The sequence below is a fragment of the Danio rerio genome, chromosome 16 (genome assembly GCF_052040795.2).
Source record: "Danio rerio strain M-AB ecotype USA chromosome 16, GRCz13ab, whole genome shotgun sequence".
NCBI lineage: Eukaryota > Metazoa > Chordata > Actinopteri > Cypriniformes > Danionidae > Danio > Danio rerio.
The window spans coordinates 12,115,570-12,187,658 of record NC_141036.1 but is presented as its reverse complement, the minus strand read 5'-3'; the positions used below and the strand labels follow the sequence as shown (position 1 = coordinate 12,187,658).

Here is a 72,089-nt window from a genome sequence, read left to right as displayed (position 1 = left end):
ACTCTAAGCATACTGCCAATTAGTTTACATGTGCTTTAAGAACAACAGAGGGAATGTTTTGGAGTGGCCATCACAAAGCCCTGACCTCAATCCTAAGGAAAATTTGTGGGCAGTGTTGAAAAAGCTTGTGCGAGCAAGACAGCCAACAAATCTGACACAGTTACACCAGTTTTGTCAGGAGTAATGGGCCAAAATTCCTTCAAACTATTGTGAAAAGCTTGTGGAAGGATATCCAAAACATTTGACCAAAGTTATTCAGTTTAAAAAAGGTAATCTTTAGGTAGTCTTAGTGGACCTAAATAGTAAATGTTTAGTTTGATTTAACACCAGACATTAAAAAAAATGTTTATGTTCCCTTTTTTTAGAGTGTTGAGTGTATATGTAAACTTCTGGTTTTAACTGAATATATATGTCTTTGGACTTGTGGGGAAAACCAGAGCACCCGAAGAAACAGACATTTACCTTAAAATAATGGACGTTAAATTACAGAAATGTCCTTAAATTTAAATTTCTGGTAAATTTCTGTAATTTATCATTGTGTTTTTACACCAGCACAAAAAGAACATGGAAAATCTAACTGCCAAGTTGCCAACTGACACAGCCGAGGCTCGAAGCAGCAACCTTCTTGATGGCGTGCTACCCACTGCGCCACCACAACACTAAATACTAAACACATAATAACATTGTTAGTATTGTTTTTGAGTATTTACGTTAGTATAGTTGTATGTACACATGTATGTGTATTCCACATTTTTTCAGCTATAAATTTCTGAAAATATTCTGAGACTGTTCTTATATGACTGATATGACTTTCAATGACATTTTTTTCATTATACATGACAGACACAGACACAGAACTCTCTCCTAACACTCACTTCGCGCTCTTCAACATGCCACAAAGATGTTAACCTTTAACACTTTTTTTAAAATAGTTTTTAAGTAACACATGACTAGGTCCTTAACTGAAACCTGCTTGTTTTTATATTTTAGGCAGAGTTCATTTTGAGAAATTGTTACTGTTAACTGTTCATCAGAAAACAAAACAACAACAAAAATAAAAACAGTTCAGTATGCAACATTTTTGTAGGAAATTTAAGAGCTTGCAAGTGCTCTCTAAAGGACGAGGGGTTTAAGATGAAATGTGACATTTCCTGTCTGCAGTCACACTTTTTTTTCAGACAGAACAGGAAACCACAGAGGTGTAGCATGTATGAAGATTCAAGCGTGTATTTTTTTATGTAACTTTTTGTCACAGTAAGTCACCTTTTGAGCCCTGCTGAGAAAAAAAACACACACACACATCTCTTGAACATACAGGTCACAATGTGGAGGAATATTTTTTCGTGTGGTCATACTCAGTTCCTCCATCCTACCCCTCAAAATGGGTGGCAACTTGGTAATGTGGTTATAGTATAGTGACACTTTTTATCGTGTAGATCAAGGAAGCGGAGGACTTCTGAACAACGTGGAAGAGTTGCTGCCGTTTTTTCAAGGTTTTTGTTTATTGCTATTTATTTATTGTATTTCATAACAGTCATACACATTCATTCATACAAATAGATGGATTAAATTACTTGATAACAAAACATCCCCTACAGAGAGCACATACTGTAAATAGCAGTTTTTCCTTAGCCTCAGCAAATTCTGCTTCTTTCTACTTCTCTAATTTGAAAAGTATTTTTGATTTGTCAGGGGTCTAGTGCCCAACCTCAACTGACTTTCTAAAAACACACATTCAGAGCTTTTTCATGGCAAGGAGGATAACTATAACAATAAAGCTAGAGCTATAAAAATCATTACAAATAGCAAGTCTACACCAAAACTATGACAATAAGAACACACAAGAAGGGTATTGTTGTCACTGTTTGTATATGAGATCAACAATAAAAACATTGAGATCCAATCAGAATCAATCCTGCTTTAAAGAGTTTAGATATAACTATGATTTAAATATGATTTATTTATAGATATATTTATCTTTATCGTTATCATTGTTAGTATAGTAATGTGTATTTTCTGCAGGGTATTACCATGGCAATATCGATACACAAGAGTAATTGTAAGTAAGTCTTGTTTTGGAGGTAGTGCAGTGTCATTACAAAGTTACTTAACCTCATAGTTTCAGTTCCTCAAATGAAACAAAGACATGGCAACAACACCTGCTTTTAATATGACTTTGTTTTACATTTTCACAGATGTTTGAACAAACCCAAACTGACTTGAAATAGAAATGTCAAAACTAAAGTCTATCTATCTATCTATCTATCTATCTATCTATCTATCTATCTATCTATCTATCTATCTATCTATCTATCTATCTATCTATCTATCTATACATACAGTAGTTAAGTATATACGGTATATATGTAGACTCCCTTCTACAATTGATTCAATCACATCTAGTAATTACCATTTATTTGTTTTTATAAACAAAGAAGTTCAAAATTATTCAGTCAAGGTGATGTGGATCTATTTTAAGTAAAAAAAATAGTGGTTATTTATATTGTTTCTTATCTTGGTACTCTTAATCTAACAAACTCTTGAAATATTTACATGTCAGTCTCTGACACACACATACCGCAACTTGGCTCGCCAGTGACACTTTCCAGAAATGTTGTCAACACTTTTAAAGTTTACTGGCATAAGATTGTCAACCACTAAGCTGAAATCATGTTTCTATGACTGCAATGTCATTTTTGAAATACTGGCATTACTAGAACAGCTGAACTTTTAACTACATTAAAAATATTTAACAGGTCATGATTTAATTAAGATAATTTCTCATTGCTCATTTAGATAGATAACTAGATCAGACTTCCTCTTAAATGCTACTGATTGTTTTTTGTTGTAAACATTGTATGAATCCTGTAATGCTGTGCCATCCATACCTAATTTCCATTTAATTAGTAGACTGTTGATTATGTAAAAGGCCATAATGAAATCCATTATGTTGGAATGTTGCTGAAAAATATTTATGTCACAAGCAGCGGAGGAAAGAGTACTGAAAAATCATACTCAAGTAAAAGTCCAAAAATGTAGTGTAAATAGAGTAAAAGTACCTGTGGTAAATATCACTCAAATTATGTGTAAAAAGTAGCTCTTTTAAAAGTACTCAAGAGGAGTGAGTATTGCGATGTGAAAAGTCGATGCGTTTACATGCAGTTTCTGCAGGGATGTGTAAACGTAACATTCTGTAGTGCATTTAGTGATCTTCCTATATTTGTTCCTTTCTTCCTTCCATTGTTTGTTTGTTCTGTCCTTCCTTCATTCATTCATTCGTTTATTCATTACTTCCTTTATTCCTTCATTCCTCCCTTTATTCGTTCACTCATTCATTCGCTGTTCATTCTTTTGTTCCTTCCTTCATTTGGTCCTTTTGTTTATTCATTCATTAGCTCATTTATTCCATTCCTTAGTTTGTTCAGGCCTTCCTTGTTTCCTTCCAGTATTTATTTGGTCCTTCCTTTATTAGTTCGGTCCTCCCTTCCTTCAATCCGTCCTTCCTTCCATTCTTTGTTCAGTCCTTTCTTCATTTGGCCCTTCTTTCCATTCTTCATTCGTTTCATTAAGTAATTGTTTGATGATTTCAGTGATCATACAGTCGACATCCTTCAATTTCTCATCAGCGACATGCAGTCTAAACAGTCTCTGGGTCATTGCGGGTAAACATTTCGGACATCTTCTTGGACACTTTAAATCAGGGGTCTCAAACTCGCGGCCCGCGGGCCATTTGCGGCCCTCAGTGCAATATTTTGTGGCCCGCGCCGACCGCTGTACACTGACAGAATCAGCGGAGCGAGAGAGAGCACTCCCCGCTCCACTGATTCTATCCGTACACAGCGGTCACTGGCATTCCCCGCCCGCCGTGTAAACAAAGGGGCGGGGATGCCGATGACGTCACCATGCACCCCGCCCCTTTGTTAGACGCTGTGACGGGCGGAAAGTGTAAGGAGGGAACTTGCGCCAGTCCAGAACCAAGGTAAGCTGTTCCCGCCCCTGCCTGCCACTTAGCTACCTATCTGCAGCCTGCCACCTACCTAGCTACAGCCTGCATCTTATATATATTATAGGTAGATACAGATTGGTACAGACTGATGTGACTGGAGTGGGGTGGGGGTGTTTTATTTATACATATATACGCCTTTTTTTTAGGTGAGGGAATGAAAGTTTTGAGTGAGTTCCCCCAAGCCATACTGAGGGTCTCAACTGCTTCCGCTCTAAAGCCAAATGTGGTTCAGATTTGTGAGAAGAAGCGCTGTCAAGTCTCGGGCAGCAAGGAGTAGGCAAAAGATGCCATATTCAGAAGAACTGTTCATAATCTTTACTCAATGTTCTATTAATGTTCAGGACACTTCATGTTCAGAAGAAATAATTAAAACTGTTAATAATGACATTTGAGGACTTTTTTTTTGTGAAATCGCTTATGCGGCCCAGCCTCACCCAGACTTTGCCTCCTGCGACCCCCAGGTAAATTGAGTTTGAGACCCCTGCTTTAAATGCTTCCAAAAGGTTTGCTGCATTTGTAAAGCGCCCTTGTCTTGAGGTTGTTCAGTATGATGAGATTTACTTTCTATGTTCGATTTGATTGGACAGAAATTACAGGACTGATTTTTCTACTTTAGCCAATCACAATAGACAAGAAAGAAATAAAGTAATTACTGCAGGTAAAGGGAAAGTAGTTGAGTAAAAGTACCGATGCAGCACTAAAAATGTACTTAAGTTAAAGTAAAAGTACACATTTTAAAAACTACTTTACTACAGCACCTGAGAAAAACTACTCAATTACAGAAATTGGAGTATTTGTAATTTGTTACTTTACACTATTAGTGACAAGTAACATATGTCTGCGTACAGCAGGCTTTAACATCACGTCTGGATGCCACCTTTAAAAGGGATAGTTCATAATAATTTGTGGTCATTAACTGTTTTTGATTTCATTCTAACTGTCTATGACATTTTGAAGATCTATGATGTTTAGGTTTATGTCTAGAAAAGTAAATCTGTAACTCACTATGTAGCAACTTTTGCTGGATTTAACCAAAGTTTTAGAAGAAGTAGTGACCACCAGTGTGTGACTAGAAAAATGAAAGGAAAATACAATAATAGATTGAGGTTGTTATAAAATGCTTAGTCTTGTTTGATACATTGTTCAGAATTTATGAAAAATGATTCATTTATTGACTGTGGCTCCAATCATACAGAGCTTAATTCAGTATCTGTTCTATTAACCCGTTTCCTTTTCAATATCACACAGCTCAGTCAAAAGGAACCAAAGTTCAATATTGTATATATTTAACAAGGTCTGAATAAAAGCAAAAATGTGAAGTCCTTTTCATTTGCAAAGTATTCAAGATTATTTATTAGACCAATTTATGTCAACCTTTTAATTTCCTGAATGAACTACCTATTAAAATAACTACATCATGAAATTTACTGTCACTTATCTGTGAAATAGTTGGTCATACTACCCACCTCCAAAGAACCCACTAAAGCAGATGCAATATTGAGTGTTTAGTTTCAATAAGCAGTAAATGATTGGTCCGTATAGATCAATTCCTTGAGACTGAATTTAAATTGAATCTAAATTTTAAATGTACATTATGAGGACATTTGTTTTTTGATCTTATGTGTAACTAGAACAGATGGTGCTGAGCAAATGTTTCTTTGTGGTTGTGCATGTGTGATAATGGAAAAATGTGATTACAACTTTTACAAGAGAAGAAATAAACGCCCGCGATCTGTTGTACTGTTGGATCGACCTACTATTTCATTATAATCTCGGTCACAGTCTACAGATTTTATCAGTCACTTTGGTACAATTCTCAGATAAGATCTGAAATTCTCAAAACTACCTGTTTAATCTTCAGATCATTGTGTCACTTGTGCACATCAAAAAAGAAGTTTCTCGTTTATTTGAACAAGTTGCAAGTGCTTTTTTACACCCATGCAAATGATTATGTGCAATTGTCTGATGTTTCCTACATTATCAATGTCATGTTGATCAAATTATATTACTTTGGTCTCTGTTGAATAGTCTTACCCCTCACAACATTTAATTATTTTTCAAAACATAAGTCTTTACATGCAACATGCTTGAACTTATAATATTTTGTCATAATGCATTTTTCTGTACATTTTCATAAGACTTTTTTCTAAATCTGTTTACTTTTGGTACATTTCTCCCAGGTGAATCTTGACTTTTTCTAATGGAGTTGCATCTCAAAGGAGATTGTCTTATGTTCACATTTCTCCTTTTGTTTTTTTTTTCTTGGTGCTTTCTTTATGCAGTGCATAGAGCCTCTTTTCCTTTCTGTATCATTGTATAATGTAGAAGGGGCACGGTGACTGGTTAGCACTGTCTCCTCACAGCCAGAAGGTTGCTGGTTGGAGTCCTAGCTGTGCCAGTTGGTGATATGTGCTGATATGTGATGTGCTGTTTGCATGTTCTCCCTGTGTTCACATGGGTTTCTACCGGTTGCTCCGGTTTCCCCCAAAGTCCAAAGACATGCAGTGTAGGTGAATTGGGTAAACAAAAATTGGCCATAGTATATGAGTGAGTGTGTGTGTGTGTGTGTACTTGTGTGTGTACAATGTACTTATACTGTACATACATGTTTTTATATACCATTTCATTCATTCATTCATTTTGCTTTGGCTTAGTCCCTTATTTATTAGGGGTCACCACAGTGAAATGAACCACCAACTATTCCGAAATATGGTGTGTGTGTGTGTGAATGTGAAAGTGCGTGGGTGTTTCTTAGTATTGGGCTGCGGCTGGATGGGCAACTGCTGCATACAACATATGTCGGAATAGTTGGTGCTTCATTTCACTGTGGTGACCGCTAATAAATTCAAGTCAAGTCAAAAGCAAAATAAATGAATGAATAAATGAAATGGTATATGAAAACATGTATGTACAGAATAAGTACATTGTGCCAAATTATTAGTTTAAATGTAGGTACATAGTAGTTAAACATAGTTAAAGTAAACCACACACTACAGTGGATCTTTTTTTCACATTTTTTTTAATGTTACAGCTTTATACCAAAATGGATTAACTTCTTTTTTTTTCTTTAGAATTCTACACACAATACCCCAAAATGACAATGTGAAAAAACATTTTTTGAAAGTGTTGCAAATTTATTAAAAACAACAAACTTGAAAAATCCCATGTACATCAGTATTGACAGCCTTTGTCGTGAAGCTTTAGATTGAGCTCAGGTACATTCTGTTCCACTGATCATTCTTGAGATGTTTCAACAGCTTAATTGGAGTACACATGTGGTAAATTCAATTGATTGGACATGATTTGAAAAGGCATACACCTGTCTATAGGACTGTCTATAAGGTCCCAGGGTTGACAGTGCATGTCAAATCACAAATCAAGCATGAAGACAAAATAATTGTTTGTAGAGACAGGATTTTCTCGAGGCACACGTCTGGGGAAGGTTACAGAAAAACCAGGACTCTTCCTGGAGCTCGCCGGCCATCAAAGCTGAGTGATTGGGGAGAAGGGCCTTAGTCAGGTAGGTGATCAATACTCCGATGGTCACTCTGTCTGAGCTCCAGGGTTCGGCTGTGAAGAGAGGAGAACCTTACAGAAGGACAACCATCTGAGCAGTCGTCCACCAATCAGGCCTGTATGGTAGAGTGGCCAGACGGAAGCCACTCCTCACCTGGAATTTGCCAAAAGGCATCTGAAGAACTGTCAGACTATAAGAAATAAAATTCTCTGGTCTGAAGAGACTAAAATTGAACTCTTTGGAGTGAATGCCAGGCACTAAGTTTGAAGAAAACCAGGCACGGATCATCACCAGGCTAATACAAGGTTTTTCAGCAGCAGGAACTGGAAGACTGTTCAGGATAGAGGGAAAGATAAATGCAGCAATGTACAGAGTACAACCTGCTTCAGAGTGCTCTTGACCTCAGACCGGGGCAACTATTCATCTTCCAGCAGGACAATGACCCAAAACACACAGCCAAAATATCAATGGAGTGGCTTCACAACAACTTGGTGAATGTCCTTGAGTGGCCCAGCCAGAGCCCAGACAAATCAGAGTCAGAAACAGTCCGGGTTAATACACAGGAGATCAGGCAAGGAATAACGCTCAGTAATGTTGGCCGTGGCAGAACAAGACTTCGCACTGAACTGGTGTTTGAGCTTGACTTATAACAGGTGGCGTGGGTCGTTAACGGGATTCAGTTCATGTGTGTGCGCAATCAGTTTAAGTGGATGATGTAATGCTAAAAGTCCGGAGATGGTGGCCTCTGCTGGCCAGCGAGGGGAATGACTGGGACCGAGTCGGTGACAGAGCCCCCCTCCAATGAACGGCTCCTGAAGTGAGAAGAATCGCGACGCCGGGGTCTTCCACGGGGGCGAGGGGCCGGCATTTCCGGATGCTACAAGTGGAACTCATTCAATAGAGTTGGGTCGAGAATGTCCTTACGGTTGATCCAAGATCTTTCCTCCGGGCCGTACCCCTCCCAGTCGACGAGGTACTGTAGTTGTCCGCCCCGGCGTTTGGATCTCAGGATCTCGTGAATCTGGTAAGCCTTTTCTCTGTCGATCATGATAGGTGGGGGACCCTGTTCACCGGCTGCCACCTCCCTATCCACCTCGACTGGACTAACAGCAGGCTTGAGCAGGGATACATGGAATGTGGGAGAGATACGGTAGTTTTTTAGGTAGGGTCAATCGGAAGGATACAGGAGAAATCTGTCTCTCAATTTGAAAAGGACCCACGTACCTGGGGCTTAGTTTCTTGCAGGGAAGTTTCAGGTGGAGGTCTTGGGTTGATAGCCACACCCACTGTCCTGGGGAGTACGTGGGACCAGGACGACGATGACGATCAGCTTGCTCCTTGAATCTTCTGATGGCATAAGATAAGTGGGTGTGAGCTGCGTTCCATACCTCCTCACATTTCTGGAACCAGGAATCAACGGCTGGGAGCTCTGAGGGTTCGCAGGACCATGGGAATAATGGGGGTTGAAAGCCCAGTACACACTCTCAGTGAAAGCCAGTGACACTTTCCAGAAATGTTGTCAACACTTTTAAAGTTTACTGGCATAAGATTGTCAACCACTAAGCTGAAATCATGTTTCTATGACTGCGATGTCATTTTTGACATACTGGCATTACTACAACAGCTGAACTTTTAACTACATTAAAAATATTTAACAGGTCATGATTTAATTAAGATAATTTCTCATTGCTCATTTAGATAGATAACTAGATCAGACTTCCTCTTAAATTCTACTGTGAACATTGTATGAATCCTGTAATGCTGTGCCATGCCATCCATACCTAATTTCCATTTAATTAGTAGACTGTTGATGATGTAAAAGGCCATAATGAAATCCAATATGTTGGAATGTTGCTGAAAAATATTTATGTCACAAGCAGCGGTGGAAAGAGTACTGAAAAATCATACTCAAGTAAAAGTCCAAAAATGTAGTGTAAATAGAGTAAAAGTATCTGTTGTAAATATCACTCAAATTATGTGTAAAAAGTAGCTCTTTTAAAAGTACTCAAGAGGAGTGAGTATTGCGATGTGAAAAGTCGATGCGTTTACATGCAGTTTCTGCAGGGATGTGTAAACGTAACATTCTGTAGTGCATTTAGTGATCTTCCTATATTTGTTCCTTTCTTCCTTCCATTGTTTGTTCGTTCTGTCCTTCCTTTCTTTCTTCATTCATTCATTCATTCATTCATTCATTCATTCATTCGTTACTTCCTTTATTCCTTCATTCCTCCTTTTATTCGTTCACTCATTCATATGCTGTTCATTTTTTTGTTCCTTCCTTCATTTGGTCCTTTTGTTTAGTCATTCATTAGTTTATTTCTTCCTTCTTTCCTTAGTTTGTTCAGGCCTTCCTTGTCTCCTTCCTGTATTTATTTGGTCCTTCCTTCCTTTATTAGTTCGGTCCTCCCTTCCCTCGTTCGATTCTTCCTTCCATTCCTTGTTTTGCCCTTCATTCATTTGGTCATTTCTTTATTAGTTCGGTCCTCCTTTCTTTCAATCTGTCCTTCCTTCCATTCTTTGTTTAGTCCTTTCTACATTTGGCCTTTCCTTTTATTCCTCATTCGGTCCATTTAGTAATTGTTTGATGATTTCAGTAATCATATAGTCGACATCCTTCATTTTCTCATCAGTGACATGCAGTCTAAACAATCTCTAGGTCATTGCGGGTAAAGATTTCGGACATCTTCTTGGACACTTCAAATTCTTCCAAAAGGTTTGCTGCATTTGTAAAACGCCCTTGTCTTGAGGTTGTTCATTATGATGAAATTTACTTTCTATGTTCGATCTGCTTGGACAGGAATTACAGGACTGATTTTTCTACTTTAGCTAACCACCATATAGACAAAAAAATAAAAAAGTAATTACTGCAGGTAAAAGGAAAGTAGTGGAGTAAATGTACCGATGCAGCACTAAAAATGTACTCAAATGAAAGCAAAGGTACACGTTTTAGAAACTACTTAACAAATTACAGTGCGTGAGAAAAACTTACAAAAAAACTTGAAAAAAAATTACAGAACTTGGAGTATTTGTAATTTCTTACTTTACACTATTAGTGACAAATAACATATGTCTGCGTACAGCAGGCTTAAACATCACGTCTGGGTACTACCTTTAAAAGGGATAGTTTACCCAATAGTTTGTGGTCATTAACTGTTTTTGATTTTATTCTAACTGTCTATGGCATTTTTAAGATCAATGATGTTTAGGTTTTATGTCTAGAAAAGTAAATCTGTAACTCACTATGTAGCAACTTTTGCTGGATTTAACCAAAGTTTTAGAAGAAGTAGTGACCACCAGTGTGTGACTAGAAAAATGAAAGGCAAATTCAAAAATAGATTGAGGTTATGTTATAAAATGCTTAGTCTTGTTTGATACATTGTTCAGAATTTATGAAAAATGATTCATTTATTGACTGTGGCACCAATCATACAGAGCTTAACTCAGTATCTGTTCTATTAACCCGTTTCCTTTTCAATGTCACACACCTCAGACAAAAGGAACCAAAGTTCAATATTGTATATATTTAACAAGGTCTGAATAAAAGCAAAAATGTGAAGTCCTTTTCATTTGCAAAGTATTTAAGATTATTTATTAGACCAATTTATGTCAACCTTTTAATTTCCTGAATGAACTACCTATTAAAATAACTACATCATGAAATTTACTGTCACTCATTTTGTGAAATAGTTGGTCATACTACCCACCTCCAAAGAAGCCACTAAAGCAGATGCAATAACGAGTGTTTAATTTCAATAAGCAGTAAATGATTGGTCCGTATAGATGAATTCCTTGAGACTGAGTTTAAATTGAATCTAAATTTTAAATGTACATTATGAGGACTTTTGTTTTTTGATCTTATGTGTAACTAGAACAGATGGTGCTGAGCAAATGTTTCTTTGTGGTTGTGCATGTGTGATAATGGAAAAATGTGATTACAACTTTTACAAGAGAAGAAATAAACGCCCGCGATCTGTTGTACTGTTGGATCGACCTACTATTTCATCATAATCTCGGTCACAGTCTACAGATTTTATCAGTCGCTTTGGTACAATTCTCAGATAAGATCTGAAATTCTCAAAACTACCTGTTTAATCTTCAGATCATTGTGTCACTTGTGCACATCAAAAAAGCAGTTTCTCGTTTATTTGAACAAGTTGCAAGTGCTTTTTTACATCCATGCAAATGATTATGTGCAATTGTCTGATGTTTCCTACATTATCAATGTCACGTTGATCAAATTATATTACTTTGGTCTCTGTTGAATAGTCTTACCCCTCACCCCCTCACAACATTTAATTATTTTTCAAAACATAAGTCTTTACATGCAACATGCTTGAAGTTACAATATTTTGTCATAATGCATTTTCATAAGACTTTTTTCTAAATCTGTTTACTTTTGGTACATTTCTCCCAGGTAAATCTTGACTTTTTCTAATGAAGGTGCATCTCAAAGGAGATTGTCTTATGTTCACATTTCTCCTTTTGTTTTGTTTTTCTTGGTGCTTTCTTTATGCAGTGCATAGAGCCTCTTTTCCTTTCTGTATCATTGTGTAATGTAGAAGGGGCACGGTGACTGGTTAGCACTGTCTCCTCACAGCCAGAAGGTTGCTGGTTGGAGTCCTAGCTGTGCCAGTTGGTGATAGTGTGCAGTTTGCATGTTCTCCCTGTGTTCACATGGGTTTCTTCCGGTTGCTCCGGTTTCCCCCAAAGTCCAAAGACATGCAGTGTAGGTGAATTGGGTAAACAAAAATTGGCCATAGTATATGAGTGTGTGTGTGTGTCTGTGTACTTGTGTGTGTACAATGTACTTATACTGTACATACATGTTTTTATATACCATTTCATTCATTCATTCATTTTGTTTTGGCTTAGTCCCTTATTTATTAGGGGTCACCACAGTAAAATGAACCACCAACTATTCCGAAATATGGTGTGTGTGTGTGTGTGTGTGTGTGTGTAAATGTGAAAGTGCGTGGGTGTTTCTTAGTGTTGGGCTGCGGCTGGATGGGCAACTGCTGCATACAACATATGTCGGAATAGTTGGTGCTTCATTTCACTGTGATGACCGCTAATAAATTCAAGTCAAGTCATAAGCAAAATAAATGAATGATTAAATGAAATGGTATATGAAAACATGTATGTACAGAATAAGTACATTGTGCCAAATTATTAGTTTAAATGTAGGTACATAGTAGTTAAACATAGTTAAAGTAAACCACACACTACAGTGGATCTTTTTTTCACATTTTTTTTAATGTTACAGCTTTATACCAAAATGGATTAACTTCTTTTTTTTTCTTTAGAATTCTACACACAATACCCCATAATGACAATGTGAAAAAACATTTTTTGAAAGTGTTGCAAATTTATTAAAAACAACAAACTTGAAAAATCCCATGTACATCAGTATTGACAGCCTTTGTCGTGAAGCTTTAGATTGAGCTCAGGTACATTCTGTTCCACTGATCATTCTTGAGATGTTTCAACAGCTTAATTGGAGTACACATGTGGTAAATTCAATTGATTGGACATGATTTGAAAAGGCATACATCTGTCTATAGGACTGTCTATAAGGTCCCAGGGTTGACAGTGCATGTCAAATCACAAATCAAGCATGAAGACAAAATAATTGTTTGTAGAGACAGGATTTTCTCGAGGCACACGTCTGGGGAAGGTTACAGAAAAACCAGGACTCTTCCTGGAGCTCGCCGGCCATCAAAGCTGAGTGATTGGGGAGAAGGGCCTTAGTCAGGTAGGTGATCAATACTCCGATGGTCACTCTGTCTGAGCTCCAGGGTTCGGCTGTGAAGAGAGGAGAACCTTACAGAAGGACAACCATCTGAGCAGTCGTCCACCAATCAGGCCTGTATGGTAGAGTGGCCAGACGGAAGCCACTCCTCACCTGGAATTTGCCAAAAGGCATCTGAAGAACTGTCAGACTATAAGAAATAAAATTCTCTGGTCTGAAGAGACTAAAATTGAACTCTTTGGAGTGAATGCCAGGCACTAAGTTTGAAGAAAACCAGGCACGGATCATCACCAGGCTAATACAAGGTTTTTCAGCAGCAGGAACTGGAAGACTGTTCAGGATAGAGGGAAAGATAAATGCAGCAATGTACAGAGTACAACCTGCTTCAGAGTGCTCTTGACCTCAGACCGGGGCAACGATTCATCTTCCAGCAGGACAATGACCCAAAACACACAGCCAAAATATCAATGGAGTGGCTTCACAACAACTTGGTGAATGTCCTTGAGTGGCCCAGCCAGAGCCCAGACAAATCAGAGTCAGAAACAGTCCGGGTTAATACACAGGAGATCAGGCAAGGAATAACGCTCAGAAATATTGGCCGTGGCAGAACAAGACTTCGCACTGAACTGGTGTTTGAGCTTGACTTATAACAGGTGGCGTGGGTCGTTAACGGGATTCAGTTCATGTGTGTGCGCAATCAGTTTAAGTGGATGATGTAATGCTAAAAGTCCAGAGATGGTGGCCTCTGCTGGCCAGCGAGGGTAATGACTGGGACCGAGTGGGTGACAGAGCCCCCCTCCAACGAACGGCTCCTGAAGTGAGAAGAATCGCGACGCTGGGGTTTTCCACTGGGGCGAGGGGCCGGCATTTCCGGATGCTGCAAGTGGAACTCATTCAATAGAGTTGGGTCAAGAATGTCCTTACGGTTGATCCAAGATCTTTCCTCCGGGCCGTACCCCTCCCAGTCGACGAGGTACTGTAGTTGTCCGCCCCGGCGTCTGGATCTCAGGATCTCATGGATCTGGTAAGCCTCTTCTCCATCGATCATAATAGGTGGGGGACCCTGTTCACCGGCTGCCACCTCCCTATCCACCTCAACTGGACCAACAGCAGGCTTGAGCAGGGATACATGGAATGTGGGAGAGATACGGTAGTTTTTTAGGTAGGGTCAATCGGAAGGATACAGGAGAAATCTGTCTCTCAATTTGAAAAGGACCCACGTACCTGGGGCTGAGTTTCTTGCAGGGAAGTTTCAGGCGGAGGTCTCGGGTTGATAGCCACACCCACTGTCCTGGGGAGTACGTGAGACCAGGACGACGATGACGATCAGCTTGCTCCTTGAATCTCCTGATGGCATGAGATAAGTTGGTGTGAGCTGCGTTCCATACCTCCTCACATTTCTGGAACCAGGAATCAACGGCTGGGAGCTCTGAGGGTTCGCAGGACCATGGGAATAGAGGGGGTTGAAAGCCCAGTACACACTCTCAGTGAAAGCCAGTGACACTTTCCAGAAATGTTGTCAACACTTTTAAAGTTTACTGGCATAAGATTGTCAACCACTAAGCTGAAATCATGTTTCTATGACTGCATTGTCATTTTTGACATACTGGCATTACTAGAACAGCTAAACTTTTAACTACATTAAAAATATTTAACAGGTCATGATTTAATTAAGATAATTTCTCATTGCTCATTTAGATAGATAACTAGATCAGACTTCCTCTTAAATTCTACTGTGAACATTGTATGAATCCTGTAATGCTGTGCCATGCCATCCATACCTAATTTCCATTTAATTAGTAGACTGTTGATGATGTAAAAGGCCATAATGAAATCCAATATGTTGGAATGTTGCTGAAAAATATTTATGTCACAAGCAGCGGAGGAAAGAGTACTGAAAAATCATACTCAAGTAAAAGTCCAAAAATGTAGTGTAAATAGAGTAAAAGTACCTGTTGTAAATATCACTCAAATTTTGTGTAAAAAGTAGCTCTTTTAAAAGTACTCAAGAGGAGTGAGTATTGCGATGTGAAAAGTTGATGCGTTTACATGCAGTTTCTGCAGGGATGTGTAAACGTAACATTCTGTAGTGCATTAAGTGATCTTCCTATATTTGTTCCTTCCTTCCTTCCATTGTTTGTTTGTTCTGTCCTTCCTTTCTTCATTCATTCATTCATTCATTCATTCGTTACTTCCTTTATTCCTTCATTCCTCCCTTTATTCGTTCACTCATTCATTCGCTGTTCATTCTTTTGTTCCTTCCTTCATTTGGTCCTTTTGTTTATTCATTCATTAGCTCATTTATTCCTTCTTTCCTTAGTTTGTTCAGGCCTTCCTTGTCTCCTTCCTGTATTTATTTGGCCCTTCCTTCCTTTATTAGTTCGGTCCTCCCTTCCCTCGTTCGATTCTTCCTTCCATTCCTTGTTTTGCCCTTCATTCATTTGGTCATTTCTTTATTAGTTCGGTCCTCCTTTCTTTCAATCCGTCCTTCCTTCCATTCTTTGTTCAGTCCTTTCTACATTTGGCCTTTCCTTTCATTCCTCATTCGGTCCATTTAGTAATTGTTTGATGATTTCAGTAATCATACAGTCGACATCCTTCATTTTCTCATCAGTGACATGCAGTCTAAACAATCTCTAGGTCATTGCGGGTAAAGATTTCGGACATCTTCTTGGACACTTCAAATTCTTCCAAAAGGTTTGCTGCATTTGTAAAACGCCCTTGTCTTGAGGTTGTTCATTATGATGAAATTTACTTTCTATGTTCGATCTGCTTGGACAGGAATTACAGGACTGATTTTTCTACTTTAGCTAACCACCATAGACAAAAAAATAAATAAAGTAATTACTGCAGGTAAAAGGAAAGTAGTGGAGTAAATGTACCGATGCAGCACTAAAAATGTACTCAAATGAAAGTAAAGGTACACATTTTTAAAAACTACTTAGCAAATTACAGTACGTGAGAAAAACTACTCAATTACAGAACTTGGAGTATTTGTAATTTCTTACTTTACACTATTAGTGACAAGTAACATATGTCTGCGTACAGCAGGCTTAAACATCACGTCTGGGTACTACCTTTAAAAGGGATAGTTTACCCAATAGTTTGTGGTCATTAACTGTTTTTGATTTTATTCTAACTGTCTATGGCATTTTTAAGATCTATGATGTTTAGGTTTTATGTCTAGAAAAGTAAATCTGTAACTCACTATGTAGCAACTTTTGCTGGATTTAACCAAAGTTTTAGAAGAAGTAGTGACCACCAGTGTGTGACTAGAAAAATGAAAGGAAAATACAATAATAGATTGAGGTTATGTTATAAAATGCTTAGTCTTGTTTGATACATTGTTTAGAATTTATGAAAAATGATTCATTTATTGACTGTGGCACCAATCATACAGAGCTTAACTCAGTATCTGTTCTATTAACCCGTTTCCTTTTCAATGTCACACACCTCAGACAAAAGGAACCAAAGTTCAATATTGTATATATTTAACAAGGTCTGAATAAAAGCAAAAATGTGAAGTCCTTTTCATTTGCAAAGTATTAAAGATTATTTATTAGACCAATTTATGTCAACCTTTTAATTTCCTGAATGAACTACCTATTAAAATAACTACATCATGAAATTTACTGTCACTCATTTTGTGAAATATTTGGTCATACTACCCACCTCCAAAGAAGCCACTAAAGCAGATGCAATAACGAGTTTAGTTTCAATAAGCAGTAAATGATTGGTCCGTATAGATGAATTCCTTGAGACTGAGTTTAAATTGAATCTAAATTTTAAATGTACATTATGAGGACATTTGTTTTTTGATCTTATGTGTAACAAGAACAGATGGTGCTGAGCAAATGTTTCTTTGTGGTTGTGCATGTGTGATAGAGGAAAAATGTGATTACAACTTTTACAAGAGAAGAAATAAACGCCCGCGATCTGTTGTACTGTTGGATCGACCTACTATTTCATCATAATCTCGGTCACAGTCTACAGATTTTATCAGTCACTTTGGTACAATTCTCAGATAAGATCTGAAATTCTCAAAACTACCTGTTTAATCTTCAGATCATTGTGTCACTTGTGCACATCAAAAAAGAAGTTTCTCGTTTATTTGAACAAGTTGCAAGTGCTTTTTTACGTCCATGCAAATGATTATGTGCAATTGTCTGATGTTTCCTACATTATCAATGTCACGTTGATCAAATTATATTACTTTGGTCTCTGTTGAATAGTCTTACCCCTCACCCCCTCACAACATTTAGTTATTTTTCAAAACATAAGTCTTTACATGCAACATGCTTGAAGTTATAATATTTTGTCATAATGCATTTTCATAAGACTTTTTTTCTAAATCTGTTTACTTTTGGTACATTTCTCCCAGGTGAATCTTGACTTTTTCTAATGAAGGTGGATCTCAAAGGAGATTGTCTTATGTTCACATTTCTCCTTTTGTTTAGTTTTTCTTTGTGCTTTCTTTATGCAGTGCATAGAGCCTCTTTTCCTTTCTGTATCATTGTGTAATGTAGAAGGGGCACGGTGACTGGTTAGCACTGTCTCCTCACAGCCAGAAGGTTGCTGGTTGGAGTCCTAGCTGTGTCAGTTGGTGATAGTGTGCTGTTTGCATGTTCTCCCTGTGTTCACATGGGTTTCTTCCGGTTGCTCCGGTTTCCCCCAAAGTCCAAAGACATGCAGTGTAGGTGAATTGGGTAAACAAAAATTGGCCATAGTATATGAGTGTGTGTGTGTTTTCTCGAGGCACACGTCTGGGGAAGGTTACAGAAAAACCAGGACTCTTCCTAGAGCTGGCCGGCTATCAAAGCTGAGTGATTGGGGAGAAGAATGTCCTTGAGTGGCCCAGCCAGAGCCCAGACAAATCAGAGTCAGAAACAGTCCGTGGTAATACACAGGAGATCAGGCAAGGAATAACGCTCAGAAATATTGGCCGTGGCAGAACAAGACTTCGCACTGAACTGGTGTTTGAGCTTGACTTATAACAGGTGGCGTGGGTCGTTAACGGGATTCAGTTCATGTGTGTGCGCAATCAGTTTAAGTGGATGATGTAATGCTAAAAGTCCAGAGATGGTGGCCTCTGCTGGCCAGCGAGGGTAATGACTGGGACCGAGTGGGTGACAGAGCCCCCCTCCAACGAACGGCTCCTGAAGTGAGAAGAATCGCGACGCTGGGGTTTTCCACTGGGGCGAGGGGCCGGCATTTCCGGATGCTGCAAGTGGAACTCAATCAATAGAGTTGGGTCAAGAATGTCCTTACGGTTGATCCAAGATCTTTCCTCCGGGCCGTACCCCTCCCAGTCGACGAGGTACTGTAGTTGTCCGCCCCGGCGTCTGGATCTCAGGATCTCATGGATCTGGTAAGCCTCTTCTCCATCGATCATAATAGGTGGGGGACCCTGTTCACCGGCTGCCACCTCCCTATCCACCTCGACTGGACCAACAGCAGGCTTGAGCAGGGATACATGGAATGTGGGAGAGATACGGTAGTTTTTTAGGTAGGGTCAATCGGAAGGATACAGGAGAAATCTGTCTCTCAATTTGAAAAGGACCCACGTACCTGGGGCTGAGTTTCTTGCAGGGAAGTTTCAGGCGGAGGTCTTGGGTTGATAGCCACACCCACTGTCCTGGGGAGTACGTGAGACCAGGACGACGATGACGATCAGCTTGCTCCTTGAATCTCCTGATGGCATGAGATAAGTTGGTGTGAGCTGCGTTCCATACCTCCTCACATTTCTGGAACCAGGAATCAACGGCTGGGAGCTCTGAGGGTTCGCAGGACCATGGGAATAGAGGGGGTTGAAAGCCCAGTACACACTCTCAGTGAAAGCCAGTGACACTTTCCAGAAATGTTGTCAACACTTTTAAAGTTTACTGGCATAAGATTGTCAACCACTAAGCTGAAATCATGTTTCTATGACTGCATTGTCATTTTTGACATACTGGCATTACTAGAACAGCTAAACTTTTAACTACATTAAAAATATTTAACAGGTCATGATTTAATTAAGATAATTTCTCATTGCTCATTTAGATAGATAACTAGATCAGACTTCCTCTTAAATTCTACTGTGAACATTGTATGAATCCTGTAATGCTGTGCCATGCCATCCATACCTAATTTCCATTTAATTAGTAGACTGTTGATGATGTAAAAGGCCATAATGAAATCCAATATGTTGGAATGTTGCTGAAAAATATTTATGTCACAAGCAGCGGAGGAAAGAGTACTGAAAAATCATACTCAAGTAAAAGTCCAAAAATGTAGTGTAAATAGAGTAAAAGTACCTGTTGTAAATATCACTCAAATTTTGTGTAAAAAGTAGCTCTTTTAAAAGTACTCAAGAGGAGTGAGTATTGCGATGTGAAAAGTTGATGCGTTTACATGCAGTTTCTGCAGGGATGTGTAAACGTAACATTCTGTAGTGCATTAAGTGATCTTCCTATATTTGTTCCTTCCTTCCTTCCATTGTTTGTTTGTTCTGTCCTTCCTTTCTTCATTCATTCATTCATTCATTCATTCGTTACTTCCTTTATTCCTTCATTCCTCCCTTTATTCGTTCACTCATTCATTCGCTGTTCATTCTTTTGTTCCTTCCTTCATTTGGTCCTTTTGTTTATTCATTCATTAGCTCATTTATTCCTTCTTTCCTTAGTTTGTTCAGGCCTTCCTTGTCTCCTTCCTGTATTTATTTGGCCCTTCCTTCCTTTATTAGTTCGGTCCTCCCTTCCCTCGTTCGATTCTTCCTTCCATTCCTTGTTTTGCCCTTCATTCATTTGGTCATTTCTTTATTAGTTCGGTCCTCCTTTCTTTCAATCCGTCCTTCCTTCCATTCTTTGTTCAGTCCTTTCTACATTTGGCCTTTCCTTTCATTCCTCATTCGGTCCATTTAGTAATTGTTTGATGATTTCAGTAATCATACAGTCGACATCCTTCATTTTCTCATCAGTGACATGCAGTCTAAACAATCTCTAGGTCATTGCGGGTAAAGATTTCGGACATCTTCTTGGACACTTCAAATTCTTCCAAAAGGTTTGCTGCATTTGTAAAACGCCCTTGTCTTGAGGTTGTTCATTATGATGAAATTTACTTTCTATGTTCGATCTGCTTGGACAGGAATTACAGGACTGATTTTTCTACTTTAGCTAACCACCATAGACAAAAAAATAAATAAAGTAATTACTGCAGGTAAAAGGAAAGTAGTGGAGTAAATGTACCGATGCAGCACTAAAAATGTACTCAAATGAAAGTAAAGGTACACATTTTTAAAAACTACTTAGCAAATTACAGTACGTGAGAAAAACTACTCAATTACAGAACTTGGAGTATTTGTAATTTCTTACTTTACACTATTAGTGACAAGTAACATATGTCTGCGTACAGCAGGCTTAAACATCACGTCTGGGTACTACCTTTAAAAGGGATAGTTTACCCAATAGTTTGTGGTCATTAACTGTTTTTGATTTTATTCTAACTGTCTATGGCATTTTTAAGATCTATGATGTTTAGGTTTTATGTCTAGAAAAGTAAATCTGTAACTCACTATGTAGCAACTTTTGCTGGATTTAACCAAAGTTTTAGAAGAAGTAGTGACCACCAGTGTGTGACTAGAAAAATGAAAGGAAAATACAATAATAGATTGAGGTTATGTTATAAAATGCTTAGTCTTGTTTGATACATTGTTTAGAATTTATGAAAAATGATTCATTTATTGACTGTGGCACCAATCATACAGAGCTTAACTCAGTATCTGTTCTATTAACCCGTTTCCTTTTCAATGTCACACACCTCAGACAAAAGGAACCAAAGTTCAATATTGTATATATTTAACAAGGTCTGAATAAAAGCAAAAATGTGAAGTCCTTTTCATTTGCAAAGTATTTAAGATTATTTATTAGACCAATTTATGTCAACCTTTTAATTTCCTGAATGAACTACCTATTAAAATAACTACATCATGAAATTTACTGTCACTCATTTTGTGAAATAGTTGGTCATACTACCCACCTCCAAAGAAGCCACTAAAGCAGATGCAATAACGAGTTTAGTTTCAATAAGCAGTAAATGATTGGTCCGTATAGATGAATTCCTTGAGACTGAGTTTAAATTGAATCTAAATTTTAAATGTACATTATGAGGACTTTTGTTTTTTGATCTTATGTGTAACAAGAACAGATGGTGCTGAGCAAATGTTTCTTTGTGGTTGTGCATGTGTGATAGAGGAAAAATGTGATTACAACTTTTACAAGAGAAGAAATAAACGCCCGCGATCTGTTGTACTGTTGGATCGACCTACTATTTCATCATAATCTCGGTCACAGTCTACAGATTTTATCAGTCACTTTGGTACAATTCTCAGATAAGATCTGAAATTCTCAAAACTACCTGTTTAATCTTCAGATCATTGTGTCACTTGTGCACATCAAAAAAGAAGTTTCTCGTTTATTTGAACAAGTTGCAAGTGCTTTTTTACGTCCATGCAAATGATTATGTGCAATTGTCTGATGTTTCCTACATTATCAATGTCACGTTGATCAAATTATATTACTTTGGTCTCTGTTGAATAGTCTTACCCCTCACCCCCTCACAACATTTAGTTATTTTTCAAAACATAAGTCTTTACATGCAACATGCTTGAAGTTATAATATTTTGTCATAATGCATTTTCATAAGACTTTTTTTCTAAATCTGTTTACTTTTGGTACATTTCTCCCAGGTGAATCTTGACTTTTTCTAATGAAGGTGGATCTCAAAGGAGATTGTCTTATGTTCACATTTCTCCTTTTGTTTAGTTTTTCTTTGTGCTTTCTTTATGCAGTGCATAGAGCCTCTTTTCCTTTCTGTATCATTGTGTAATGTAGAAGGGGCACGGTGACTGGTTAGCACTGTCTCCTCACAGCCAGAAGGTTGCTGGTTGGAGTCCTAGCTGTGTCAGTTGGTGATAGTGTGCTGTTTGCATGTTCTCCCTGTGTTCACATGGGTTTCTTCCGGTTGCTCCGGTTTCCCCCAAAGTCCAAAGACATGCAGTGTAGGTGAATTGGGTAAACAAAAATTGGCCATAGTATATGAGTGTGTGTGTTTTCTCGAGGCACACGTCTGGGGAAGGTTACAGAAAAACCAGGACTCTTCCTAGAGCTGGCCGGCTATCAAAGCTGAGTGATTGGGGAGAAGGTCCTTAAGCCTGATTTATACTTCTGCGTCAAGTAACCGGCGTAACCCATGGCGCAGGCAACGCGCGTGGCTGTGCATTTATACTTCTGCGCGCTGTCTCTGTTGGTCTGCATTAACACTTCCGAAACGCTAGTTGGCAGTGAGGTGTTAATGTTCTCCTGTGTCGAGTTTCTTCACTGCTGTTTTGCTTTTCCTGAATACTTCCGGGATGTTCAAGTGGCTAAAACTCGCTCATTTTGAGGCAGGAACCGGCGGACGTGCAGCAACTTTAACTATGAGGTAAACACAAAACAAAACTTTCCATCCGGAGCTCCTTCACGGGACTCCACACTTGTAAACAATCGCTACATTGGGTTCGCGCCATTTGCGTGGCTCTCGGTCCCGCCCCAACTCGTCAGCGCTACCAAGCCGACCAATCACAGAGCTTGCGCTACGCGTTGTTGCGACGTGTAGTTACATTTTTTAAAGGGTGCACGTCAGTGATGGCGACGGCCAAGGCGAAGGGCTATGCGTCAGCGCCGTAGCATACGCCGGTGTTTGACGCAGAAGTATAAATCAGCCTTTAGTCAGGGAGTTGATCAATACCCCGATGGTAACTCTGTCTGAGCTCCAGGGTTCGGCTGTGAAGAGAGGAGAACCTTACAGAAGGACAACCATCTGAGCAGTCATCCACCAATCAGGCCTGTATGGTAGAGTGGCCAGACGGAAGCCACTCCTCACCTGGAATTTGCCAAAAGGCATCTGAAGAACTGTCAGACTATAAGAAATAAAATTCTCTGGTCTGATGAGACTAAAATTGAACTCTTTAGAGTGAATGCCAGGCATTACGTTTAAAGAAAACCAGGCATGTATCATCACCAGGCTAATACAAGGTTTTTCAGCAGCAGGAACTGGAAGACTGTTCAGGATAGAGGGAAAGATAAAGACTTCGCACTGAACTGGTGTTTGAGCGTGGCTTATAACAGGTGGCGTGGGTCGTTAACGGGATTCAGTTCAGGTGTGTGCGCAATCAGTTTAAGTGGATGATGTAATGCCAAAAGTCCGGAGATGGTGGCCTCTGCTGGCCAGCGAGGGGAATGACTGGGACTGAGTGGGTGACACCTACACCTTTTGACAGTGGAAACAGCCATAAAAGCGTACCAAATGGAACCGTGCCATACCGTACCACTCAGTGGAAATGGGCCAAAAGGTGCATCAACAAAATATTGAGTAAAGGCTGTGAATACTTATGTATTTTTCAGGTTTTTTATTTTTAATAAATTTGCAACAATTTAAAAAATCTTTTTTCATTTTTCATTTTTGGCTCTTGTGTGTAGAATTTTGAGGAAATAAATTAATTTAATCCATTTTGGAATAAGGCTGTAACCTAAATAATGTGGGAAAAAGTGAAGCGCTATGAATACAGTACTTTCCGGATGCAATGTACTGTACATCAAGCTCATTTTTACATACAAGCAAAGAATGAAACACCTTTTCAGTAGGCTATATGACTACACAAACCTTTGATAAGGGGGTTTCTCTCCTTTTCTTTTTCTTCCTTTTCTTTGTTCTAAAATGTCTCTAAGCAATGTTTAAACCTCATATACTTATCATCATTGCTTATTTCATACATTTTCAACCCAGCATACCACAAGGGCTACTGTACTTTACTGTATGGATGAAAGAGTGGTCCTAGGCAGGCTAAATGAGCATAGTGTAACCTTTAGAAATGTATTCTCCACTCTGTATGAATATCTGCAAGAAAACTAGTTGATCATCTGTCCCTTACACCCATCCTGAGTGCCGTCTCTGCCCTCTCATTCAACAACTTTACTTAAGCTCCAGTGAGTGACAGTCCAACGCAGAATGTCAATGTTTTTTATATGGTGTATCTTGTGGGTTTATACTTTTTTCTTTCATGTTTGGTATAATTTTAAATGTCTCAGTGACAATTTCTGTTCTGTTCTGTTGATCTGAATTTTTGCCTTTCTAAGATGTATTCTTTTACTCAAGAAAAATGGTTTTCACAAAGAAGGTTTTGTAAAGCTTTTATTGTTTTGAAGTTATGGTTGGCTGATCTAACTTGGCAATGTAAGGGAAAGGTGCAAAAGTGTCTCTGCCTCAACAATTTCACAATGCAGCATACTTCAGTTCCCCTTCGGGGGGAACTTCAGCACTATAAGTGGATTTGATTGTAAAATCCACGCATTGGGAGGTTCGGTTCAGAAGCTACTCGTCTGAAAGAGTATTGAACGGGCCAATTAAGAATGAATTGGCAGCGCAAGCCTGCGCAGGTGAGCGGCATAAGCAATCAACTGAGTATATAAGCTCACCTGGCGCCAGCAGACGCTATCCTTTTCGCTTCAGAGACTTTCTGATCGAGTCGATGAGGGTTCCTCCTGCTGTGACCAGCGATTCTGAGCGAACGAGAGCATTCTCCCGGTCCAGAGTGTGTACACGCAGTGGCAGACGGTCGAGCTGGGTTTCTCCCTTGCCTGGCGTTCTTTGGGTCCGGTCCTCCAGAGCGGTGCGTATAAAGTTGCAAACTTCACAGAAAGAGCAACACAGTCGTGCAGCACGTCCTTATCAGGACGGCGCTCCGACTGTGCGTTTCTGGATGCGGTGGTTTCCTGTCCTCGGATGATGGGCGCGGGCACTGTGTTACATGTCTGGGGGTCCAGCATGTTAATGCGCTGCTCGCGGGCAGTTCATGTCGTCATTGCGATGCCATGACTGTTGCGCAAGATCGCGGTTAGCCTTTGCAAAAGGGCGAACCACCCCAGTTGTCCCCTGCTCTGCAGCGGGCACTCGGGCAGATCTGAGGGTTTCAGCGAGAGATAATCCGTCGCCCACGGGCCCGCGGACCTCCCGCTCCTCTAAGCGCTCCATCCAAGCTTCGGGCGGGGGAAGCGATCCGTCTAACAGATGGTAGCCCTTACGCCCGATGACACCGGAGACCAGATGTCCACCGCGGCATCGGAGGGTGGGCTTTCATTGTCCGATGATCCAGACCCGCTCGCCCCCTTCGGGCTGGTGAGCGCTGTCACTACGGATCCTGAAACGGACATGTTAGCCGTGCTTTCCCGGGCTGCTTCGGCCGTGGGTTGGAGATGGTTTATCCCCCAGCTCCGCGGCCGGACCGACTAGAGGGGCGTTCCCTTCTTCCCGGAGGTGCACAGTAGGCTCACGCGGTCTTGTAAAGCACTTTTTTCTGCTTGTGCTGCGTGTTCCTCCACCCTAACCACTCTTGACGGTGAAACAGCCAGGGGGTATGTGGCGTTTCCTCAGGTTGAGTGCGCGATGGCGGTAAATCCGCGCGGCGCCTCTTCTTGGCGGGTTCGCCTCGTCTCCCATCCAAAGCCTGTAAGTTATCTACCTCCCTCGGAGCTAGAGCTTACATAGCTGCGGGCCAGGCTGCTTCCGCCTTGCATGCGATAGCCACCTACCAGCGCTACCAAGCGCAGGCGCTGGCCGAGCTGCACGAGGGTGGGTCCAACCCAGGCTTACGAGCTTCGCACCGCCGCCGACTTAGCTCTTCGGACCACTGAGTCCGCTGCGTGTGCGTTGGGGAGGACGATGTCCACATTAGTGGTCCAGGAGCGCCACCCCTGGCTGATATGCGCAAAGTCGACAAAGTCCGCTTTCTTGACTTCCCCATATCCCCAGCCAGGTTCGGCGACACTGTCTGTGAATTCACCCAGGAATTCAAGGCGGTGAGAGAGCAGTTGGTGGGTGATGTCTTATCGGCGGTCCGTAGCCCGCTCCGCCCGCCGTGCCATTCATACCTGCTCCTCGCCGAAGGCGCCCGCCTACGAGAGCTGCTCCGCCCCCGCACACGCCTCAGGCGAAGCGAGCGCGTCGGGCACCTCGGAAGCAGGCAGCCCCCCTGCCCAGAACGCCGCTAAGTCCGGCAACGGACCGCGAAGCGCCCCTGGGACAGGCCATCTGGAGAAGAGGGAACTTGCTCTTTCCCCGCTGGAGGGCGGGGCCCCATTTCCAACGGCACTTTTTACTGCCATGAAAACATTATGAAAGGGCACTTTTCACTTCCCCAGATGTGACAGCCCGAAATCTGCCAGTCTGGGACGCTATGCTTTCTAGCTTGCAGATTCGGTGCGTTTCGCCAGTGGCTCACGAGCGCTGGGAGGACGGTCTCCTTTCTCCCACCCCTCGAGCCTCCCCTCCGGAGCTCGGGTTTGGAGTGAGAGCAAATATCTCACCTCCAGCTTTTCCGTGGGACCCGCGAGCTTCCCGGATCAGCACACCCACTCCGCGCTGCCCCACTGCTGGTACGTCAGCGATTGTAGCGATGAGTCCATTAGCGAGAGCTCTGCCTGCCTGGTTAGCGCGGGCCAGCTCTTCGCGGTGGCTCATACGCACAATCAGACTCGGCTATGCGATTCAGTTCGCGAAACGGCCCCCCAAGTCACGGGTGTGTATTCACCAGGGTCAGCCCCCTGTCCGCCCCTGTCTTGCGAGAGGAGATTGCTGTCCTCCTGGCGAAGGATGCAATCGAGCCGCTCCCTCCAGCCGAGATGGAGAGCGGGTTTTACAGCCCACGCTTCATCGTGCCCAAAAAGAGCGGTGGGTCACGGCCAATCCTAGATCTGCGCGTTTTGAACCGCTGCCTGCACAAGCTGCCGTTCAGAATGCTCACGCAGAAGCGCATCCTCCGGTGCGTTCGTCCTCTGGGTTGGTCTGCAGCATTAGACCTGATGGACGCGTATTTCCATGTCTCCACTCTTCCTCGCCACCGACAGTTTCTGCGGTTTGCGTTTGAAGGTCGAGCTTGGCAATACAAAGCCCTCCCCTTCGGGCTCTCTCTGTCTCCGCGGGTCCTCACCAAGCCCGCGGAGGGTGCCTCAGCGCCCCTTCGGCTCGCGGGCATCTGCATACTCAATTTCTTTACGACTGGCTGAATTGCCCTCTCTTTTGATTATGCACAGAGTTGATTATGCACAGAGACAAAGTGCTCTGGCACTTCCTCCTGTGGGGGTTTCAGGTCAACCGAGAAAAGAGCAAACTCGCCCCCGTGCAGAGGATCTCTTCTCTCGGGCTGGAGCTGGACTCGGTCACCATGGCAGCGCGCCTCTCCGGAGAGCGCGCTCAGCTGATGCTGTACTGTCTGAGAGAGCTCGACAGTAAAATAGTGGTCCCACTGAAACTATTTCAGAGGCTCCTGGGGCATATGGCATCCGCAGCCGCTTCATGCCGCTCGGATTATTCTATATGAGACCACTTCAGCACTGGCTTCACGATCGAGTCCCCAGACGCGCATGGCACGCGCGCGCACACCGAGTCTCTGTTACCGCGCTGTGTCGCCGCGCCCTCAGCCCTTGGAGCGACCCCTCGTTCCTACAGGCCTGGGTGTCTCTAGAACAGGCGTCCAGTCTTGTTGTCGTTTCAGCAGACGCTTCCAACACGGGCTGGGGGGCTGTGCGTTGCGGGCATGCGGCTGCGGACCTGTGGAAAGGTAACCAGTTGCATTGGCATATCGCCTGGAGCTGTTGGCAGTGTTCCTCGCTCTCCACCGTTTTTTTCCGGTGTTGGAGCGGCAACACGTGCTGGTCAGGACGGACAGTACGGCGGCGGTGGCGTATATCAGCCGTATAGGGGGTATGCGCTCTCGCCGCATGTCTCAGCTCGCCCGCCGTCTGCTCCTCTGGAGTCATCCGCGGCTGAAATCGCTGCACGCCATTCATATTCAGGCAAGCTCAACCGTGCAGCCGATGCGCTCACACGGCAGCCTTGCGTCCTGGAGAATGGAGACTCCACCCCGAGTCTGTTCAGCTGATATGGGCGCGATTCGGGGAAGCCCAGATCGATCTGTTGCTTCCCCCGAGATCGCTCATTGCCAGTTGTTCTTTCCCTGACCGAGTGCTCTCGGCACGGATGCACTGGCTTACAGCTGGCCTCGGGGCACGCGCAATACGCGTTTCCCCCAGTGAGCCTGCTCGCGCAGTTACTGTGCATGGTCAGGGAGGACGAGGAACAGGTTGCTGGTTGCGCCCCTCTGGCTCAACCGGACCTGGATGTCAGAGCTCTCCCTCGCGATAGCCCTCCCCTGGCAGTCCCTTCGAGAGAGCACCTACCCTCTCAGGGACAGGGCACCACTTGGCACCCTCGCCGATCTTTGGAGATTTTTAGACGCGAGGAAGACTTAGGTAACCTCCGATTGCGGTGGCTAATACCGTCACTCGGGCTAGAGCCCCCTCCCCGAGCGCGCCTATGCCCTGACGTGAAGTCTATTCACTGAATGGTGTGTCTCTCGCTGAGAAGACCCCCGTAATTTGCCAGATCAGCGTTGTGCTTTCTTTACGCCGAGAGAAGTTGGAGAGCAGGCTGTCGCCCTCCACACTCAAGGTTACGTGGCTGCCATCTCCGCTCTCATAACGCGGTGGCTGGCAGCACCGTGGGAACGCATAACCTCATCATCCGGTTCCTCAGGGGCGTTAAGCGAATTAATCCACCTCGCCCCCTCTCATGCCCTCTTAGGATCTCGCCCTCGCTACACAAGCCGCGTCAGATCCCTTCGATCCTCGACTCAGTATATTTCTGTCCCTGAAGACAGCTCTGCTGGTCGCGTTGATATCGATTAGAGGGTCGGGGACCCGGAGGCATTTTTCGGTCAGTGACTCGTGCCTGTAATTGGGCTGGCTTCTCTCACGTCCTGAGACCCCGCCCGCGATATGTGCCCAAGGTTCCTACCACTCCGTTTTAATACGAGGTAGTGAGCCTGCAAGCGCTGCCCTCGGAGGAGGCAGACCCAGCCCTTATTTATTGTCCAGTTCGCGTTTTGCGTATTATCCGGACCGCACTCAGAGTTTAGATCATCTGAGCAGCTCTTCGTCTGTTATAGCGGTCGGCAGCAGGGAAGTGCCGTACCGAAATAAGTTCCCACTAGATTGTGGATGCCTTTCTTTCACTATCAGAGCCGAGATGAGCCGCGTCCCCCGAGAGCGCGTGCGCACTCCACTCGGAGCTTCGCATCCTCTCGAGCGCGCGCACGCGGCGCCCCTCTAACAGACATCTGTAGAGCTGCGGGCTGGGTGACACCCAACACATTTGCAAGGTTTTTACAATCTGCGAGTGGAGCCGGTTTCCTCAAGGGTATTAGGTAACCCTTGGTGATTGAGGGAACAATTCGGTAGGGTGTTGAAACACGCTTGCTGCGCCATTTTCCCTAACACGGAGATACGTGCGCCTTTTTATCTGTCAGTAAAGTTCCCCGTCAGGTGAGCCCTGCAGATTCCTCCGTGGCCCCCAGCACTGACTCAGCGGAGGAGTCACTTGCTGGCCCACTACGTTGTAGGTCTGCCCGCTGGTCAGCCCGCGTTTTGGGTAAAGGTGCCTGCTATGTGTGGTCCCCACTAGGCGATCCCATATGCTTATTCAGCCACGGTTAAGTCCCCCCCCCCTGGGCGGACCCGTGTCTTCCCTCCCCGCTAACCACTCTTTTGCTATGCGTACTCCCCCTTTTTAGGGCTAGTCCATATGTAAATTCTGCCATCTATCCCCCCTTGGGTAACGGATGGCCTCCGCAGCGTCCTCCCTATCGGGATTGCACGCTTCCCAACGTACTGTCGTATTTTCCTAGAATTATCTAGATGCTCACGACTTCCCAAAAAATATATATAAATCCGTAAAACTTCTGTTGAAGTAGGATAAATTAGGGCCAGGGACACGTTGGAGGACCGCGCCCCCCATGATGTGGGTGCGTCACGCTTGCTTGACTATCTCCTCATCGGGGGTGTTGGTAAGGTGCAGTCATTATGGCGCTTTCAATGGGCTCCCAATGCGTGGATTTTACAATCAAATCCACTTATAGTGCTGAAGTTCCCCCCGAAGGGGAACGTTCGAGGTTACTAAAGTAACCCTTCGTTCCCCGAGGAGGGGAACGGAAGCACTATACTCCGTCGCCATAATGACTGTCCCTTAGCTGTTGAAAGTCTCTTCAGCTTAAAAAGGATAGCGTCTGCTGGCGCCAGGTGAGCTTATATACTCAGTTGATTGCTTATGCCGCTCACCTGCGCAGGCTTGCGCTGCCAATTCATTCTTAATTGGCCCGTTCAATACTCTTTCAGACGAGTAGCTTCTGAACCGAACCTCCCAATGCGTGGATTTTACAATCAAATCCACTTATAGTGCTTCCGTTCCCCTCCTCGGGGAACGAAGGGTTACTTTAGTAACCTCGAACGTTATCCATCTCTAACCTTTTTGAGTAATTTATCATTTATTATTTCTGGCTTCTTATTGTTTAAATTACTCATTTGAATTATATCCAACAAAAGGTTATATTTTTATATTTGATTTATTTTGGATTCTGCTAAAATTATTTATATTTAGTAGATTATTTTGTCTGGTGTTACCACAACTTTCCAGGATAGTACACAAGTAAAACCCTCCTCACTGTGCAATTTCATTCGTGATTTTGTATTTTGAAACAATTTTGCAACACAGGCTCATTCTAAAAATGTACCGCTATGTACATTTCTGGAAAGTGCCAAATACATCCCAAGAGCTATTTTTGCAGCTTTTTTTGAGAATCCACTAGAGGCCTGCTTTTTCAGACCTCAAATTTATGAGTGGCATTCGAGCCTGCTCCACTTGCCAAAATCCACCAGAGGCTGCTGTCGACTGACTGACTGACCAATAGACTGATCAACCCTCATCCTACCTATAACCCAACCGACAGTTTTAAATAGCAATCCAGAAAAAGAAAAGCCCTTGTGTGATTTTACCATGTCTTCAGATTTTACCACATTTTGACCCTGTTATTTATTTATTTATTTTTTGGCTTCTGTTTTTGTCTTACCTTCTTTCTGAAAAACTTCTTTGCCAGACTTGAACCCTGTCATTATGGTCGACTCATTATGGTCTCATGTTGGCCGACGTACGCGGTGATCTAACTGGACAAACTGGTAACAGTGGGAATGTGTTTACACGGAGGTAAGCAGTCAACTGTTAAGCGTGAAAAGGAACAGCATCATACCACCCTGTACCATTCATTTTAAAGACGATACCAGCCATTGTACTTCTGGGTACATAATTCACGATCTCCAGAAATGTTTTCAGAATGAGCCTGTGTTGCAATTTTGGGAAACCCTAAAAGAATCCTGTAATCTTCGGCTAAAATCTGAGTTCTTTGATTGGTTTGACATGTTTACAAACAGCCACCTGAAGGCCACTGCGATTAAATTTTACTTCTTCCGATAAACTTCTGTAAGTGTCAGAAGATTTCACTTTTCTGCAGTGTGACTTCAGCTGCGACGAGTGTCAAAACAAAAACCAAAAGAACGTGCGACACCTTTAAACTGCCTTGGAGAAATGTCAAAATGTATTTTTTCTGGTTTTGTTATTGAGGCACCCCGTGAGCAAAATAACCATGCTGTGATGTTACAGTTCAGACTGCGTGTTAGTGAATTTGTCACAAATGGATGGCTTCAAGCTTCAAAAGTCTTCTTTGTCATTCAACTTGACATTATGACAACTGAGATCTTACAGTGTGAAATTGAAATCATGCTTTCTGTTTGTCACTGACTTAGCAAGTTTTAACAGTGGCTAAATCAAATATTTTTAAACTATTTACAAGTTATAACAAAGTAGCCAAATTAGCTGTTTTCAAAGAATATTCACGAGTTCACACTTACAGATGTTTAAGAATAAAGCGTATTTGGTTTGCTGTCTGGGGAGAGGGCTCTGAGCTCAGGGAAAACACCCCAACTCATGTTATTCCCCTTATCAGGGAATAGAAAGAAGTTGGGATTTGAGCAAAGTATCTAGCCTGGCCCCAGAATGCTGCTCGCAGGTATGAAATGCTTAAGCGGTGAGGTGTAAGGGTGGTGGAGGAATGCTAAAGTCGTGAGATACTGCTGGTAGGACAGCTTTGGTATATATAGGGCTTTGGTCTAAAAATAATTGGATAATAGAATGATATTCAATGACGTAATAATTGCTGAAACATCTTTGCATGCTGCTCCCAAAATTTGTTTTCAAAAGATCACTTCACGGGTTCACACTTACAGATGTTTAAGAATAAAGCGGTTGCAGTGGTGCATAAGGTGTGCATCTCCCGTAGCAGTGGTCACTGCGCTTGCAGTGGTGCGTAAGATGTGAGTCTCCTGTAGGAGTGGTCACTGCACTTGCAGAGGTACATAATAAGGTATGCGTCTCCTGTAGGAGTGGTGAAAAGTAAGGTGTGCTTCTCTCCTGTAGGAGCGGTCACTGCGCTTGCAGTGGTACATAGTAAGGTGTGAGTCTCTCGTAGGGGCAGTTACTGCACTGACAGTAGTGCATAATAAGGTATGCGTCTCCCATAGGAGCGGTCACTGCGTTAGCAGTGGTGGATAGTAAGGTGTGAGTGTCCAGTGGAAGCGGCCACTGTGCTAGCAGTGGTGCCTAATAAGGTGTGTGTCTCTAGTGGGAGAGGTCACTGCATTAGCGGGTGTGCATAATAAGGTGTACGTTTCCAATGGCATCTGTCACTGCGTTAGCTGTGGTGCATAATAAAGTGTGCAACTCCAGTGGGAGCGGTTGCAGTACTAGCATTAAAAAGATGTAGTAAAAAAATATTTTTTGATTGAGGTGCCTTATAAATAATCAATGACGAAATGTGTTGTGAGATGCGGTGGGGTGGGCTCTAGTGGATGTGATCTTTGGATCCTAGAGGGGTTGGTTAATAAGGGTTTGATGGGCTCTTTTAATGGGGGAACGGTGAGATTGAATGTAGCACTTAAAGACCTCCAAGGACCAGTGTTTGGATCTGCTGTTCGGAGAGAATTCGCCTGTTCTGAAGGAATGGCTGGAGAAATTGTTGACTGGAAAGTCCGATTTAATTAGGACGCATTTAAGATGCTTCTGAAACCAGAAACGAGTGACTGGGCGATTGCAGTCGACTGTAAAAAAAAGGGTCTGATGGGGAAGTGGCTTGTGATTTTCTGATTTTTGAAAAGGCTAGCAGTGTTTGGTATGGACAAATAGGTGATTGAAGAATGAAAATGTAAATATAATGGCCTCTTTTTACTTGATCAATTTTGCTTTGTTTAATGAAAAAATAAATGGTTTCGTTATCCAGTGTTACTAGATCGCATATGGTGGGATGAATATTTGGGTTAAACCCAGATTTGATGGTGAGTTCGATAGAATTTGATGGAATTAACTTGGAGGTTTTTTGATAATTGTGAGGTAAGATATGTAAGAAGAAATGGTGAGTAGGGAAAAATCAGGAAAAAGTATGTATCCAACATGCGTGGAATGCTTTGAAGCGTTTCCATGTTGTTAAATATGACTGGAGGGTTCTATGTGCCACTGCTTGGAGGATAAAGTCGAGGGAGGCTCCAAGCAGATTTTTTAAAGGATGATTTATGGAAAATCAGCTCTGAATAAGAAGGGACTTGGATTAAAAACTGATCCTCCTCTGTTACCAAATGTCTGAATTTCTGGAAGGCAAAACGAAAGAGAGAGTCAGCAGTATGAATTTTTTGACCCAGGAATGTGCTTTGCAGGTAAGACAAACTGGTCACATGCTGAGATCCAGGTTAGCCATCTTAGCAGGGGAATTAATGCAGGAAATTTTGAACAGCCTTTATTATTTGTAATGCAGAAAGCGTACCATTCTTTACCCCATAGGGATGCAGCAACGACTAGTGGAGAAAGCTTGATTAAAAGTGCTGAGGATTTTGGTGGTTGTGGCAGGTCTAAAAGCTGGGGCGGCCAAGTGGATGTGAATCAGCCTCCTTGGTAATAACCTATGAATTCGACTGACGGGGCATTGTCGGTAAATTAATTAATATGTGCTGGGGAGGATATTAAGTCGCTGTAAAAAAGCAGAGACGAAATTGATCAAGAAATTGATTGAAGTGCTTGGACCAGCGTTTTTTTCTTTGGTTAGGGGAATCCCAAGTTCAGCAAAAACCTTGTGAACTATTAAGAGGTGCGCGGCTAGGAAAGCATTGGGTGGTGAGATGATAAGGAAATCCTCTAGTAGGTGGATTAGGTGCGGGATTTCGTAGTTATTAGAAAGGATCCAGCAGATTCTTCCGACAGCATGTTAAAAATCTTTAGGCTAACTTCTGCAGCCAAAAGTTAGGTGGACGGAAAATTTATTATTTTTGCGGCAAAGAATGTCAAATAAGTGCCAGAAGTCATGGTGTATGGGCATGACTGTAAAGGCAGATGTTATGTCGACTTTAGCCATTCAAGCATAGGGAAATAAAGCATTAGGCAAATAGCTTCAATCGATGTTGTGATAGTTCACTAAGAATTCTTTGAGAGGGATGAGGCTGTTGATACTAGGAAACAAAGAGTTATGCAATGAGGAAAGGTTGATTATTAGTCGTTTTTCTTTTTTTCTTTTTTTTTTTTTTGGAGAATTTTTTAGTAGCTACCCTGATAGGACTGACGCAGTAAACGCTGAAAGGTGGAAATTTAGTTAGTTAAGAGGTACTCTGACTAAGACTCGTGAAGTTGAGTCTGATAGCATAGTTGCAGCACAAGCCTCTAAGTGACTACAGGAACATAAACAATTGAATGAAAGAATGTTCAAAATAATCAAATGTGATCAATTGAATGTGAATATTACTTATTAGAAAATACAGTGTAAATTTAATGATCATTTAAAATAAAGTCTGATTAAACTTAAAGATAGAATCAAATTAGAAATCACATGTACCACAATGCTTTGCACCTCACACCTGATTTACATGAACTTAACTCTGATTACCAGTCTACACAAAAATAATGTCTTGTTGCCATTATTTGCATTTCTGAGTATTTTCCTGTGCTGTATTCATTGTTTCTTCCTTGTTTATTGTTTCCAGAGGGGTTGCTGCCTGCCCTTATCAATCGCCTGTATATTGGATTACTTAGATTACCTCTTCTACTCTTGTTTGCACCTCTCTGACCCCTGCTTGTATGAACATCCTCAATAAAGCTAAGAGACAACTCTGTGTCAGATGGATCAGTGTGTTGTGATTGGTCTAAAATACCTCTTACAATGCACACTGTCACACCCAAAGAGAAGGATCTAATTGCAAATGTTGTCAAAAAAAATGATTTTATAATAAACTTTATTTAACCAGGTAAGTCAATTGAAAATCAGTTCTTATTTACAATGACGACCTGGCCCAGAGGCAATGAAAAGTAGATGCAGTACAAAGCAGTAGAGATATATTACATTAACAAGTTCACAAATGCAGATAATAACATACAAAACAAACAAAAAACTAAAAACAAGCACAGTGATCTTGAACTATTGACTGAGCTGAATTTTTAAAAGATGATAGTGGAATGAAAGTGTTGAGCTTTAAGGTCTGCTGCAGATGATTCCAAGCATCAGCAGCAGAAAACTGAAAAGAGTAGCGAAAAGAAGTGCAAACTTTTGCTATGCAAAGGTTAATGAATTTACTTGAGCGCAGATTTCTACATGTTTCCTGATTGTTAAGAAGTGACTGTAAATGTGAAGTTTTTACAATAAGAGTTTTGTAAATGGCCAGAAAACAATGAATTTGTCGATGTGATTAAAGAGACGACCAATTCAGTGAAGAATACAGTACAGTTGACAGTGATGTCATTAAATGGTGCACCAATAACAAAACAAATTGCTGTAGGACAAATAACATCCAGTTTGTGAAGAAGAGTTTTTGAAGCTGATCTGTAAATTAAATCCCCATAATCCAGAATGGGTAATACTGTTAATTTGACCAAATGCTGCTTTGAAGAGTGAGTAAAGGAAGATTTGTTTCTGTAAAGAAAACCACTGCGGGCTTCAACCTTTTTGAGCAGTTCATTTATGTGAGTTTCAAACGTCAGTTTCCCATCTAACCAGATAACAAGATATTTATAGCAATCAACATAATCAATCTCATTCCCGTCCAATGAGGAAATTTTAGGAGGAATCTTAACATCTGGTAAATTTCTATTAAAAACTAAACACTTTGTTTTGTTAGTATTTAAAACTAAATGAAGATTGATAAAAGCCTGCTGGATACCTAAAAAACTGGCTTGCAATGAAGAAAGTGCTGTAGTCAGAGAAGAACTGGATGTATAAATGATGGTATCATCAGTGTATAGATGTATGTAAGAATCACCTGCAGCAGAAGAAATATCATTAACATAAATGTTAAAAAGTGAAGGCCCCAATATGCTACCTTGTAGAACCCCTTTCTGAAGCAGCAAGGAATCTGACAGAAGCCCTTCCACCCTTACTGATTGTAGATGACCAGAACAGTAGTTCCTGAACCAGACCAGACAGCTCTCAGATAGTCCAATATATCTTAGCCTATCCAGTAGAATTTCATGGTCCACAGAGTCAAAAGCTTTTGCCAGATACACAAATGCAGCTACACAATACTCCTTTTTGTCAACGGCACAAATAATATCATTAGGAACCTTAAGAGTAGCGGTTACACAACTATGACCAGATCTAAAACCAGACTGAGCCTGATTGAGAACATTATGTGTCTCCAAATAATAAATAAGCTGCTTATTGACCAGCTTCTCTAGTATTTTAGAGAGACAGGGCAAAATAGAGATGGGTCTGTAGCAATTTAAATCTGTTTTATAACCACCTTTAAAAGTTGAGTTAAAGCAGCAGATTTCCAGTCTCTTGGTAAGACACCGGTTTGGAGAGAAAGGTTAAAAATACATGTGAAGGGCTTTGCAATGATGTAGGCTGCTTTCTTTAAAAACGATGGATCTAGATCATCCAATCCAGCTGATTTGTGAGTATCCAAACTGAGCAGTTCCCCAAGTACCTCAGTCTCTTTTATCAACCGGAGGACCTGAGGCAGGTGAATGGAAAGTTGATGTCAGGTTAACAGGAGAACTATTCTTAAAGCTTCAACCAGCATTGATAAAATGTCTGTTAAATTGCTTCACCATATTGCGTTTGTCTGTGATAATGACCCTATCATGTTTAATTTAAATTGGAAGGTGTGAGGAAACTGTTTCATTTTCCATTGTTTTGATAACATTAAACCTCTGAGAATCAGGACCATTACCAGCCAAATAGTGCTTAAAATAACTTGATTTTGCCTAATATTGTGAGTACATTTACTTCTTATAGCCCTAAAAGATTGCCAATCAGACATATTTTTAGAAGTCTTTGCTTTACACCATAGAACAGGGATGATCAATCCTGTTCCTTGAGAGCCACCTTCCTGCAAATTTCAGTTGCTACCCATATCAAACACACCTGAACCAATTAATCAGGACCTGAACACCACTTGATAATTACAGGCAGGTGTGTTTGTTATAAGTAGCAACTGAAATCTGCAGGAAAGTGGCTCTTCAGGAACAGGATTGAGCACCCCTGCCAGTGTTTTTGGCGAATGATCTCAGCTAAATCTGTGCTGAACCATGGGCTAAGACCATTCTTTACTCATATTTTTTTTTAAAAAGGGGCATGTTTGTTTAAATCAGTTCTAAACAGAAGAGTAAAATATGCTCAAGCCTCTTCAACATCTGGAATAAGCTCAATTCTCTGCCAGTCCATGTCAGCCACATCATATAAAAAGGCTTGTTCACAAAAGTTTTTCATAAAACGTTTAAAAACAAACTTTTTAGAATTTTTTTAAAGTGGTGCTCTTACAAACACAGACTATGCTACATACATATATATATATATATATATATATATATATATATATATATATATATATATATATATATATATATATATATATATATATTTCCTGGCCTATTAGTAAGAATAATGTCAATTAATGTACCAGATTCCATAGTCTTAGTATTTTATCTTGTAGGGACATGCACAATCTGGGTCAGATTTAAAGCATCTAGTTGTAATTGTAAGGATGCTGGTGGATTAATCATATCCCAGTTTAAGTCCCCAAACTAAATGAACTCAGATGAAATGTAGGGAGCAATTACTTCACTGAAAGTGGTCAGAGCACATGCAGGAGCAGAGGGTGGTCTATAGCAACCAGTTAATGTAATATTAAAATTCTTTGATAAAATAATTTTTAAAATTATTAACTAAAACTGTTTTGTAACTGATTGAGAGATGACTACAGAATACTGTAGATTATTCTTACAGTAGACAATAACCCCTCCACCTTTAGAAGTTCTGTCTTGTCGAAAAATATTATAACCAAAGATAGAAACAGCAGAATTGGGAATGTATTTCTTTTGCCATGATTCAGAAATTACTAAAATGTCTGGATTGGCAGTATAAAACATATGAGTGAGCTCGGCAATTTTAGGTAGAAGACTATGTATATTTAAATGCATTATATGTATATGATTACAAAAACATTCAAAAGTTAACAAAGGTGTAGATTTGTTTGCCAAACTGTCCAAGGATGAGCCATTAAATGGCCCGGGATTAGGTTGAATATTCTCTGACATCAACAGTAAGAGAATGAGACATCTCTGTCTGAATAGTCTGATGGAAAAATTCTTTTTGACAGTCTTATGGTGATGAATAGGCATAGGAAAAGTGTCCTGTAAGGTCATAATGCAGATCATGTGAACCAAAAAAACTGGATTGGTTGCGACTAGCGATAAAAAAGGCAAAGCTTTGTCCCATGGTGAACGAATGTTTGAGTATGTCCTTCTGTTTGTTGTGGGAACATAGGCAGAGCTGGAACTGGGGGTTGACAGCTGTTAAAAACTGTAACTGAACTGCACAGGTAAAACAAACATAGTGCAACAGAGAATAGGAACAGTCTTTGTTTAAAACTTAAGCATTCCGATGACAGCCAGCTCTGAAATCGTGTCTTATTATAATTCAATCCACTTTTTCCACCCACAGGTGTAGAGTAATTCATTAAGAAAGGCTCCGAATCCATGCTGTATGATCCAGTCCAAAATTTTCAAATAGCCGAGTACAGGGACAAGACAAGACAAGACAAGACATGCAACGTGCAACCACTATGCTGCTATCTTGGATCCATCACTCCACTTGGATCCATCATTATTTACTGTTCAAAACAATGATAAGCTGAAGTTCGTGACTCAAAAGTGATAATGATGTGATTGCTCTGCGAGAGTGAAAGGCAACCAAGCAACCAGTGTTTAAATCAGCAGGCTTGAGAGAAGTCAGGCAGGCGGGCATCTATCAGGAGGCAGATGGGACAACAAAGAACAGACAAGCTCAGGGTTAAACAGGAGAAGTTGAAGGTAGGTGTCTTGATATCATTTGAGAAGATGTAGAGTTACGTATCATTGGCCAAACAGTGGAACTTAACTATAATCAACGGTAACACATATAATGTAAAAAAAAAAAAAAAAACAAGAGACCAGGAACTTAGACTTGTAGTACCTTATGGTGTATTTGATCAGTATGATACTTCTGCAATGGAGACTGACACAAATTTATAACATTTCAGATACAGTAGCTAAGATCTGAACCATGCCAATGCAATTCCTATAATACCAATCAAATTTTAAAGCCTATCTCGGATAATTTTATGAACAATACTATAAAATGCACCACTGAGGTTTAACAACACTGACAGGTTACTCTGTAACCCTGTTTAATCGCTGTTTCAGTGCTATGAAATGTTCTAAAGCCAGATTGGAACTCACAAATATTATTTCTCTCTAAAAATGAACATATCTGATTGGATACAATGCTTTCTTTGATACAGTAGTTTGATTTGAAATGGGTCTACCATTTTATTCATTCTTTCTGATCTTATTTTAAATTTCTTTGTTAAAGGGGCTTAATGGCAGCCAACTTAGAAGTTTTAGGCATATATTCTAAAAATAAGGATGAATTTATAATGTTAAAACAGCTTCTGAGAACAACTGATTTAATAGTTAGTTTTTTTGTAGGATCTAATATGGATGTTGTTGATTTGGAGGAGTTTCCAAGAACTAAACCTTTAGCTGTAGTACTTCAGATTAGATTTCTGCAAATTCTTTACATCAATGTTACCTCCTGAAATTAACATTCATTCTGATGGAGTGCTAGTGGCTGACATGCAGAGATACTTTTTTACTACCATACTTTGAGTAGGAAAGTTGTCATGTGTGCTTTCTTATTGATTGCTTGTTTTTACACACAGAACGAGTTGCTTTAACTCACAGCTGTAAGCTGTACTAATTTCTTACCTTAGTAAGTGTAACGGAGGCCAGCTAGTAGGTGCGACAGACGCTAGAGGCCATGGTCTTTAGCCTCCTTGTTAGAGCAACCGACTCCCATGCAGAAGGTTGCCGGTTCAATCCCAGCTCAGCGTGGGTTGGGCGGTTGTAGGACCGGGAGGGTTACATAAGCTTATTTATCATTTGAAATAATATACAATTAAACTGTCATCTTAACAGACTGACAGAACAGTTTAACTGTAATATCAATTCTGCTACAATTAACAATAGTCAACCTAAATATGCATAACTTGTTACTATTTAATAATAAAATTCATAATTACATGAGCTAATTCCGTCTACAAGGCGATTAAGTCCATTATTGTCAAGTGTGGTTATCCTGATTGCTGAAGGTCTGCAAACTTTGCCAACACTGAATGATCAAGGACTGCCCACTACGTCATTTGATTGTAGGTGTGGAAAACCCAGGGTTGTGGGTGTGAAAATGTACGTCTGTAAAAGTTTACAATGATGACGCATCAATATTCTAAATAATCTATCAGTAAAACATACAGGAAATCAGTAGGACATGTATGTAGGCTTTGTTCTGAGATTAATTCATTCATTATTTTGGTGACACATTTCTACATAAAGATCACTGGCTGATTTCTGAAGATTTCTGCACACTTGTCTTATGGAAGATATGTATACTTAAACCAATGAGAGGATGACTGTAGATCTGCTACAGTGTTTCCAGAGAACGTGCTTGGGCGGTGCTTGGTGTGACATCTGAGGTTGAGACTATCTTTAGTGTAGCCAAAATGTGTCTAAACATCAAACACTGCATTTCACTTTTGATACAAGCTCCTTCTGTTGATCAGTTGACTCTGTGTTTTAGCTCTAGTACCACTAAGAGGTCTATGAGGAGTCACATGGCCTTGCACGTGGTAAAACGTTTTAAAGGGAAAGGATTGAAAAAAAAATAACGTCAGTTAGAGGTTCTAAATTCTGCTTTCTAGTTAATTTTATAATAATTGCCAAGCCCTATTCTGAATATATATTTCTAATTGATAAAACTGGAATCAGATTATACATGGAGCTAAAATCGGATTATAATTCCACTGGAGTCTATTCTTTCATTTGTGTGCAGGTGCCTATTGGAGATTAAGTACTGTAAATAATTTTGTATAGGCAACAATTTTTACTTTTTACCTAATATATCAATGATCTTCCATCTATTTGTCCTAACAATAAAATACAAATGTATGCAGATGACACTGTTATATTTATTCATGGTAGTAGGGTGTTACAAGTTGCAAACAAACTCACAGAATCACTGGTACAGCTTTCAGCCTGATTAGATCAATGCTGTGTACAGTTGAACATCTCTAAAACAGTGTGTGTGTTCTTTTCTAAGAATGGTAGGGTAAGTGAAGTACCAGATGTATTTGTATCAGGGGAAAGATTACAAGTTGTATCTAAGTACAAGTACCTTGGAGTTTTGATAGATTCAAAACTATCATTCAAGTCACAGGTTGAAAAGGTTTGTAACCGGGTCAGATTTAGTTTAGCAAATTTTAGATTTATTCGTGATCAGATGTCACGCGAGGCTGCCCTAATCTATTATCACTCCATGATCATTTCTCATGTCACTTACTGTTTAATCACTTCGTTCCCAAGCCAGCATTACTACTCTGAAGCCCCTTGAATTATTATACAAACAATCTATAAAAACCCTTGATAAGAAATCAGTTCAGTAATATTAAAGAAATACAACCTGCTTAGTTGGGAAAATTTTATTAAATATGTACATATCTGTTTAATGTTTAAGACTTTACATAACCCGACTTCACCATTAAATCAGTTTGTTAAATATTAAAACGACTGCTCACCGAACTACTAGAGGATGTGAAAGAGGGGACTGCATTATTCCTCTCAAAAAAAGTCAATTCAGTCAGTCGGTATCTTCAGTGAAAGCTGCTAAGGATTGGAATTCCATCCCACCAACAGTTAGAAGACACTTACTTTTCATTCTTTTCAATCTAATGTTAGTGCTGTATTAGTGCATTCTGCATTAGTACTGTATTCTTGACACATTTGTACTGTTGTCTTTGGCTTTTTGTCCTTTTCTGCTGCCATCAGTCTGTTCTTGTTTTTTTTTTTTTACTTTTTTAGCAAGTTTTTAATATATATCTGTAAAATCTGCAAAATCTGTAAGGACTTAAATCACCCTGGTAATTACCTATTCACTTTGCTTCCATCTGGTAAGCGTTTCCGTAGCTTGATGGCAAAAACTGAGAGACTTAGGAGGAGCTTCGTTCCCCAGGCCATCAGGCTTCTAAATTCTAACCTGGTGTTAAACATCACTTGACTTTACGTATATATCACTGTATTAGTCATATCTATAAGCTACCTCAAATTGCTGCTATTCTTATTACCTTGTATAATTTTTAGCACAGATTTTTCTCATTATTATTTAACTTTTGTTTATCTATACTTGCACTGACCTACATTTCACTGCTGGTCATACTTTGTATTATTATGCATGTGACAAATAAAACTCTTGACTTGACTTGATATTTAAGTTTAATGCTTCTATTTTAGGTGTGACTTTTTAAAATTCTGTGTGATCTACAGATGAAAAATAGCCATTCTTGGCTAATTCTGGCACATTTTACAGTAATGTTCATTAATGTGCATTGACCCTGTAAACAAATAAACTAAACTAAACTAAACAATAAAGAATTCATATTTTACTTTGATATAGTTTTTTTCAAGGGTGACACGGGTTTGGGTGTGGGTTTCCTCCGGGTGCTCCTGTTTCCCCCGCATGTCTGAGACATGTGCTAAAGGTGAATTGGGTAAGCTAAAATTGGCCGTAGTGTATGTGTGTGAATGAAAGTGTATGGGTGTTACCCAGTGATGGGTTGCAGCTGGAAGGGCATGCGTAAAACATAGGCTGGATAAGTTGGCGGTTCATTCTGCTGTGGGGATCCCAGATTAATAAAGGGACTAAGCCGAAAAGAGAATGAATGAATGAATCAATTAATCAATTAATCAATGAATAGCTTTTTTCCTTGAGCTGCCATGCTCAATTTTCTAATCTGTTGCTTAATGTTGAATATGAAATAATTTAGTTCTTTTTGGGCTGGGTAGAGATTTTAGGATATGGGAAGATCTGAAGTTTACTGTCCACTTCAAACAACTTCTCAGGACTTTAGGACTTCTCAGATTGCTTTTTTAAAATGGCTCATAAAAACTGCACAGCAGCAGAAAAATAAGAATTTATTAATAATAGATGACTGATAATGTTTCTGCCTCAACAGTTCTTCTAAGACGTTAGCTGAATGTTGATCTGTTGAAAACAGGTGAAGTGGAGCAGTAAAACTGCTTTAATAAGGTCAAAGATGTTTTTTTTTTTTTTTTTTAAATGGCTGTTTGCATGTGTGTGTAAGTTTTGATGCTAATGGCAATTTAGCAGTTCTGTTCTGGTGTTTACCTCAAACAGAGAGAAGGCTTTTTGAAATATGCGTTCATTTGAAAAACAGCACACAAGCACAACAGGATAATTTTATGAAAAATGTTTGGGTGTCTTGGGTTGTTTTAACAGGAGTTTTAGTTTCAGCTGTGAGCAAACTGATTGCTAACCAAAGCGTCAGCCAATCAGTTCGCTGTATGTAAATACACTAGCTCAGACAGTAGCCGATTACTGACTAATTTCATTGGCTGAAGCTGCTATGGTGATCGAGTCAGCCCCAATTCAGACATGCCCTCTGCCAAGCGTTGATGCTAAAGTGTCACACTATGTACAGTTGCCTCGAACCGGGGCAAAGCAGGCTTGTCCCCCCTCCCGTCTCCCCTGAAGGCCCGCACTGACATTACAATCAGGCCTGGCCATGCTCAGTCATCCATGCTGCGCTGTTCAGTAAGCGCTCTCGCTCTGAATAGTGGAGATTTCTCTAGTTATATCGCTTTAGTTCTTAGAGATGCAGTGACTCGCAGTCAGATATTTCGCCGAACAAATCAGCCACTTTTGACACTCATAAACAGTCATAAAGTCCTCGTGTTGCAGGTATTAGGAGGTTTGCTGAAGGTGCACAGCTATCGTGCAATAAAGGGGTTTGCCTATTTAACAAACTACGACAGTTTGCGTTCAATGAACAGTAAGAATGATCAATAAACACATATAAAACAGTCCCTTAAAAGTCACGTCTCTCTTTTAATTTCGGGCTTTGGCACGTTTTGCACTCACCACGCCCAAGTGGACCGCGCTCGGGCACAACTCTTCAAACTGTGCCTGAGCCCAATTCAACGCACCCACACTTCTCAAACGGTCCGGGAAATGGGTCTGGGCATGGTACGGATAGCATAGTATGAGTAGGCCCTTAGACTACACTACATGACTGTTCTCGTGTGATGGTTAGTAAGAGCTCACAACATTTGCAGAAATTATAGAAATTGTGGTCAATACCCATAATCCTGTGAAATTCACTCAAATACACTGTCAGACAGTCTGACTGTGTCAGACATTCAGCAAGACGTGTCTGTGTATAAATATATGAAGAACCATGTCAGATATATCAGTGTCAATATGAATCAAAATATGGGTGTTTGGTTAACACTATCATGTGCAGTTGAAGTTTCTTCTGGAGAAAGTCTTATTTGTTTTATTTCGGCTAGAATAAAAGCAGTTAAAAAAAAAAAAACATTTTAATTTTTAGTCCCTTTAAGCTATGGGCCTATATTTTTTCAATAGTTTACAGTCCAACAATCCATCATTATACAATAACTTGTCTAATTACCTTAACCTGCCTAGTTAACCTAGTTAAGCCTTTAAATGTCACTTTAAGCTGTATAGAAGTGTCTTGAAAAATATCTAATCAAATATTACTGTCATCATGGCAAAGATAAAATAAATCAGTTATTAGAAATGAGTATTATGTTTAGAAATGTGTTAAAAAAATCTCCATTAAACAGAAATTGGGGAAATAAAATAAACAGACGGGCTAACAATTCAGGGGGCTAATAATTCTGACTTCAACTGTAGCTTTCCTTCAGTTGACACACATCTCCATTCCTTCTTCGAGGAATGTGGGTTACGTTCGTAATTGGGACGTTCCCTCATCCGGAAACATGGGTTATTTTTGTAACCGGAGCATTCTCCATATGTTCAATCTGATTACATTATCATTGTTTGTTATTATTAGTTCTTCAAAGCTGCTGAAGCAGCAGCCTTTTCCCGGTTCAGATATCAGTACTTTATTGGTTTACTTTTGCTTAGATATCTTTGTTGGCTAAAGGTTTTAATACCAATTCAAATTGTGGCTGTACTAAGTTTCTGAGCTATGATTTTAGCAAGTAAAATACTTTGCTTGATTTCTAAATAAGTAAAATAAAGATTACAGATTTATTCCTTAAAGTATGTCCATAGATACACAGTCACTGCAAGAGGAGTCGTTCATGTGAACCCCTGATCCTGTTCTACGAGTAATAATAATAATATTTCCTTACATTTATATAGCGCTTTTCTGGAAGTGCTTTACACTTTGAGTGTCCCCTTATCTCCTTATCCCCCACCAGTTTGTATAATATCACTTATTTATCAAGTGATCAAACAAATGAGTGGTTCATTTAATTGTGTTCAAGATATTCATTCTAAATGTTGATTCATCCAGTTAAAAAAATTGTCTGGGCGACTGAATCCTTTAACAAGTTGACTACAGCACAAGTTGAGTTTACAGTCTTTAACAAAAGTGCTTGTGCTTTTGCCTTACTTTGTCCAGTGAGATGTTTTTAGTTTGTGTTGCTTGCAAAAATTAAAAGCAAAAATAGACTAGTGTTGCTGCCTGACCTGACGTAAGGTGCGGTTTCAGAAATGTTTGACATGTTAGTCACTGGAGCATGTGAATTTCATTTTTAGTTTAAGGTTACCAGTGTTTATGTTAACTTAGCACAATTTTAGCTAAAGCTATAAAGATTCCCAGTTCCTCTTTCTTTTGCTTCAAAGATTTCTATTCTCTATTCTTTCAAACATTTTCATGCAGCTTTCAGCTGGTGTCTAACAGTAAGGCACAACCTGACACTATAATAAAATCTCTGCACATGAGATAGAAAACCAAAATCAGACAACAAAAAGCACTAAAGTATTTGTGAGCAGCAATGTGTGCAAGTGAAGATGACGAGAACAGTATAGAACAGGACGTGGTGCAAAGGTGTGAAAAAAAACATCCCGTTGAAGGAGCGTCATAAGGATGAGACAAGTAAATGGAACTGAAAGGTTTGACTTTGCAGCAATTCTTTGTCTAAAATGGAGAATTTCTAAGCCATACTGATGGAAGATAAACGCATTTGAAATATTTGTGATATGAAAGCACTATATTATATTACAAAAACAGGCAATACATAACAAAATTGGTGTGACTTTATTATTATGAAAATGTTGAAAATAGTAAAAACAGTGAAATGTTGAAAATAGACTTGTGAATGGCAGACACTCTTCAGTACTGGATAACATCAATTAGAAAACAGAACTGCCTCTACAATCTCTTTCTGTTTATCAACAAAATTGTTTAAATTAGATAAACCACAACCCATGAGCAAAAGTGGTTTCATTCTGTAATCTGCATCATATTTCTGTTTCACAGAGCATCACATTTCATTGAGAAATCAAAATGATTTAAAATAGAACTGTGAATGACAGACAACTGATCGTTATCATATTTCCTCTTTTTTGAACCCTGGTGCTCCCTGCCACTGTCTCCTCCTCCTTTCTCTCTTTTGCACATCTGCATGCTGTGACCTTTAGGTTTATTAATGACTAGCTCTCAATGTGCCAATCATTTTAGCACCTCTCAACCTCTGCGTGATCACTTACAAAGGTATGTTGTCTCTTTTTCTTGTTCCTCGTCCCCTTACTATCCTAAAACTCTTTATATACATTCTTTCATAACATTTGACTGTTCAACAATGTTCAAATGAATGTTTAACTTTTGTATTTTATGTTTAAAGATTATCGTTAAAGGTTTTATTTTGTGTTAAGAAGTTTAGGGGATTTTGCAGATTCTGTTGTGCTAAGATTGTATTGAAAAAAAACTTTTAATTATGATTTTAAAGTTTTAAAATGTTAGATGCATTTTACCAGAACAAGTAGATACTTTTGTTGGAGGGAAATACCAGGGGGTGACAGAGATCCCCTCCATAACTTTCAGGTTTCAATCACTGAACATTATTTTAATCAACATGATTTCCCATAATGAGTAGGGTTCATAACACTTAGAGGTGCTAGGCTCATTTTCAATAAAAAGGTACCTTTACCAGGAATGTCCACTGAAATACTGCCATCTTAGCAACAGAAACAAAGATCACAGCAGATTTAAAGCTTGATTGCTGTATGACGAATGCTCTTTTGTGATGGATTTTCTTTTGTGGCCAGTGTGGTTTTACATTTTCGCTTGTTTGTTCAATTGAGTGATTCTATGAATGTGAATCAATTGATTTTGTGCCAAAGCTGATGAATAGCTGCACTAATAAAATCACATATTTCACTCTAGAATCAAACTGTATAATTGAAAAGGGGTTTGCTTGATCACTAAAATACACAGCAATGTAATACATCATTTTCATAATGAAACAAGTAAAAATGAAATCAACAAAAAATATTGTTCAACATGAAATAGGATATTTTGATGGACGTTTACACTGTTTTGCTTCATCAAAAAAACATTGGAACCTACTGACTTTTATAAATATATCATTATTTTCTCAGCATTTTATAGTTTAAACCTTTTTTCAAAGATTTTTTATACACTTTATATAATGCGCATAAAGTTTATAAAACAAAACAAAAGAAAAAATATTTGAAAAAAGGTTTGAACTATAAAATGCTGAGAAAATAATGATATATTTATAGAAGTCACTTTAAAGCTTGAATACCTGCAGTCACGTCTCATCTAATTTTTGCCCCCTTCTGGTCATGTGTGTTAGTCCAGCAAAAACGCTTTAATTTGTCTTCATTGTACTAAAACTACAAATTAAAGTAAAAGACTAAACTGATACTGCATTTACAAGAAATGATTGCATAGAGGAAAAAATATATATATACTGTTAATAAAATGGATGATGATTCTTTTCTTTTCCCCAGAAAATGAATGTTGACTCAAAAACAACATTCAGTATGAAGGATTTCAGTGACTACACAGACCTTTACAATTACAGTGACTACAATGACAATGAAAGCTATGGCGCAGGAGCTGTGTGCACTCAAGACTCCAGCATGTACTTTGACAGCATTTTTAAGCCAATCCTTTACTCACTGGCAGCGGTCGTGGGGCTGCTGGGAAACGGCTTGGTTCTGATTGTACTGTGGAAGAAGAGAGCAGGTTTGAATGTTACAGACATCTTCATCCTCCACCTGAGCCTGGCAGACATTTTGCTGCTGTTAACACTGCCCTTCTGGGCTGTAGAGGCGGTGAAGGAGTGGATCTTTGGCACACCACTTTGCAAACTGACTGGAGCTATGTTCAGGGTGAGGAAAAGAATGTTTTGGGATAGGGGCAGTGTTGATTTTTGCATGAATTTATAACTTTCAGTTCTCTTTGCTGTTTCATGCATACATTTAAAGTTAATGGGAGACAAATCAGTATTATCAAATCAAATTTTAAATCAACATGTTTTGGACCTCAAGGATTTTCATTGTATGGACAAATGTATATAATTTTATGGTAACACTTTACAATAAAAGTACATGAATAATGATGTATTAATATGTAAACTAAACATTATTTATTATGAATTAATGATGAGTTAAAGTATGCACTAATCATGAATTAACTTTAACTACAACATGAGTCACATGAGTTCATGTGTGAATGACGGCTACCTTAATTACTTGTTAGTACATGATTGTTTGTTAATTAATGTATTAATTACCACATTAGTTAATGCTTAATTTAACCATAATGAACTCATGATATGTTATTGTATAATTATGTTGTGACTTTACTTGGAGGGGCCATCATCATTAATCCATTCTTAACTACTCATGAACTCCTTATGCACGTCCAACTAGCGAGTTTCCACTGAATAACAATAGAAAAGCGTTTTATCAACATGAACAGGAGTTCATGAGTAGTTAAGGATGAGTTAATAGTGATGTGCCCCTCCAAGTAAAGTCATGGTATAACCATACATTAACAACTCATGGGTTCATGTTGGTTACATTTAGCTCAAACTTAAATGTCAATTAATACATTAATTACCAACATGTACTAACAAGTAATTAAGGTAGTCGTTATTTACACATGAACTCATGTGACTCATGATGTAGTTAAAGTTAATCCATGATTAGTGCATACTTTAACTCATCATTAATTCATAATAAAGTAATGTTTAGTTAACATATTAATACATCATTATAAATGTACTGTTATTGTAAAGTGTTACCAATTTTATTATCTGTAAAAAAGCTGACATCTTTAAGTGATGTTACAGCAGTGATGTTATAAGTTTAAAGGCTCTTATGCTCACAGCAAAGTGCTTTTTTGCTCCTTTTTATGTTTAAAACATTCTAAATCCCTAAGCAGCAATAAACTCTTAACAATTCTTGAGCCACTCACACTAATGAAAGGTAATATTATATGAATATGGGAGTATGAGCTGTGACTTTCCTCTGAGCAACTAAAATTACAGCAGTTAGATAATGGTAAATGGTGGTAAATAAATAAAGCATCTGATATAAACAATGTAGATGTTTGAATAAGTTGTAGAATTCTGTAAGTAACATCATGTTTATATAGCATTTTTAACAAACCAAAGAATTAATAAAAAAATGACATCTGCTTTTAGAATAGAATTACACTTAATTGAGCCTTTGTTTTTACTTAAAAAAAACCTCTTTGAGGTTTGTTTTTACAGGCAAAAGCCCAACCTTCAAATGAAAAAAATAAATAAATAAAGATTATTACTTCAAAGAAAGCAGAGCACCAGGACACATGTGCCTGTTGCATCGTTGCTATTTACCTTATCCTTCACCGACGAGTGGGCGCAGCCATTTGAATCTTTTTGGCTTGAGACTTCCTGTCTCATTCACTTCCATTAATTTTTAGACATTAAAAACTGCTCGTTTCGCTGTTGATGTTGCAAACTGATATTTTCTTATTATATTATTCTACTTGGTCTGTATAGTCATGCAAACATTTGTTTGTAGAGCAAGTAGTTTGACCGTTTTCTGCCGTTTATTATCCCTAGTCAATTCTCCCATAGGCGACTAAATTGGAAGTTCTAAAACAATAGCGAAAACAGGCGCACTTCCGCATTTTATAATAAGGTCAATAGAACGGTATTTTTAGTGTGCTTATGATTTGGAACAACCTTTTTCAGCATAAACTCCTTTGGTAATATCAAAAGTGTTTTGTGTGAACTGTTCCTTTAAATATGTACTCACATCTCAAATCACATCTCTTCATTTGCATCTTTCTTCATCAGATCAATTTCTACTGTGGCATTTACATGCTTTCCTGCATCAGTCTCGACCGCTACCTGTCCATCGTCCATGCAGTCCAAATGTACTCCCGTAAAAAGCCCATGGCGGTTCACTGTTGCTGCATGATAGTCTGGTTCTTCTGCTTTCTGCTCTCCATTCCCGATTGGATATTACTTGGTGCCAACAAGGACTCCAGACGTCAGGATAGAACAGAATGTGTTAATTCAGAAGCTCTATCTGATTTTTGGGTTCTGGTCAATCGTCTGATCTATCATTTTTTGGGTTTCATTATTCCAGCAATAATGATGGTCTTCTGCTACACTAGCATTCTGCTGCGCTTACTGCTCGGCTCCAAGTGCATGCAGAAGAAGAGGGCCATCCATGTCATTGTAGCCCTGGTACTGGCCTTCTTCATCAGCTGGACGCCCTACAACATCGCCCTCATGGCTGACACCATACATACCAACAGGACTGACAATAACCAAACGTCCTGCGAGACCAGAACCACGTTGGATGTTGCGATCACAGCCACTTCAACATTTGCCTACATGCACTGCTGTGTCAACCCAATTCTTTATGCTTTTGTGGGGGTGAAATTTCGTCAGCACCTGCTAGACATGCTACGACCTCTGGGCTTCAAGCTGAAGGGCCGCGCAGGCCTGGTTTCTCGGAAGAGCTCGGGATGGTCAGAGTCGGTGGACACTTCCCACACATCTGCTTTCTGAAGCATCAAATGCCATCAGACCATTACAGTATCTTTTCCTGTAATTGTTAACAAACATTGTTGTATTATGCAAGAGGAATCAAGAACTCAGGCGTTGTCGTTCACACCAATGACAATGACTAACAAAAGGAAAAAAGTCAGAAAAAAGTATTAGAGCTAATGGCAGAAGTACCCTAATTTTGATGTGTTCACCCAGCAGGAATTGGGAATGATTTTAGTTATAGAAATCACCATTGAGGGAACTAAAAAATCACCTACTTCAAAAAATCCAGGTCTAATCCAGCTCAACTGGAACTACAACTGACATTAGTGTACACAGATTGGGTAAATGGCATGTCATACAAAATACACAGTATTTTAAAGTGTTACAAGACACATACTTGGTCTCGATGATACAGTATGTACCATTTCAAGTTGTCATATTTTGTCTCTCATTCTAATTTAGTTCTTTCAGTCACATATCTTATACGAGTATGTTCCATTTCTATTATTATGACATACACAAAATTCAAATAGAGTCCTTTGTGATTAAAAAACGACCCTAATAATTACAATTAGGACAACGGTCTAAGATGAAAATGTAGTTATTAGAGACTTTATCTTTTTTTTTCGTCACACTCATGTGATCGAAGTGTTGTGAATGTTTTGTTGAGGTGTTTTTGGTTAAAATGTGTGTAATATTGATCATTTTGAAATTTTCGCTATAGAGAAAAAATGTAGACATGTTTAGATAGACGATCTATCTATTTCACTCTAAGACTCCAAACACAGCTGTCCTCTGACAACAGAGGAATAAAATCAATGGCTAAAAAAAATCATACAACATCGTCATCTTCTGTTTTGGAGGTTAATGTTACTTTAGTTTTAATAAACATAGTTATACTTGGTTTGAGCCAGTTTTTAATGTCGAGACTGTGCTGATTAATACGCAGAATGTTTTAAAACATGAATTTAGATGTTTAAGCTCTTCACATGTGGCAGCTACCATAGGTTTTCAACTGTTTAGCTTTCTCAAGCATATTGATTGCCTGCGATTTTGGACAGAGATCAAAGTTATATTATGTTAAAATAGATCACTTTCAATTACTCAACTGGATAATGATTTTGAAAAATTGTGGGAAGCTGAAGTTTATATATTTTTAATATTTACTTTTTTATATATATTTTTTACTTTTTTATATTATTCATTATGCTTTGGAGTTTTTTATGTATTGTTTAGTAATGCTTTCTTGATATTTACTGTATGATGTTCTATTTTTTCGGTATCTTTCTTTGCTGTACATACATTTTAAAAAATCTTTTACATAATAATATGAAATAGTACCGCCAGATATACATATTGGTTTTTAATATCTGTTTTTACTTTGATATATAACATTTTCATTTGTGCTTGCATTAATCTTGTATCTATGAGGTCTGTCTCATTAATGCTGTAAAACTGCAGTACAATAAAACAGAAGCAAAATGGCTACAGTTTATGATTATTTATTTTACTTTCGAGTTTACCTTTGTTGAGTCCAAGTCCACAATGTGAATTACATAGGAAAAAGGTAAATGAAAATACAACTGGATTTCTTTTTTATTGAATTTAAAATCAAAACTGAACCATTATATTGGTTCTTGTTTATAAACCAATGGCATAACAAAAAGCTTAATGCTTTGTTATTTTAATGCATTATTCCTACTAAAATACAAGGCAAATGGACAGTGGCGCTTGCATAAAATGTTGCCTAATTTTTTTAAATGCTTTTGTATATTCTAACGGAACCAATACTTGCTGATAACAGTAGAACACATCACATTTTCAATTTGAAAATGGCAATTTATATACTGTATTTCTGTCTTGTAATGTTTTAAAATTGGGATTTGGTCAGTATTATGAAGAATATTGAACTATACTTTTTACAATCAGGTTTTTCTAAATTAAATGTAAAATGTAAAGAATCATTAAATATTTTAAAAAATGTGATCCTTTAAAAGATCAAATAAACTGCCAGTAGGTGGCAGCAGATGACTTAAACATTTCTTAATAAGTGAGTCATTGAGCCAGTCATTTCGTTCACTGAGATGCATGATTTTTTCAAGAATGAAGCAAGTGTTTGACTTAACAAATGGATCATTGAATCAACATATTATCAGGGTTGTAGCGCTGTGATCACTGATAAAATAATGCAATGAATATGAGCTAACACTGCCAGTAGGTGGCGACAAGTGTTAATGACTGCAACATTGAGCTACAGAGTTCAGTAACAGCATAAAGAAATTCTAATTATTTTGGCTAATAACTGAAAATTAGTAATTTATATTTATCATGTCATCATATACAATCATACAACCAATCATTATCAACCATGATAACCATAGCATTTCAAACATTCAGTAAAGGGTGACTAGCAAAAGTAATAGTCATTAAGTCTTCAATCCCAAAAGTCCCAAAGAGGAGATATGACAAAAGTAGTCAGACCTCTCATCTCTGACGTAAACTAAAAAGTATTTTTTTCCCTAAGGGTATAAGAAGATAGAAATCTGATTCAACCACATATTTTTGGAAGAAACTAAAGTATATTATCTTGCAAAAAGCCATATTTGCAAAATTATACAAAATGTAACAGATCCTAGGCCATGACTGAGGTGTAATTCAGCTTTACATTTAATGATAAATACTTGGGGATAGGGCAAAAGATTTCTCAACAATCTTCTGAACCATTTAATGGATCTCTATCCAGTCTGCCTTGTACCATGTCCCAGTCCCAGAATAAATGCATCACAGTACCAATTGGAAAAATCTTATTGAAACAGACTGGTGTTAACCCTTTGATGCGCAAGCTATAAAATAGAGAAAAAACTTAGACGGGTCACTTTAGACCCATGTAGTGCATCAAAGGGTTAAATAAATGCTATAAATTAACTTTTCATGATATTTTGATTATGACTTGATATCATGGCTCCTCTAAAAAAGATCCAAGAGAAGGCCAAGTCTTTCAGTATAAATAGCTCATAACATATTACTTTGTACAATTCGTTACCTTCCTTTAGTTCAACTGATCTAAAATGGTTTAGCACAATGGGGTCATGGTGTACTCTTGTTTACCCTTGTGTGCACATCCTAAAAACAAGTTTTCATCGCCCTCTGGTGGCTGGCTGCAGAACAGCTTAAAAATAGCCCTCCATGTAAATCTTAGGTCCCAAACTCAATTTCTAGAGGGCCTTAGCTCTGCACAGTTTTGCACCAACCCCAATTAAACACTTCACATACTACGCCCTAAAAGTATGTACATTTTGCGAAGGAAAAATAAATACTTTTGAGTGTGTTACAGAAGAGAATGCAAGCTTTGGGACATACTACCTCCTCGTTAACAGATCATTTCTTAGTTATGGTGAGCCGTGTCAATTATCCACACATCATCCACATTCCTGTCATGTTTAATTTTTCAGAGGTGGGTAGAGTATCCAAAATCTGTACTCAAGTAGGAGTACAAGTACTTGCGAAAATTTTTACTCAAGTAAAAGTAAAAGTAACAATCTTAAAAGTTACTCGAGTTAGAGTAAAAAAGTGCTGAAACAGACTGATCATTTTTATTATCATTTAACAGTAACGGAGGAACACCGTGAAATGTAGCGAAGTAAGAGTAAGGATTTTTCTCTAATAATTTACTTGTGTAAGAGTAAAAGTACACATTTTAATGTACTCAAAAAGTACACGTTACCCAATAATTTTACTCAAGTAAATGTAGCTAAGTAAATGTAACTCGTTACTACCCACCTCTGTTAATTTCCTACCTTATTGGAGAAGCAGTAGCATGTTAATCTCACATTCACGAGTCCAGTAACGACAGACTCATAATCCATCTTTTCTTACAGCACCTACCTAAATCGACAGTATACAAGTGAAACATAGTCACAATGATTTTAACTAAAACGACAAACAAATAAAACAGGGTGAATTTCTGTTTGTTTGTTTTTTTCAGACCAAAAAGTCTATTTTTTCCAGTGTTATTTTTTTTAGCTTCTTACCATAGATTGTAGACATTCTGAAACGAATGCTGAGTGCACATAAAATGCACCACAAGGGAATTAAAATGAGCTGTTGTATCAAAATAACCACAAGGTGTCGTTATTGTGGCAATAGTGTCATGGCCTTATCATGTCAACCATATTACATTGGCATCTGATAATCATTGAAACTCAGTCTTCACATTCAGGGGCGGACGTTTTTTTTTAAATATGTATTGTTTTTAAATGCAGACAGCTTTAATCTCTTGCTAGATGTGATATTATGATGATGATAATAAAAATAATAATAATAATAAATGTTAAGCATTTGGCCCAATCGGCAACTGCTGCCTGGTTTCAAGATGGGCCGACCCAATCCAAGGTTACCCGGAGATAATCAAAATCTGGCAAAAATGTCATATTATTTCACCATCTGTACACCAAAATAAATAGTGAATGTGCGTGTCCGTGGGTGGGGCTGTGTCGGAGTGGTAATTTGGGCTCATGTGGCAACAGTGCCACGGCTGAATTTTTGTCCCAGTCCGCCCCAGTTCGCATTTACTTATATTACAGCCTTAATGCTGTTACTGTTTGCACAAAACACACATGTGATATGTGATAACGATAAAGCAAACATCATGTGTTTTATAATTAAACATGAAATTGAAATATTACACCATGAAATATTTATCACCGGCATTCTCATGAGCACATTTTTTGTAAAGCAGCTGAATTATTTGCTTTAGTGCATCCTATTCTGATGGATCATCAGCTTTGGCTGCCTGCAGTGCTAATGTATGTAAACATGTTTATTGTTAAAAAATTATCCTTATTAAGTAAAGTTTTAGCTTCAAGATGCTTTCATTACATTGGCAAAATGGTCACCTTTTTTACTGCCTTTCACCTTTCACAATCTTGATTCAGTGAGATGCAGTTGGTGTAAATGCTGAATACTTTTTCTATGACACCCAGGGTGCAAAAGCACTCATGCCTTCATTGCTTCTCTGTCAGATCACAGCAGGCTTTAATACAGACAGACTACAGAAAGCAATTATGGCGACAAGTCTTTAAATGTGACACATCAAATTTAACTGTGTGTGTCAGTGCATAAACAAGCCCAACAGCCAATACAATTGCTATATTTGAGAGAAGGGTATAAACGGAGGTCGGAGCCAGTTCCAAGTGTGTGGGACTTGAGCTCAAAGTGGGCTGTACAAATGTCTTGTGCATGTCAGAGTCCAATATTGTGCTTTTTTAACGTCTACACCTATCCCAAATAAACTCAACCTCACAGTAACCTGATGTGTTTTATTAACATTTACACCTACCCCAACCCTAAACCAAACCTTACTGTAACCTGATGTGTTTTATTTATACTCCACCTATACCACCTAAACCCGATCTACTTGTTGTTTACGTTCCTCCCACTTGGAGGTCACCCATCCGACTTGCAGTGTAATCCCTCCCACTTGGAGGTCTCTGGGCTGCAGAGATACGTACTTGGTATTTGAGACTATATATTTACATATGTGAACAGGGGACAAAAAATTCAGCCCTGGCACTGTAGCAACACCAGCCCACATTACCACACCGACACAGCTCCACCAGGGCCGGAGTGGGACTCCTTTTCAGCCCTGGAGTTTCTAGCCTCAGACCGGCCCACCTCAGTTCACGACTGACTATATTGAAATAAGGACATTTCCAATTCAGTTTCTAATTACACTAGCACGTCTTTTTTTGAGAAAACAGCTGCTTTAGAACTTCAAATGTTCCACAACCTTAACAGTATTGTCTTAACAATAATAAATAAATAAATAAATAAATAAATAAATAAATAAATAAATAAATATAAAAAAAGAAAACTACTCAGACAAGGATCAAACCCAGGTCCGCAGCATCATAACCTAACGTGCAAACCACTGGACCACAACAGCTGTGAATTAAGAGATGGCTCGTCTGAGTTATATCATCATTAACTTGCAGGCTGATGATGACATAAAAAAGATAAATATAAAAAGAGCAGAGCTGCAGTAAAATATTAAATAAGAAGACTGTGGTCAAGTAAAAAAATTAATTAATTTAAAAAGTGTGACTGCTGAGAGCAACACATTCTGGAGCTAGGGATACCGGCCCTCGCGGCCAAAAAACGGACCGGCCCACCAGGAATTCTCCCGGTCCTCCTGATTAGCCAATCCGGGCCTGAGCTCCACCCACAGACACTGACATCCACTACTTATATTAGTGTACAAATAGTGAAATAATACAAGCAGTACTAAATGTAATATATATATTTAAACATTTAATGTATGTGACTGGAACAAAAACAACCCATTTTCTAACAAATTTATAAATGCATTTATTTTCTTTTCGGCTTAGTCCCTTTATTAATCTGGGATTGCCATAACAGAACCACCAACTTATCCAGCATATGGATAAGTTGTTTTACACAGCGGATGCCCTTTCGGCTGCAACCCATCACTGGGAAACACCCATACACACAAAATATTTCAGTTAATTTTATGCATTTTTATGCATTAGCTTGATTTTAGATTTTAGCTTGATCCCATCTCTGACAATTAGCTTGTGTTGTACTTACTGTTTGTTTGACACTGTTGGCAGATTTTGATTATGTCCGCGTAACCTCTGATTGGGTCGGCCCATCACACAACCAGCCAGCCGTTACTGATTGGGCTAAATGCTTAACATTTATTATTATTATTTCGATTATTATTATTATCATCATCATCATCATCATCATCATCATCATAATATTTACATTTTGCAAGAGATTAAAGCTACCTGCATGTAAAAAACAATACATGTAAAAATAAAATAAACATACAAATAAAATAAAAAAACTGACTAGCCCACATTTACAAAAAACTGTCCAGACCTTCTGGCATTTGCCAGAATTGCTAGATGGCTTATCCGGCCCCGCATGTGAAGTTACAATGGGGTACACATTTACAGACATCATACTTCAAGGTTAGTGATAAAGGAGATAATAAAAAGTATCTGGCAGGTAGGCTGCACATTCATAAATTTAAAAAACAGCACATACTAACAATATACTTGCACATAGTGTAAGCAAGCCTGCATGCTGTCTGTGTGATGTGGATTTTGCCAAGGCAGCTTATTCGAACACTTTACAGAACACAGATAATCAAATCAGCTTTACATGGTGAGCAATAATAGGGAATTGCATAGGTTTCATAGGAATTTTCAGTTCATAGAAAAGTTTTAGTTTGAGTCTGTGTCAGTTTAATGACGATTCAGCTAGATTTAATGCACAACGAATGTCAAAGCTGAAGGATTCTATCATTTAATCGACATGCATGTACTGCACATGCACCCCCAATTTTAACCAGCAGGTGCCAGCAAAACACCAATGACTAGAGGTATTGCAAAGTCTTCTATAATATCGATGTGTTCTTTCTTAAACATTTCATGTTATTAGAACAATTCTAATAAAGAACAATTTCTAAACATTTGATATTTGTTCATACATACGTTCAACATTTGAAGGAATCTGTTGAATTTTTGTTTAGCTGATAGAGGAACTGTGTCGCACAAAATAATCAAGGCACGTCAACAAAACTGCTTTATTTTGTTGAAAACATAGTTATCAGTATTAAAGAACAGCAATGATTGTAGCACAAAGAGTACTAGTAATGCTTTAAATGACTTCTGCACATCTGTGCCCACAGGACATCACTAGTCTATTTCTAGTCTGTCACTGTCATCTGATCTTTATCAGCTCTTTTTTCAGTCTAACAAATTTGGTCACTGTTGCAAAAGGCTTTTGATCAGGTTTATATCAGGACTCTTGGCTGGCCATTTTATTTTTCAGTATTTCCATCAGCGTTGTGATTTCAGCATGGAATTTCTTAACCTGTTTTGCTGTGTGACGGGGTTCACTATCTTTTATGAATATTCCATGAATAGAGCACGTGTCTGAAAGAAATTCTGATAAACATTGCATTCACTCTGGCATGTATCTATGTAACAGATCAAACTCCTGCTGTAGAAAACATCACCCAAAGCATGACTCTTCATTCACCTTTCACTGACTTCTGCAAATTCTTTGGATTCTGTCAGTCCCAGTCAAACAATATTTCCCAACAAAGAACAAACACAAAACATTTAAAATAGTTTTCACCACTAAAGTGAGCTTTTTGCTGTTCACACTACTTTGCTCCTGAGCATAGATTAGTTTATTATTTTGATTATTTCTTCTTATTAAGGTTTGGTTTCTGCTGGGCTTTCAGTCCAAATTCTCAAACACTGAGCAGATCCTTATCCCATCCCACCCCGCACTGGTGATCAATTCCAGCTGTTGCGTTGACCATTGGGATTCTTTGCATTATCATGTCCTCTCTTGCATATTGCGTTAATCTTTTTAGGGAATTAATTGAGTTGATAGTTTTGTAAAAATGCAATAATTGTAGAAATTTCATTTGGAACTATTAGCTTCTCCTTCTGTGGCTGAAATGTTTCTCTTTTTGATCTTCGTCTGGAGACTTTCAGTCACATTAAAACAGTTCCCCATCTCACCAAGCCAGTGAAAACAGGAAAGTTTGAATGTGTCAGGAACCAGAAGTTTTAATAGTGTTTAATAATATAACTAATACTCATTAAATATGTATATACAATGTCCTGATGTTCATTAAAGAAGTCAGTATTTGCCAATTAATATGTTTATGTATAATAAGTCTTATACAGTGTGTTATAGTTATTATTTTATTGCATTACATTATGTGGTTGGAAAAAACATATTCCAGAGTAATTGATGGTTCATTCCGCTGTGATGACCCCTGATAAATATTTATACCATATCACAATATACATATAAAAAAATAGACAGCAAGCAAATATTAACAATTTTGTTTACTTAAGTGTTCATTTCATATAAAAATAAATGTGAAAAAATCATTTATAGTGTCATAAATTGTCAGCTTCTCAAGAAAGCAGGTTGAGCTCTGTTTCTCAGACAGTGTTATTGTGCTTGGCTTGACATACAGTAGCCCTCAATAGTTGACAAACCAGTTTTATAGACATGTCAAAACATGTTTGTGTAGACATTAGGAATGAAACGCGTGGCTTTTAAAGTTTTCTTTCTTAAACATCATCTACACTCACTTTATTCTACTGAAATGAAAATGAAAATAAACTACACAACAAATTTTAAACCACGGATGATAATCCTGAAGAAAGAGTTAGACCTAGAAAAAAAAGATGAACTGAAACAAACTACTTGCAAATGTTAAACTGTCAGGCAGTGACAACAGGACAGGAAATTCACACTTCACACTGAATGTAGGTACACCGTACATCTTCATCAACTCTGATTATTTAATTTCCACATGCAATGATGATTCAAGGGAAATATCAGATGGAATATTGCTTTGTATGACAATGCAGTCATGCAGTCAGTCACACTAATGCTCAGATGTTCTGTTTTAAAACAGGAACTGAGAAGCGTAAAACGTGTGGTTATTTTTTGAACATCAATATGCTTTATCACAGAAAGCCCATGCAGATGTACCTCTGTTCACAAACCTTTCTAGGAAACTAAATTTTGGTTGGCTTCAGACAGGTTAAAATGGCTTAATGTTTTTCTCACTTTGCACACAGGCTCGTTATGTTTTTCAGGACTTCCTTTACAAAGACACTCCCTTGAAGATCAGTACAAAAACAAGTGCATGTACAAAGCCTTTCTTTCTCTCTGACTACAACACGAACACTGTTATTTCTGTCCATGGGGTTATTCCATTGACGAGAGCACTAAACTTCATATCTTAAAAATCCCAAAAGCTTTTTAAAAAAGTCTTTCCCATTGTTCAGAAAGTGCTAAGAAAACATGAAGAAAGTACTTCCTCCAAATGGTTGTGTAAAAGTGAAAAAGAACCTTCCTCACCACACTTCATGAGAAACTTCACAAATGCCAAATCATACTCTCTCATCTTAACTTAATGAACAGTTAATAACTTTTTCAACATATTTTTCTCTTTCATAAACAATTTAAAAAATACAAACATTTTGCTGCTTCACAGAATTTGAGTGGGACATAGATATACTCTCGTTTTTGTTCATAAGCTTCATAACACTTATGTAAGTGACAGAACACACCCTTTCATATAGACCCCCGACCTTTTGAAGACTTCTAAAAAAACACTGCCCCTTCAAAGAAAATTTACATGACTTCCTTTCATGGAAGCAGAAATGGTACTTTATTTATCAGCAGATTCAATTACACTGGCAAAATTTTAACACATTTCAATTTTGTGATGTGTATTTATTTATTTTTTAAAATATATATTTATTTGATTGATTTATTTGAAAATCTTTAAATGTAATTTATTTTATTAGGTGTTTTTTTATTTTATTTTACAGTGTGTGTAAGAAATGTTTTTTGTTTGTTTTGTTTTTCTCCTGTTGCGCTCAACAAACAACCAAATGAAGAGAGAACGGTCCCACGAGTTGTTGTAAACAAATAAATGTTAAAGAGCAAGAGAGAACCCAGTCCAGGAAAATCGAAACAAGCAGAACTCCTTTATTGAGATGTGTTGGTTAATCTGCAGTTATACACCGTCTTTAAGATGTTTATGTGTCTGCAAGAGCCTACTAGAGGTCTGCAGTCTGCGAGTTCTATCACAAGTCTCTCACAAGTCTGAATTAAGACAAAGATGTCCTGTCTATATTGTCCTGTATAGGAGGAGGGGAGATGTAGATATGGCTAAGCAAAGCATGCAAATTCAGTTTTGGAGTCAGCATGGCATAGGTGTTAAAAACCGGCCCAGCTACTGACCGCACAAGCTAATCAACAAAGGGTTTCTGTAGCATAAAAGCAACACCCGAAGACAAAGGCAGAGTCGTTTAAAGCATTTGCATCACTGGCTTAGCCTGTAGTCAGAAAGACAAAGGTTAAATGTCCCTCCTAGCTGAGATGTTAATTAAATGATAAAATTAAAAACCAAAGAATATAACTTTTCAGTTATACGTATATCATTGTTCATTTGAAATTAAATGATATAAATTTACATTTCCACAGACCTTAAGGTTAACGTCACAACTTTCTCCAAATTTCAGGAGGTAAAATATTGACCCTCAAGCATGACCAAATTACCAGAAAAGGGTCTCATGACCTTAAGGTTAACTTTCTCCAAATTTCATGAGTTAGAATATTGACTACGATATCCAAATTTCAGGAGAATATAGACTATGAAACCTTAAATGTGTGCTCTGCAATCAGAAATAATGTGCACCTAGCTGAGAGAGAAGGTGGGCCTGATCAACTCACTCTTCTGTCTTACCTAATAGGCCGGCCTTTGACCAGCACCCAACTTTTGACTATATAGGTGAGGATTGGCCGTTTATTCAGCTGTGGCGACCCTGGATTAATAAAAGGATTAAGCTAAAAAGAAAATAAATGAAGGTGAGGATTTCTTGCTGAAACATTGGAAGCTCAGCCGTGGGATAAGGGCACATCACCCGGTATTCTCGGACAGGTGTTGGTTTTCCAATGTGACTGCAACGGGCTCTCCAGTCTTTGAAGAGGCAAATAAAGGCACGTCTCTGAAGTTGTATATACTTATATCAAATTGCTTGGAGATTCATCATCTGTTTTTTATTTATGTTTTCCTTATTATTCATCTTTATTTTGCATTATTAGCTGTTTATGCCATTATTGAATTGAATATGAATATTATTGTGATAATTGATATCAGAAGTTGGCGGTTCATTCCGCAGTGGCGACCTCAAATTAATAAAGGGACGAAGCTGAAAAGAAATTATTTAATGAATTGATATTAGCTGTGTGTGCCAGCAATAAACAGTTGTGTTGCTTGATTAGTATGGTGTACGGACTATTATTGGTGCTTTCTCTTGTCGATTAGCACCACACTTGTCTCACTTGCATAAACTCAAACCATACTGAAACCTTTTTGGTATGCTGAAACATTTTTCATACTAAAACTTAGGGCATACTAAAATAGTGTGTACATCATTTATCCCACTAATCCAGTCTTCAGTGTCACATGATCTTTTAGAAATCATTATGCTGATTTATGTAAACATTTCTTCTTATTATTTATCATTTTATATTGAAAACAGTTGTGCTGCTTAATTTTTGTGGTTATTATAATAGTCTAAAATGTATATTATAAGATTTAGAACCTGCCCAGGCTCATTGCAAATACTTTACTTCAGGCTATTTGTTTACAATGTGAAATACATTCCTTAAGGTACATTTCATTGCACTTTTCAGATGACAAATCCATCTGAGAGCCTGAAAACATTAGAGTATGTTTTGTTGTGTTTAGTATAGAAGTTCTCTTTGTACATGTCCATGAGAAGACAGTGCTTGTACTCAGGGCCGGCGCATCCATAGAGTATAGTATACAGTATAGAGAGGGCGGCGTTCGCAACACCCCCCTTACCGTCAGCGTTATGTCTCAGTTATGTCCACGACACATCCCTCACCACCCGCGTCCTCAGATATATTCGCGCAAAGGCGACAGGATAGAGAGGGCAGGGCAGCGTCAGTGACACCTCCATCAGCACCCGCATGTCCTCAGTTAAATCCACGCGTAGGGCGGCAGATTAGAGGTCCGCGACACCCGCGCGTCCTCAGTTATTTCTGCGCATAGGGCGGAAGTATAGAGAAGGCAGCGTCGGCGACAATTCCCTCCCTCCCTCAGCACCCGCGCGTCCTCAGTTATATTCACGCATAGGGCGGCAGCATAGAGGTCCGCGACACCTCACTTTATTTTCATAACCGGTCACTTTCGTTTTCACATTGGGGTTGAGGGCGGTGTGATTGTCCTCTGCCTAGAGTGGCAGTTCAGCTTGCTCCGGCCCTTGTCGTACTGATCACCTTGACCAGCTAATCACTGAAATAAAAACCATCAGTAGTGTTTTCAAAACCAAACGTAAGAGACAAGTGCACTGTGAACGTAGTTTTATCTTGAATTTACATCACTTTTATCTCTTTTGTGTAACCGTGCTTCACCAGACTCAAACTCACAAAGTACAACACAATACTACAATAGTGTTACTAACTTAGCCAGTTGATTGCATCAGAAAAGCTGTCCATATGGAAATATACACCACTAAGAGGTTTTGTGGAATTGATTTGGTTAAATGAAAATAATGGTTATGAAATGGTTATTATGTCTATAAAAATCATTCAAGAGTTCACGCTTAGCTGATAGTTCTAAGATCCTCGAGGCCATGGCTCTCTCCTGTTTGCAAGACAAGAGGGGAGTTTGAGCCCAGGTAGATCTCGAGAACTCCTCTGCTGTAGAAGCTAATGAACAGATAGTGATTGCTCTCCGGTTATACTTATTAGAAGCAAGTCTATGGTGCAGATTTGGATTAGTCAATTAACTTAAGTTGCATGTTTTTGGACGGTGGGAGGAAACTGGGGAAACCCACATGAGCATGGGGAAAACGTGTAAACTCTGCACAGAAATGTCGGCTGGCTTGGTAAGGACTGGAACCAGTGACATTCTTGCTGTGATGCAACAGTGCTAACCACTGGGCCACCGTGTGAAAAGGAACTAAAGTTAAGATCATAATGCCTCGTAGTATTCCTTTTACCTACAAACTGCAGTGAAATGTTTATGTAAATGTCTTGCAGTTTCACAAAAATGTAGGCTGAAGCACATTTTCAATGAGTCTGTGTTGTTTATTCAATTTCACACACAAGAAAAGTGATACTAAACAGCCCTCAAAGTGGCTCATTGGCTCGTTATCATAGTGGAACCACTCTAAGTCGTACAGTACCTTTGTCAAATGGTCAAATGTAAAAGATATTATGTTACTGTACCTTTGTTTAGCTGTGAATGATACTTTCCTACAATGACAAAAGCTTGTTTTAATCAGTTTTGGGCTTTTCTAAGGCCAAAAAGGCTTGTGTGGATCCCTGAAATTGGATCCCAATGCTGAGAACCATATTATCCTCAAGAGATGCAATGCATTTTAATGTTGTAGTTTTTATCCGTTCCCCAATAAGCAAATCATCTGGAGTAAGCTGCTTTGTGTAGCAAAAAAATATTATAAACTGAAAAATATTTCGCAGTGATATTTATTTTTTATGTTTGTTGGTCAAATGCAGACTTGGTAAACAGTATAGCCTTCTTTAAAAAACGCTGAATTATATGACCACAAACAAACGGAAGTGCGATCACGCATTACACACACAGACACAAGTGGGCACAGCTCCATCAACCAAAACAGACAAAAATAATGACATTAATAATATCCATCTGACACTGCTTATAGAACACATGCGTATGCTCTTTACAAAACACTTGCAAAGTGACAATAAAAATTAAATAATTAAAAAAATAAATTAAAAAAATAATAAAAAAATTTCACTGATGAAATGAAAATTAATCAAAGTGCTCTAGTTGGCCACGGTTCCCACTTTTCACAATACCTTAATTATCATCGTCTAAAAAGCTGAATTTCAATTATCTATAATGATGAGAAAAACAAAAGACTGCTGTTGTGCTGAGCACTAAGCAGACAAAACAAGCCACAGGGAGTATTTTAAATCCAACATTTAATTGTTAATAAGCTTACTTAATAATAACTATTACATGGCATCATTTTTAAGATACAGTGCTGAGGCCCAAAACAAAGCTACACTGAAAAATAGGCTGAATGTAATTTCAAGAGCCTTGTCGATCTGTTTTAATTAGCCTATAACAGTAATATAATGTTGATTAAACATTAAATAATGATTAATCCAAGCTTCTGCTATCAAGACTTAACAGTATTTAGCTCACAAACATTGCGACATTTTCGATTCTTAAAGTGACCTCTTATGCTACCTAACATAGGCTATACTTAAAAAATACAATTAATTACAATTATTTAGCAAACATTATAGCTACATTCTGATCCTTATAACCATCGGCACAGGATATCAGCTTTCTGTCATCTACTTTAAACAACCAGCTTTTGATGCAGTCATTTTGTAGGCAACGCACTTGAAATGTTCCTTTTTCTGGCATGTTTGCATGTTAACAAGTACCGCCTGTTGACTGCAATTCACTTAAATAGCCCTAAAAAGAGCATAACCATAACAATTTGAATAAAAAATTAAAATAAAAAAAATAAACAATATAAAAACATGCTACAAAAATATTACATTTTGTTAAATACACAGTTTAACGGTTTACACTTAGCTGATGATTGATATAAATCGCGTTTGGCTTGCTGTCCCGGGAGAGAGCCCTGAGCTTGTAAGATCCTCGAGCCCAGGGTTCCCTCTTCTAACAATCTAGGGATTGTTATGGAAAGATAACTACTTACTAGAAGCACTTCTATAGTGCCAAATTGGATTAGTCAATTAACTTAAATGGCATGTTTTTGGATGGTGAGAGAAAACCGGGGGAAACCCACGCTAGCACAGGGAGAACATCTAAACTTTGCACAGAAACGTTGGCTAGCTTGGTATGGACTTGAACCCGTGACGTTCTTGCTGTGAGGCAATAGTGCTAACCAAAGGGCCGCCGTGCCACCCATCTAGGAAAGAAAGAGCAGAAAGGGTGGAAGGGGGGATTTTTCAAAACAAAGATGGCTGTGGTACTGAACTTAGGGTATTTATGGTGACTAAGGAATTGTCTGATTGGTGAATCCTAAATTAGCTAATGTGGGACCAGCTGTGATCAATCATAAGCATGTGCTCCTCTTGAAATTAGTTTATAAATAAACTTCACTTAAACTTAAAAACAACAAACAAAAAATCCCTGATATTGCATGACTCAGACAAAAACCATGTAATAAAACTCCCAGACTTTCAATGTCTGCTATAGACATTTCCAAATTCCCTAATATTCCAGAAATTCCATGACCTGCGGGTCTCCCGCTTTTCCACCCTCCATCACGAGAGGGGGATTTTCCAGTATGACTGTACAAATAGAGTGGAGGAACTATGACGTCACTTTGTAGGCTAATCGGCTGCTAGCATAAAACTGGTTCCCTCGTGAAAATCCCTATAGGATTTTCCCATAGGGTTTTCGAAGATTGCGAATAATAAGCTCTGTGTTCAAACACGGTTCATTACACTTACACGTTTTGTTCAACCGGATAATTGTCACAGGAAAATACAACTTTGATCACTTTTGGATCTTAAATGCAAACGCAAGACTTGAAAAGCTAACATTAGGCTATAAACGGACAACAGCGCCCTCCGGGCGCTCGTCAGTGACGTCAGCCCCACCATGCTACAGACGACTTATCAAGCTTATTTTTAGAAATAATGTCCATGACAAATAATGTCCATGACAGAGTTAATCTCTCTGTTTATTATATTATAATCCACGCTATATATTATAAACTAATAAATACGTGAGAAGGAACAAGTCAATAAACAGGGTATCTGCACATTTTTTAACAGAAAATTTAAGACCTTTTAAGACCTTTTTAAGTCCTCTAAAATGAAAATTTAAGACTTTACCTAAAAAAAAAAACAGGAAAATGTTCAGTGTGAACACAGAATGATGTGGTGAAGTATGGCGGCAAATCTATGGCGGCAAATCAATGGCAATATAAATCGAGCGCAGCGGTGATGTTTGCGCGCGAGGAGAAGTGAACCGTGAGCAGATTACTTGGTTGACTTGGTTTACTTGTTATCTCTAACGCTATTGGCTACTGTGCCTTTCCGGAAGTTAGCCGGGATTGGACGCAAGTTAAAAGATCATGCCGTTAAATATATATACAATTTGCAAGTCATAATCATAAGAAACTTTCTGAGAACTTAATGAACTTTATAAGGATTCAATCTCGAGAAACAGTCAAATAATATCCAAAATAATGACTTGCATTCTTGTAACATGACTTTCTGAACCCATTTGATTTGTCCGTGCAGCACTTGTCTGGTTTGTTGTATTTTACTTCATTATTAACCACAACAGCAGTGCTCATTATTACACTTGGGGATGATCTTTCTAGGAAATATTGTCTTCAGAAGAGTTTATTTGCGTTTTAGATCTTTATAGATAATTATAATTAATTTATCTTTATAGATAATTGTTAACATTGTTTGTAATATAGATCAGTGTAAAATATATATATCTATATATATTATATATATTTTTCAATCTCATTTTTAGTTAATGATTGAATAACCTGCATATAAAGACTTCAATCAAAAATGATTAGCCCAATTAAACATAAAAAATACAGTGACAGACATTCAGATGGGTTTTTTATCGCCACCTATTGAGCAACAATTTAATTTCTACAATCTTCGTTTGGCTTTACTCACTATCCATTACATCATTCCACTTCAGAGGCATACAAATACTACTTTCTATACGACAGGCCCACATCTTAAAGGTCACATATGCAGTTGAAGTCAAAATTAGTAGCCCACTTTTTTCTTGTTTTATTTAGGCAAGAATAAAAGCTGTTTTAATTTTTTAAAACCCATTTTAAGGTCCATATTATTACTCTCTTTAACCTATTTATTTTTTTCGAAAGTCTACAGAACAAACCATCGTTATACAATAACTTGCCCAATTACCCTGCCTAGTTAACCTAGTTAAGCCTTTAAATGTCACTTTAAGCTGTATAGAAGTGTCTTGAAGAATATCTAGTCTAATATTATTTACTGTCATCATGGCAAAGATAAAATAAATCAGTTATTAGAAATGAGTTATTAAAACTATAATGTTTAGAAATGTGTTGAAAAAAAACCTTCTCTCCGTTAAATAAAAATTAGGATAAAAATAAACAGGGGGCTATTAATTCAGGCGGGCTAATAATTCTGACTTTAACTGTATAGTGGAATAACAGACTAATGGCAATATATTTACTATAAACCTTTGTACTTTATGCACTGCATGCATGTATAGCCTATTTTGTATACTATTGTCCATCCAATTTATTCTGACTTGTTCTTCACAGAAAATGAGTCAAGGACAATGAATCTTAGAAAAAAAAAAGATTTTTGTAAATTTGAACACGTTTAGTTTGAGTTCAGTTTAAATGTAGGTGCTAAACTTCATCAAATGGTTCAAAACACATTTAAAGTCTGAATTATTCGTCCTGATTTAATAGCCCATGTATATTTTCCCCAATTTCTGTTTAATGGAGAGATCTTTTGCCACATGGTATAACTCTCTCTTTCTCTCCCAAGTAATAAAGTTTGTTACAGAAATATATCTCATTATTTTGATATGTCATTATATGACTTGGTCATGATGGTAAGAATAGGCATTATTATGAGATTAATTATTACAAAAAATATCTCATTATTGAAAGTAAGTCTCCACCTATTATTACAGAGAAAGTAAGTCTATTAGTTTCACACTGTGACATTATGATAAGATATCCTGTATATTTTTATTTAACGGGGAAACTAGCTTACCTGCGTCCAATCCCGGCTAACTTCTGGAAAGGTAGAGTAGCCAATAGCGTTAGAGATAACAAGAAAACCAAGTCCCGCCCTAGGACTCACAAAAATCTAAACTGTTTCGCGCGAGCAGAGAAGAACCAGCGAGCGAGCGGAGAGAACTGATCGCGCGCGCGCTGTAGGCATGACCTTGCTCGCGAGAGCGTACATCGTGCGCACAGATGATAATGTGCACGCGCGGGACTTGTTTTCTCGCGCTGGATCAGTTGAGCGCGCGCGTGAAGATCCCCTGTGCGCTCGCGAGCTGTAATTTTCTCGCGTGTAGACCTGTAATCTGCTCACGGTTCACTTCTCCTCACGCGCAAACATCACCGCTGCGCTCGATTTATATTGGCATTGATTTGCCGCCATAAGACGAGTCGGACATGATATTTAAGATCCCACATGAAATTTAAGACCTCCTTATGGAAAATTACAGAATTTAAGACATTTTCAGACCTTAAAAATCGAAAGTTTTATTTAAGACATTTTAAGACTTTTTAAGGACCCGCGGGGACCCTGAATAAAATGCCTGCAAGTTCCATCATCATGGACACAGAGCAACATTCAATATTCCTTTTTTGTCACTAAGTACAGCGAAAAGCAGCCCATACAGTCACATCTGCTGAACGTTTTATGGAGGAGTGTAAATACTGCAGTAAATGTGTTCAGATGAAGAAAAAAAGACGAGAAATCACTTGATCACGTTAAAATGACAGTTAACATGCACGTATTTTTACACATTTATTCACACGTTTGCATTACTAAGAGCAGGAAAGAAACAGGCTGCTGCACTGGTGAGCAGTATCTTCATAATATCGTTTAATTAAAATAAATGATCAACAAATTAGTCTGTCTCGACAGCCTTTATAAGTGAAGGAATTATCTACAAACAATCTGAATTCTCAATTAGAATAATACAACAAACTATAAAATACTATTCATGACAATACCTAAATAACAGACAAATCCAAACGCCCAACACAAGCGAGCTGCGCTCCAGACCTGATCAGCTCGATGACGTATATTGTCCCCGACGCCGCCTGTAGTCCCATTTAGCAACTTGATAGCAACCGTCTTTTTAAAGAAGCATAATCGATTTAAAAGTTGAAGAGTGTGCTGTAACTGATGTGTTTTATGTCGTAGAACAAAACGTGAAAGTATCTTGAGTTGGTGTTATCCACGGACCCTATTTAAGCGATTTTACTGAAACCCCATTCAAAAAACCCATTGACTTTGGGACGAGGGAACCGGAAGTGCTAAAATGCTAACTCGCTTCCGGGTTTTTGCATACAAATTGATGTCATAGTTCCTCCACTTTATACCTTCAAGTAAATCCAAACCCAAATGTCAATGATCAAATGCTCATGTATAAATACAGTTTGCTGTAAATACAATGCAGAAGATTACAATAAGCATAAAATAAATTACAAGAAACAAAGAGTCTCTCGGTCAATGATTTACATATTCATGTATCCTGCTGCTGGGTTTGTACTTTTGGTTTAAGTTCATTGACTTGCTGAAGTGGACCTTGCTCCTCCTGGACAGTAGTATTAACGTTTACTCCAGTAGAGTCCCAAAGTGAGCCGTCATTATTGTTTGATTCACAAGCATTGAACTTTATCACAGCCAGTGAGCGTCTCCTGAACTCTTTGGAGAAACAGAAGTAAATAACAGGATTGATAGTGCAATGGAGAAGCCCAAAAATGGCTGTTATTTTGCTAGCTGTCCACTGCCTCCATTCACATTCACTCTCTCCTGTTAAAGGATCAATGTGCACTGGACGAGCACCTGTGTTCACGATGAAGGCAATGCTGTAGGGTGTCCAGCAGATGAGAAAAACCAGCACTAGGACTGCAATGATCGCTGTTTTTCTGCCCATTTTCTTCTGCTGGCACATAGAGTCACGTTGAAGCTTCAGCATGATGGAGGTACAACAAAACAGCAGCACAAGAGTTCCCACACCAAAAATGACATGATGCGGAAATCGAGAGGAACGATGCCAGGAA

The 72,089-nt window shown here is 38.9% G+C and overlaps 2 protein-coding genes and 1 long non-coding RNA gene across 6 annotated transcripts in view; 2 read left to right on the top strand and 1 right to left on the bottom strand.

Annotated features, from left to right (window-relative positions):
* The first annotated feature begins 6,561 nt into the window (after window positions 1-6,561).
* Window positions 6,562-12,857, top strand: LOC147840183 (uncharacterized). Its single transcript, XR_015511124.1, has 3 exons — window positions 6,562-7,221; window positions 7,432-7,995; window positions 10,098-12,857. It is a non-coding gene; the product is annotated as an uncharacterized LOC147840183 (long non-coding RNA).
* Window positions 12,858-39,300: 26,443 nt separating this feature from the next.
* Window positions 39,301-53,149, top strand: cxcr3.1 (chemokine (C-X-C motif) receptor 3, tandem duplicate 1). 3 transcript variants are annotated; one of them, NM_001089430.3, is given in 4 exon segments: window positions 47,316-47,354; window positions 48,617-49,000; window positions 50,959-52,995; window positions 53,041-53,149. In NM_001089430.3, coding segments are annotated over 2 exon segments (1,104 nt in total). In that variant the 5' UTR covers window positions 47,316-47,354; window positions 48,617-48,619; the 3' UTR covers window positions 51,682-52,995; window positions 53,041-53,149.
* Window positions 53,150-70,814: 17,665 nt separating this feature from the next.
* cxcr3.3 (chemokine (C-X-C motif) receptor 3, tandem duplicate 3) overlaps window positions 70,815-72,089 on the bottom strand; it is a 4,449-nt gene continuing 3,174 nt past the window's right edge. Inside the window, exon 3 of one of the 2 annotated variants that reach the window (XM_087286352.1) lies at window positions 70,815-72,089. This exon is cut by the window's right edge and continues 236 nt beyond it. In XM_087286352.1, the coding sequence (XP_087142478.1) occupies window positions 71,549-72,089 (541 nt within the window). In that variant the 3' untranslated portion in view covers window positions 70,815-71,548. 2 annotated transcript variants of the gene reach the window in all.

What these genes read in the sequence shown, in the direction of transcription:
- cxcr3.1 (XM_087286225.1), top strand. Translation starts at nt 39,520, where the DNA reads ATGGGACAACAAAGAACAGACAAGCTCAGGGTTAAACAGGAGAAGTTG. An exon ending in TTAAACAGGAGAAGTTGAAG is followed by an intron (nt 39,571 to 48,616) that starts GTAGGTGTCTTG and finishes TCTTTTCCCCAG; the next exon opens with AAAATGAATGTTGACTCAAA. An exon ending in TGACTGGAGCTATGTTCAGG is followed by an intron (nt 49,001 to 50,958) that starts GTGAGGAAAAGA and finishes TTTCTTCATCAG; the next exon opens with ATCAATTTCTACTGTGGCAT.